A 72,089-nucleotide genomic window follows, 5' to 3' on the forward strand; every position below is an offset into this window, starting at 1 on the left:
AGACTAGCCAAACTGTGTGATGCAACAAAATTGACCTGGGTAAAGGCCCTGCCCTTGGTCCTGATGGGACTCAGAAGTATCCCTGATCGCAAAACAGGCCTAAGTCCCCATGAAATCATTATGGGAAGAGTGATGAGACAAGCATGGGTGCCTGGAAGCAAACTGTTGAGTATTACTGATGATTTGGTACTTGAATACTGCAAGAGATTGGGTGACCAAGTGCGTTCTATCTCCCGCCAGATTGGAGAAGACGCCATCCTCAATCCAACGACTCCTCTCCACAAGCTGGTCCCGGGGGACTGGGTGAAGATAAAGAAGCACACTCGGAAGACCTGCCTGGAGCCAAGGTGGGGAGAAAAACGTCAGGTGATTCTGGTTACTACCACAGCAGTTAAGTGTGCCGGGGTTCCGCGTTGGATACACGCCAGCCACACCCAGAAGGTACCACCAGACGAAGTGCCTGAAGCAGAAGGGCGTCCAGCAGAGGATTCTGCAGGAGCCAGACCAGAAGTAGCTGACAACGTACAGCCCAGTACCAGTCAAGCTGCAGAATCAGCAGACGTTGGCCCAAGAATAGTTGACAACGAACTACCAGGAGCCCAGCCTGCTGAAGGAGTCCAAGGAGCTGAGCCAGAAGTAGCTGAAGACGAGCTGCCAAGCATATGGCCAGAAGAGTGGATTCCATTGATTGACCTCACTGAAGACCCTATTCGAACAAATGAAAGACTTTGGGAAGGTAGAGAGTGGACTAGTCAGGAAAAGCAAGGCATAGGCGAAGAGCCTCAGAATCTTGAGATTCACATCAAAACTGAGGAAGGAGAAGGTCAGACAGGGACAGAGCACGTGATTGATACAGAACAAGTGAATAAGACTGAACAAGTGCCCGATACTGAACAAGTGAAGGATCTTGAACAAGAGAGGAATACAGAACAAGTGATTGATACTCCACCACTGACACCTGATATCGGGAAGGGACAGACTAGACATAGTGTAATAATTTGAGCAGAAGAAAATCAAGAGATCGAAGAGATTGAACAGGATCAGATAGGATTAGGAGAAAGTGTTCAGGAAATAGAATCAGAGACACTTGAAGAGCGAACACACAGTATACCTGAACAAGGCCAGATTAGTACCCAGGCAGAAGAAACAGATACTAGCCCTGGAATTAGTCAGATAGAAGAAGAAGAAACTGAAGCAGAATTGCCACAAGCTAATGAAAATAAGAGGGCAAGAGAAGAAAACGAAGTCCAAGTACCAACCAAGAGACTTAAGAAAAGAAAGCATCTTGAGCCTAAATACATAAAGAAATTGAGATTGAGAATAAAAACAGTAGAAGAAAAACGTGCAGAAGAAAGGAGAAGTGCTCGTATAGCAGAACAACCAGAAGACTCTTCCAAAAGAAGGAGTGATCGGATAAAGAGACAAAACAAAAAGTACAAGCCACCTGAATGGACACTTGTGTTAGAAGAGCTTGAAGATCTCGACATCACTGACGTAAGCGACGGAGAGCCCGTCCCTGAGTACTCTGACGAGGAGGAAGAAGAGCCGCCGTGAATTTGCACAAAGTAAGATACTCGTGTAAAGTCACAAAGAGGGGTCGAGAAACTTCTTCTGAGCCATAATGTCTGATTCAACCGTGAGTGGTAGACCTAGTCGCAGCTGTTGCAAAACTTGCTGCAAGGTGTGTGTCTGTAGTGTAGTTGTCCTGATATTACTCTGGATAGGACTAACAATCTTTATACCCTTTGCTGTGAGTAAAGATACTTACATTGTCCCTACTGAAATTGTAAATACTGACAGTGAAGAGCTGACAACACAGAGTGTAGCTAGACATGAGAGAGCACTGAGACAAACAAAACAAGACTTAGAAGCATCAGATTGTGGAAAAGTAAATTTTGCCATGTTCTGTGTCCCTACGCGTCATCCATCATATGTTATGTGTGCATGATTAATATGCATATGTTATTCCCCATGTTTGATTAAAGACGCAATTACAGTTGTGTCCACCTCTAGTATGTCAGTTTCCAGTTCTCGTGAATAATACGAGTATCAGGCCTATGTAAAGTTACGTTGCCACGTTTCTCAGTGTGCACGTTACTTCATTATAAAGTCCCCGTTTCTAGGCCTCAAAAGGGCCCGGACACCAGATTCAGCTCCTGTCTCCTGAAGCCCTCGCTGAGGAGCGATGCAGCCCCCACCTGTATCCTCGACCCTTCACTTACTTCCTGCCTCGCAGTGCCCGGTGCAGCCTGGCTCTGCCTCTGAGTCTGCCAAGACTATGTTATGATTCCAGTTATCAGTTCAGCCCTCCTTCTCTGCATTCCTGAGCTACTGAATCGCATCAATAGTTTCCGTCATTGTCTAGCCTTCAGGGCTCCATGTTAAGAGAAATACTGCATTTAATGGTCATTTAATATTCTTCATCACGCACTACATGTAGAATAATGCATGCTCCAGTCTTAGAGTCTGTTAGCCTTTCCCCTCTTGACTTCTAGTTTATATCAACATGTTCCCTAAACATCAGATACTAGATAGGGTTTAGGTACATGTCGCTCCGACCCTCCAGACTTCAGTCTCTGCTCCTAGCACAGAGTTCATAGCCCCCAGCTTCTCCTAGTAATACGTCATTGCCAGTTTGCGCGCACCATTAGGTTAGAGGTCCCGGCTCCTTAGGTAGCCCCCTCCATGGTTTCCGCCCCATTCATGACATATTCTGTTACGTTTGCATCACATGTCTATGTATACGCCCTGTTACACCCAGTTACACCTACTTTCACCCTTATCTTTCGCGACTGCTACGCGTCACGCCTCTTGCTCCACCCACTGCTACGCCTATTGCAATGTAATGCTATGTGTTTGCGCTATGTATATATGCTCATGTATTGTTATTTGAAAGTCAGTCTCTAGTCCTTCCTTACTCCTTCCCTTGTCCAGATCCTGGCAGCCCTGCCAGGCTTGCCATCCTATTCCCGTGCAGGTTGTCCTGTTCCTGTCCTTATGCTGTATTAAACCTGCAAGAAACTCCTACTACCTCGAATCTTGACTCTTATTTTATTGAGCTATCTGTTATTCATTTATGCATTGAAAAATAGGGTATTATTTATTTATTTACCACATAATGGCGCCCGAATAGGGACTTGCCCTTTCCCCACGCGTCGGTGAAGCCACGCCGGCCCCCTGACCCTCTGCAGTCGTGACGGAACTCTTCTGCGCAGTGGCAGATATTTCTGCTCAAGTATCCCTCAGGCCCACGGAGGAGACGGAGGAGGCGGTCCAGCATCCAGACGAGACGGTGGAGGAACGCGGCGAGTCCCGACCAGAGCCCAAGCCAAGAGTCCAAGGTCCGAGGTATCCGGAGGTCCACCCGTAACTGAAGTCTGAAGTCCGAAGTTCGTCGTCCGTCGTCGTAGCAGTCCAGTCCAGTCCGAGGCCTTCCGTTCTTGCTGCCCGGTGAGTACCGTTACTGGGGTGGTATCTAGACAGGGTCAATTTAATTGACTCTGGTCTGTGGGTTGGTGGTACACAGTCCCACAAACGAAGTGTCCACTTCGGTGGATGCGGGTCCTGACGTGTCTCTTTATGAGACCGGTAAGTTTCGTACTGTTTCAGCAGTGCATCTAGTTTCTGTTCTAGTCAGTTCTGTTCTCGAGAAAATTCATGTGTTCTGTTCTCAGTATTCCAGGTAGTATTCTGTTCGAACTGTTATTTTAAATGTTTTTCATGTATTTTAATGTCGTGGTATGAATGGGGAATAAGTATCGTGTTCATTGTGTATTGTATTGTGTCCAGATTATAGTTCAGTCATGCCGCTCTTTTCGAAGTTACGTCAGTTAAAAACCAGAAAAGGTCTGCTGGAAGCAGCAGTTCCTGTCCCGCCTAGGGACAGTCCAGGTCACTTTATGTATCAGAAGCATGGCATAAGCGCCATATTATATCTAGATTTATGGGTAGAGTATACCAAGGAGCTAGAAGAAAAGTATAGATGGCCCGTATCAGGTACGTGGGATGCCGAGTGCATCATGAGAGTAGAAGAGGCATTATGGAAAAAGAAAGCCAGACAATCACAGAAAGATGCAATCGAGTTATGGCGCAAAGAATCTCATAAAAGAACCGAAAAAGAAATCAGAAAGTCAGAATTAAGTAGAGAATCCCAAGAGCGAGCCCAAGAAAAAGAACTAATCGAGATAGGTGAACAAGTCAAAACTGAACAGAGAGACAGACAGAGGAATGCCCTTATTAAGGGTATGTACCCTCTTCTTGCCGAGGGTTTGCCAAAAGCAACCCCGGAGGCATCCAGTAATTTCCCGCCACCATTAGTTCCGATCAAGCTACGTCACAAACCGACCGCAGCTGATATTTTTATTTCGTCCTACCTGGACGACACAGTCCCTGAATATGCAAATCCTGTTCGCGCTCCGCCAGTCCCAGTAAATCAGGCACACCCCGCTCCTCCAGATACCGGGGCACCCCATGCAGTACCTGCTACGGTACCCCCGGTCCAGCCAACATTTCCCCCTCTGCCACGAAGAATATCAGTCGACGATTCTAGTTTAGGGGCCGCGGGAGGAGGTCCTCCTCAAACCCCGCCGCCACGCAAGCGTTTATCAGCACTCGAATTACATGCTCAAGCATCACAGCGTACTCCCAAGAGTAATAAGTCTGTTGCAGAAATCAGGCAAGCCCTTGGCGAATGTGCCTATGACCCAGTCCCAGGCGAGAATAATATGGTTTTATATTCAGTACGCGTAAGGAGGGTGACCGAGTATCTAGTCACCCTACCAAACATGAAAGAAGATCTAGACAGAATATATCGTTTCATCCGTACAGGGGATGATCCAGAAAGTATTAGTGATGCCATGTCTCAAAGGAAAGCTGAGATTCAGCGTATGATATTAAAGTTTTTAATTAACTGTCTAATAAGAGAACAAGATTACCCGTCTAAAGATCAGGCAGAAATGAAAATCCTGACAAAGTGGAGTGATAATATAGCCGAGGGTAAACATAATACCATCAGTGCTATGGAGAGTATGTACAAGAGAATCCGTAGAGAAATAATAAAGATACACGAACAACGTAAAGCAGCACAAGTAAGCGAGAAAAAAAGTAACTCTGATCCTGAAGAGGAAGATGACGAGAATCCCGCCAGAATAGCGTATGTAGGAAAATCTAGATTTCCAGATCGCCATTTACGCCTAGAACACAAGTCAATTTCCCATCATTCAGCACCAGAACAAGGTTCTCCAGAACAAGTATTTCAAGCTACCGATCACATTCTACAATCACGAATCGGTTATAGTGAGTTAAGTACCATGCATGAACAAGAACTAGCCCGATCAGCAGTCCGATGGATTACTGATTCTACCACTTTTCCAGACGAAATAGTGGCACAAATGTTTCTGAAATTGCCCCCAGCCGAGCAGCGACTGGTGGGTATGTATATGATCCAGCACCTCATTACTCTGTATGAGGGTCAACACTCTGATCCAGGTCCGTTACATGATATCCTGAACGAGTTACTCCAGTATAGATGGAGAGGTCTAGGTACCGATCTGATTAGTGTCATTCTAGAACAGCGCCACAAATATAGAACGTTTCTGAACCCGCATTTTGTTCATGTCTCACCCCCAGAAAGTAAACCATTTTACATAGAAAGACAGAACCCGTTACGAGAAGTGCATCCGGTTAAGACAGAGGATGGTGAAATGCAACGAGTGTTTGTTTACACCCCGATTACAAAGATGGAACTCCTTGAGATGAAGAAATTAATTCCCTGTCATGACAAAGATCCAGCAGGGTTCCATAGAGAATTAAAAGACATGCTCCGTATGGGAGAATACACTTACCCAGATATAATTAAAATGTTAAAGGTCCTGTTGCCCGCAGGGGTGTATGAAAAGCTCAAGGAAAAAGAATGGGAGGTGGGAGAGAAAAAGATAGATTGGGCAGTTCTAGAAGCTGAAGATAAGTCACGTGTACCAGGTACCGGTCTAGGAGAGAAATGTAAAGAATTACCAGAATTATTGATTCAAGTTTTACCCAGATTGTTAACAACGAAAAAGGAAGACTGGGATGCAATCTCAGCCTGTAAACAGAAACAAGAGGAAGATATTAGTGATTTCTATTCTAGGTTTGAAAAATGTTTTAGTATCAACAGTGGCCTCAAGACAAGTAGCGAGTCATACCCTCACCTCTTTGTTACTAAATTAGTCGAGAATTCAAGTCCACCAATTAAAAATCGAGTTTTGAAAGTCGAAAGTACCTGGCAAGCTAATACCCCGTCCCAAATGCTCCAGATGCTCCAGTACCACCAGAATAGAATCAGAGAAGAACAAGAACACGAGAGAAAACGTATGAAAGACACGAAAATGAAAGTACTAGTTGCACAATCCATTCCTCAAGACAGTCAGAAGAGGGGTCCGAATCAAGTCAATCATCCTGCGGCTCCCGTTAAAGGGAACTGCAATTATTGTAAACAGCCAGGTCATTTTATAAACGAGTGTGCAGTTCTGAAACACAACATAGCTACCGGTAAGACTAAAGAAAGACCACGTCCGCCTAGACAGGAACAAGTTTCACAGACTCCTCAACCACAGAATGCACATCAGACAGTTACAGTACCGCAGCCTATTGCTGCAACACAGCATGTTACACAGCAGATGTACCAGTATGCACAGTCTGAGTATCCAGAATACCAGCAGTATTCATGAAACAGCCTAGAGAGGGAGGTAGGCTTGCCTCTCATCGAGATACCTGTAGATCAAGACGGTCCCTATGTTCATAGTCAAGTATTAGGGAAAGACAGAAAGTTTTTGATCGATACAGGGGCAAGTAGGACCACAATTAGTCACGCCGAAGTTCCAGGGGCTCCGCTCTCAGGCTCTAGAAATGTTTCCCTTGGATTTTCAGGAAAACCCATTGTAAATGAGATCTCAAAGCCAGTCACTCTAGAAGTAGGTCCATTGTCCCGTACTACTGATCTGTTACTTACTAAGTCATGTCCAGAAAATCTATTAGGCATTAAAACACTGAAAGAGTTAGGTGCAGTTATATGTTGTTCCCCAGAGGGAATACGTCTGTTCCTACGTGACTTTAAGGGTCACTATGTTTTACGAGATTTTGATCCAAGATTGTTTAATGTTCCGCAGCATTTATGGGCGCAAGGTCCAACTGATGTAGGGTACATGCAAATCACACCCCATCGTGTGACTCTCAAACCAGGTGTAGTGTTACCACGAATCAGACAGTACAGATTGCCACCCGAGGCTGTAGCAGCCTTATCCAAAATTATTGACGAGCTCATCGCTCAAGGAGTAGTTGTAGAAACTGACTCCAACGTATGCAATTCTCCGATCATTCCAGTCATGAAACGTACTGATCCAAATGCACCCCCAGTATATCGATTAGTGATCGACCTACGAGAACTTAATAAATGTATTATTCCTCAGTACCCAGTTGTTCCAGACATCTCTTCCCTATTGACAGCCATTGATTCCGAAGCCACGTTCTTTACAGTAATCGACCTCAAGAACGCATTTTTTAGTGTTCCAATTCATCCAGACAGCCAGTTCCTTTTCGGATTCTGTTTAAATGGAAGGAGCTATATGTTCACACGCGCTCCTCAAGGTTTCACAGAAAGTCCTAGTATTTACAGTCAAGCACTTAAGAGACAACTTGATAATGTTCACATGCCAACTGACACTGCCCTGCTCCAGTATGTCGATGATCTACTGATCACAGCCCGTTCTGAACGTGACTGCGAGCGAGCGTCACTGACGGTTCTGTATTTCCTAGCCGAGATGGGGCACAAGGTGTCCCCTTCGAAGCTTCAATTCTGTGTCCAGCAAGTGGTATACTTAGGACACTTACTGTCCAAGAGGGGTAGGCAGTTGACACCAGACCGTATCCAGTTGATAGCGAGTCTTCCACAGCCCAAGACCCAGAAGGAGGTACGTGCTTTTATCGGCCTTACTTCATATTGTAGACAATGGATTCCTCAGTATGCATTTCTAGCCAAGCCACTGATACAGTTAACGACACAGGAGGCAGCCGCACCGACTGTTCTCCCTTGGACATCTGAACATACACTTAGTTTCAACGAGTTAAAGAAAGCTTTATGCCAAGCTCCAGTTCTAGCCACACCGAACTACAGTAAGCCTTTTACACTTTTCGTCACAGAACGTGAAGGTACAGCATTATCTGTTCTCACGCAAGATCAAGCAGGACAATACAAGCCATGTGCTTATTTTTCGAGCACATTAGATCCAGTCGCCCAGGCGTTGCCTGCGTGCCTCAAGTCAGTTGCAGCCACAGCACTAGCTATCAGGCAAAGTGATTCCATAGTTTTAGGTCACTCCCTGACAGTACAGGTTCCACACTCCGTAGAAGTTCTTCTAAATCGAACACAAACTCAGCACTTGACAATTGCACGTTTAACAGGTTATGAATTGACACTGTTCCAGCCACACATAGAAATCAGATGCTGCAACATTCTGAACCCTGCTACACTGTTACCATCCGCTAATTCAAATCCTGACACACATGACTGTGTGGAAGTAGTTAACATTACGACAAAACCAAGACAAGATCTGACAGATATTCCATTACCAGATCCTGACCTGACACTTTATGTGGATGGTTCGTGCATGAGAACCAGTACAGGAGATCTAGTCGCTGCGTATGCAGTGACTACTGACACTGAAGTTATTGAGACACACCGTATTGACACTCTGTCCGCTCAAGCAGCAGAGCTAGTTGCTCTGACACAAGCCTGCATACACGCCAAGAACCTGAAAGTTAATATTTACACAGATTCACGCTACGCATTTGGAGTCGTACACGACTTTGGAGTGCTCTGGCAGGAGAGAGGTTTCATGACTTCTCATGGAACCAAGATTCAACATGGTCTCCTTATTCAAGCTCTGTTAGATGCAATACATTTACCGACATCCGTTGCCATCATGAAGTGCAAGGCACATACGAAAGTCACTGACATTATTTCCCAGGGTAACGATCTAGCAGATCCCACAGCCAAGCTTACAGCCCAGACTCCAGACATTCCAGTTAACATGACACACACTCCAGATCCGACTACATGTATGACAGTTAAGGACCCCACTCAAGATGTCATAGATATCCAGTTACATGCTACTCCCGATGAAATCAAGAAATGGTCCGAACAAGGAGGGGTCCAGACAGATCAAGGATGGTTAACGAAGGGTAGAGCCACATGGTTTCTCCCCGACTCTATGGTTCAAGTCATTATCAATACCGCACATAGTCCAGCACATTTAGGAGAAAAAGCAATGATAGACAGTATCCAGAACATTTGGTTCAACAAGCATTTACGAGCTGCAGCCAAGCAGAAAGTCCGTAACTGTATGATATGTTGTCAGTTCAATCCAGGTAAAAGTGTCCCGGTGGAACAAGGTGGTTTCCAGCCTCCTGACCACCCTTTTGAAGTCCTCCAGATGGATTATATTCAGATGGAGCGATGTCGAGGTTTCAAATATGTCCTTTTAGTTGTATGCGCTTTGTCCAGGTGGACAGAAGCATATCCAGTCCCAGATTACACAGCCGCGACCACTGCCAAGCAGCTGGTTCGTGAATTCTTCCCTCGTTATGGACTCCCTAGGGTCGTATATTCTGATAACGGCCAGCCATTCTCCTCAGAGTTAATGAAGCACGTTTCCCTTTTGTTAGGGTACCAGTGGAAGTTCCATTGTGTACGCCATCCTGAAGCAGCTGGTCTCGTAGAGAGACATAATCAGACCCTGAAAATCCGCATCGCCAAAGTTTGTCAAGAAAAAGGTGTGGACTGGCTAGTAGCTCTGCCAGTCGCTCTGTTTTACATGCGCATGGTCGCACATTCCAGATCAGGTCTGTCCCCGTATGAGGTCGTATTCGGCCGCCCCCCTAACGTGTGGGGTACACCTAGACCCCGAAGTATTACCGATGTTTCAAGTAATATGCTGACAGATTACCTAGCTTCCTTGATGTCTGCCCTCAACTCATGTCGTTCACAGGTTGCCGCCGCATTTCCAGACAATACCGAGGTGGCACCGCATGACATCGTTCCAGGATCCATGGTGATGGTGAGGAATTTTGACAGATCAAGTCCGCTGGAGCCTCGCTGGAAGGAGCCCCGACAAGTCCTCCTCACCACCCGTACAGCCGTGAAGTTAGAAGGTCGCAAAGGATGGGTACACCTTTCTCATGTCAAACTGTTTAATGGACTGAAACCCGTCTCTAAGAACATTTCCCAGGATTTGAAGGATTGCCAAAGCATTGTTCTCAAGGACTGTCCCGCAAAAGACATTGCTACAAACCCTCCCCTGTTAGAGAAAACTCCGCAACAGGAGTATAAACAGAAACTCCGGTCTAGTAAAATAAGTCAGTCAGTTTGATTGTCTAAGTCCTCCCCTAGGTGAAACGGTTAGACTGTTTCTGACATGTATAAAATAGACCCCCATAGTGAGAGAGTCAGTCAAAACTCGATCCGATGTATCGTTTTTCTAAGTTTCATATTATTTCTCAGCATTATGATTTCCTGCACCAGTTATGCATTCTACCTGTATCTTCCAGTTCCTCATGTAAATATGTCTGCTAATGCTACAGTAGAGCACATGTTTAGTGATCTGCCTCCTCATGAACTCTCTTACCGCCTCGCTATGCGAAATAATACTTTTATCCGTATGTTACATTACTCACACCAGACCAGCAATGCCACTAATTGTTGGGTGTGTGGTCGACTCCCCCCTTTCCAGACACCGAAGGGAGTTCTGCCACTTTTTCCTTATCCCTTTTCACATAATGGTTCGTGTGGAGCATGGTCCACGTTAACGTCATCCTCAACAGATATGTCTTTTCTTAACAGTACATGTTTCCCAGACAAGCAAGGTCTCCCTCACCGAACAGGTTTAGATCTAGAAAATGAAGTGTATAATTTAGGTAATTATTCGTCGAATTTTATGGTCCTGAATGTTCAGTCTGATATTACTCCAGACTTACCCGCTATTTCAGTACTACCAGTCAAAGGCGAATTATGTGTCCGTAATTATGGTTCTGTACATGTAGGACATAGTGATTGTACTACTATTGTCAAGTATAGTGACAGTGGGAAATCTATTTTCAAAGCTTCACGTCATTCCTATTTTATTTGTGGTCAAACTGCATATGTCCGTCTGCCCCTCGATTGGGAGGGAACCTGTTACATTGCCTTCCTACTGCCACCTGTTTTCCTAGCCCCATCTGATTATCACAGAAACACACATCTAGTACACATTAGACATAGAAGGGAGTCCCCAATTGTCGATTATACTGAAACCACTCTAGAACAGTATACAGATTTCAATAGAGGTTTCTTCTTCTTTATAGGACCTGTCCAGAATAGTAAGTTAATCCGTAGATTAACCAGAACCCTTGAAGCTGTAGTTAATGAGACTGCCTCTGCTCTAGGTAACTTAACCGAAGAGCAATCTGCTATGAGATTTGTCGTTTTGCAAAATCGTCTCGTCCTTGACGTCATACTGGCCGATAGGGGCGGGGCCTGTAGAGTCATCGGATCTAGTTGCTGCATTTTCATTCCAAATAACGCGCCGTCTGTTTATTCAGCTATAACCAGACTCCATAAAATTGCCCATCTGTTACACCAAAATCCAGGCACCTGGACATGGTCCGGTTGGTTCTGGAGAATAATTTCCGCCTGGGGATGGAAAGTCTTGTCCTTTCTAGGTATAGCAGTAGCGATCATATTCAGCTGCTGCCTCTGTATACAATGTGGCCCTGCGATTTGCGGCATGTGTGCTACATCCTGTATTCCTAGTATAACTCCTAGTCCCAAGTCCCGTTCTAAATCCCGTTCCAAGAGAATTCGAGATGAGCAAATGATACTGTATGAAATGATAGATGGTATCATGAATATTGATGTTTCCTGATGGAAACGTAGTGACAAGGAGGGAATGTGGAAAAGTAAATTTTGCCATGTTCTGTGTCCCTACGCGTCATCCATCATATGTTATGTGTGCATGATTAATATGCATATGTTATTCCCCATGTTTGATTAAAGACGCAATTACAGTTGTGTCCACCTCTAGTATGTCAGTTTCCAGTTCTCGTGAATAATACGAGTATCAGGCCTATGTAAAGTTACGTTGCCACGTTTCTCAGTGTGCACGTTACTTCATTATAAAGTCCCCGTTTCTAGGCCTCAAAAGGGCCCGGACACCAGATTCAGCTCCTGTCTCCTGAAGCCCTCGCTGAGGAGCGATGCAGCCCCCACCTGTATCCTCGACCCTTCACTTACTTCCTGCCTCGCAGTGCCCGGTGCAGCCTGGCTCTGCCTCTGAGTCTGCCAAGACTATGTTATGATTCCAGTTATCAGTTCAGCCCTCCTTCTCTGCATTCCTGAGCTACTGAATCGCATCAATAGTTTCCGTCATTGTCTAGCCTTCAGGGCTCCATGTTAAGAGAAATACTGCATTTAATGGTCATTTAATATTCTTCATCACGCACTACATGTAGAATAATGCATGCTCCAGTCTTAGAGTCTGTTAGCCTTTCCCCTCTTGACTTCTAGTTTATATCAACATGTTCCCTAAACATCAGATACTAGATAGGGTTTAGGTACATTTCGCTCCGACCCTCCAGACTTCAGTCTCTGCTCCTAGCACAGAGTTCATAGCCCCCAGCTTCTCCTAGTAATACGTCATTGCCAGTTTGCGCGCACCATTAGGTTAGAGGTCCCGGCTCCTTAGGTAGCCCCCTCCATGGTTTCCGCCCCATTCATGACATATTCTGTTACGTTTGCATCACATGTCTATGTATACGCCCTGTTACACCCAGTTACACCTACTTTCACCCTTATCTTTCGCGACTGCTACGCGTCACGCCTCTTGCTCCACCCACTGCTACGCCTATTGCAATGTAATGCTATGTGTTTGCGCTATGTATATATGCTCATGTATTGTTATTTGAAAGTCAGTCTCTAGTCCTTCCTTACTCCTTCCCTTGTCCAGATCCTGGCAGCGCTGCCAGGCTTGCCATCCTATTCCCGTGCAGGTTGTCCTGTTCCTGTCCTTATGCTGTATTAAACCTGCAAGAAACTCCTACTACCTCGAATCTTGACTCTTATTTTATTGAGCTATCTGTTATTCATTTATGCATTGAAAAATAGGGTATTATTTATTTATTTACCACAAGATGAGGAACTACATTATCATAGAATCAAAAACAGAACACGCTTAAATGTTTTCGCAAACTTGTTAATACACTATGTAGAGACTATGGAAATTGAAGATTGCTATGTCTGCATGAAGCTACCTACTTCTGTGGCTGAAGGCGTGACATACCATCACTTGCCACTGACATACGGAATTTCCTGTAGCATTTTAGCTAGCTTATTTTACAAAAGAGGACCGTTACAGTACTATTACTCTAACAATGACGTGATCTTTTCTGAGCTTCCTATACGTGGGAACTTGAATCCTGTACATACCAAAAGTGACGCAATACGATACATGGGAGATTATTTCCTGACTATAGGTAACGTTGACATAGCGGACGCACACAGAGATAATTTGACTTGTTCTTTGCATGAGCAGGAAAAGATGTTCCTAAACATGGCAGAGAAAAGGAGAATTAAAATACAAAAGAAGGCTAATGACGAAAGTCAGAAGAAGCCAAAGTGGGCAGAGAACATGGAAGGCACCTCAACTGGTGGGGCGGGTCCTGCTCTGTTGCTGGATTTTGAAAAGAAAGGCAAGCTATGTCTTCACCGCGAGAAGACTAGCTATTATAATAATGTTTTCATTGGTTCCAGTGAATGCGAACATAATTACAAGGTAATTGGAGGTTGGGGTTTCAAAAATGGGTCAGAGCCTGTGTTTCCTGGTATTTGTTATATTTGTGGGGACAAGGCTTATTTCAAATTGCCGGATCACTGGTATGGAAGTTGCTATTTTGGCATTGTCTTCCCGAAAATATACCATGTGAATGGAGGCGCTGGAAGCAGTGAAAATACTAATGGCTTAGTGCGTAGTAAAAGAGAAAGTATAGGTGAAATTATGGGTAGTATTTTCAGTGCACTGATACCTGGAGTGGGAGTGGTTCTGAACACTCACAGAATTTGCAAATTGTCTACTATAGTGGATGTATTGTCTACTGAGACAGCTCATGGATTTCTGCTGGTCAATACCGAAATGGTTGCGATCAGATCAATGGTTTTGCAGAATCGACTTGCTCTTGACACCTTATTAGCAAAAGAGGGCGGAGTCTGCCGGATGTTGAAGGCGCAACATTGTTGCACTTATATTCCGGATAAAAGTGTACAGATCAAAAGATATGTGAAAAATATTACTAATTTGGCAAAGGAACTCAGACCACTCGAGGTTGATAGTGCCTGGAAGAGACTGGTAGATGGTCTCTCAAATGTAGGTCATTGGTTCGCTAGTATAGGTAAAGGCTTATTGCTCAAAGTACTGATGCCAATTGGGATTATAGGTCTCATCTTATTTTTCATATTTGTCTGCTGCAAATGCCGCAAGCGCACCGGAAAGCATGAAGTGAATGCCAGAGGGGTGAAACGAAGTGTGGATGAGATTGAATTGGAAGAAGTGAATGATCAAATATACAAAAAGGTGAAGACTTCTCACCCTACCAAAACTGAAAGAGAGAAATTGGAACGATTGCTGGAAGAAATAGAATTGTATAAAGTGTGAAAGAAAGTTGGCATCTGGTTCCATTTTTGTGATGATAGTAAATATCATCAAAGAGGGGATTGATGAAGCAAAGCTTCGCATATTTTGCGGCTTGCCGACGTCAAGAACCTCATTTATGTGTAATAAGGTAACAAATGTATGTTCTACTAACGTTTATTTTTGTTTAGGCAAAGTTCCCGAAGCTTGCCTATGTGTATTTCTAATGCATTTAATCCGTGTCCTTTAATAGGGCCGCCGCTTGTATTTTAGTTACTGCGCATGCGTCAGCCACACTCACGTGTCCTGACGCGTCTGCAGAAGTGGAGGGAAATTTATGCGCATGCGTAATACATAGCTGTGCCCATCATGTGGTACTGCTCGTGCCACTGCTCTTGTGCCTGTTTCCATGTAGCTAACATTTAGACTGCATAAGTATATGTTATAATGATAAGTTGAAGGTACAACCCTGTGAATGTGATTTTATAACGTTATTTCTGTGTATTAATTTGTTCTCGCTTACTTTTCATGTACCGCGGGGAATGGGGGTCCAAACTGATTGGGAGCCATATTGACGGTCTCTTCTGCGCATGACCAGAGAATACTGAAAGGTGGCCACTTTGAACAGTGGAACTCAGCCAGCTGGCAGCCACAGTCAAGATGCGCCTGGGAAAGCCACCTCTGCGCTACGAGAACGGCGAATGTTGCTCCTCATATGATACATTGTAAAATTGCCATTGTCTTTCTGCACAGTTCTCATGAGAACCCCAATCTCTCTAGGCGGTACCCAAGTATGCTAATATAGGCTCGAATTAGCGTGTTCTGATTGGTGTGTTACCCAAATCCTACTTTAGGACCAATCCAAATTGAGGAATTCTGACACTTTGCAACATTGGGGGGTGGTACACCGTCCCAAAAGAGTATATCTACCCTGGGTTTACCTAGGGAATGGTCCGACTTGTCTGGTTTAGCTGACCTGTCACTGACCCATCGTACTCAATAGGTGACTGAAGATACAGAGAGCTGCGGAGCACTCTGTCCTAAATTGACCATAGATTAAGGTTCTACTGAACCTTAAAGTGCTGGCGAAGCACTTTGCTGGGAGTTCGCTGACCCAATCGGGGTCTTGATCGATAGCTGCAGAGAGGGTGGAGCGCAGGCGTTGCTTCCAAACTGCGGGTGCGGTCCTGTCCTGAGCGGTCCTGTCCTGAGGGTTTGCTGTCCTGTCCTGAGGTCCTGTCCTGATTCCTTATCTGAGGGTATCCTGTCCTGTCTGGGGTGTCCATTCTGCACCTGCTGTTCTTTGAGGAGTATCCTTCCTTGAGGGTTTCCTGTCCTTAAACTGACCCGTGGCCAGGGTTTGGTTTCCACACCAGTCTAGGTAAATACTGCTCTAAGTTCTTTAAACTTGCACCTTTCTATATTTCTACCTTTTGCTAAAATAAAGTGACACCTTGGCATATGTTATTTTCCATGCTTTCCGCAAACCATTGAAAGTCATTTGCAATTATCTCGCAAACGTGTTCTCATGTCATCTCATCTATTAGAAGTTATATTTTGCATTGCAGTTTGTCATTTCCTGATATGGTCTAGAACCTCATTACCTAGACTGTTTAAAGGCCCCTTTACTTTAAGTTTAGCGTGTTACTCTTTATAGACCCTCCTATAGTAACCCATGCATAGTCTGTCCATGCTTAAACATTTCTGAGAATTTAGTATTTTCCCATTTGCATTCCATATTGCATTTTGAATGGTTACCCTGTCGTTAGTTCTCTATAGCTATATAATTTACATTATCTTGGTTATTGATTGCCTCATACTCGTGTATTTCATGCTTGATGATAATGAACTTTAGATAAACATTTTAAAACTTCCAGTTGTCCGTGGTCATTTAAACAATATTGAATGTCATTTGAAATTGCATCTTGCTGCCTTTCCTTTTACAGCTAGGCCCCTGATTCATTGATGTCATAGGTACCCGTGTTGGTGGATGGTAAGTCGGGTACACTGAGTAATAACAGTAGGGAACACACACAATTGGTAGCAGCCCGTGAAGTCGCCTGGCCAATGAATAGTGTGAATTGAAAGTATATGGGCCCTGAAGCCGGAAACGGCGGAATCATTGGCTGGGTGACCTCGCGCGCTCTATCAGTGTATAACTGTATAGTTGAGGAAATGGAAGTGTGATTGATTCTTTGCATGACTGACTAGGTGTGTGAGTAACTCCATGGATGAGTGGCAGTGTGTGAGTGTCTGTATAGGTGTATGAGTGCATATGATAGTGTTGTATTGATGAGTGACTGTAAGTATGAGTGATTCTATGAGTGAATGAGTGAATTTGTGTGTAGACCTAGGAATCAGTGAGTGCGTATGTAGTAACTGGTGTTGGTGTGTCAATGGTTTCAAGAATGGTAGTCTGTATTTAACACTGGGTGTATCAAAGGTTATATTAGAGTGTGAGGAGGTGCATCGTATTATCACATGAATGATATCATCAGTGATGTGATCAGTGATGTCAAATGAGATGTCATCAGTGATGTCATCAGTGATGTCATTTGAGATGTCATCAGTGATGTCATCAGTGATGTCACTGACCATGTCATGAATGATGTAATATGTGACATCATCAGCAGTGGATTGCGGGTGCGCGAAATATAGTTAGTACAACTAACTATATAGGAGCAATTTCAATGGTTTTTTAAATGCTAATTCATAAGTATATAAGGCCTGAAACCTATGGTTTTTTAAGTGAATTTGCAAGGTTTTTTAAATGCTGATTCCTAACTATATAAGGCTTGAAACCTATGGTTTTTTCAGTGAATTTGCAAGGTTTTTTAAATGCTAATTCCTAACTATATCAGGCGTGAAACCTATATTTTTTTTCAATAAATTTCAAAGGTTTTGTAAATGCTAATTCTATTAGCGGATAACGTTTATATATGTTATTATCCTTCTGGGACCACCTGAGCAGCCATCTTGTTTCTCAGGAGAAATGAGGCACAAGAGAGCACAAAACAAGAGTGGAAATCGCGAAAAGGTGGCAGGGTTGAGACCCCCTGACCCCCTAGCCCTTCTCAGGGGGTCCCAGAAGGACCACCAAGTGCAAAAAAAACCTTTTTTTTTTAAAATCGTGGGGTATGCGCACGGTACGCGTACCGTACGCGTATGGTGCGCGTACCCCACGATTGTTCTGAATTTTTTTTGCCCTTGGGGGTCCTTTTGGGACCCCCTGAGAAGGGCTAGAGGGTTGCGGGGTCTCTACCCTGCCCCCTTTTCGTGTTTTCCACTCTTGTTTTGGACTCTCTTGTGCCTCAGTTCTCCTGAAAAACAAGATGGTGGCCAGCACTTCCTGGTTTGGACAGTTTGGAATGTTGACAGTCGACTGCCAGCCAATCAGAAACTCGCTCGCGCACATAAGGGTACGCGCACGTAAGCGTACGGTACGCGTACCGTACGCGTACGGTGCGCGTACAGTGAGCACATATAGATATATAATTTGCTCAAATTCAATTTTCTCAACAACTACTGGAGGGATTTTCACCAAATATAAAAAAGGTACTACTGCATACCTGTCCCTACCATTTTGCCAAGTTTGGTGTAATTCCGTTTAGCCGTTCGGGCTGTAGCCGTGTCTAAAGGTCCCATAGAAAATGCCATTTGAAAAATTTCAAATTCAATTTTCCCAAGAACTACTGGAGGGATTTTCACCAAACATAGCAAAGGCACATCTGCATACCAGGCCCTACCATTTTGCCAAGTTTGGTGTAATTCCATTCAGCCGTTCGGGCTGTAGCCGTGTCTAAAGGTCCCTATGGAAATTAACATGGGGAAAACACGTTTTGGGACCCCCCTTTCGGCCCCTGCTTGACTAACCCCCCTGAAACTTTCAGGGAAGGAGCGGAGCGCAGTTGGCCAAAATTCTGGAAAATTACACACAGATTCCTCAATCGGCGCCAAAGTTATTCCCAATAGAATGTTGGGCGCATATAGATATATAATTTGGTCAAATTCAAATTCGTTTTGTGACCCCTTTTTTCTCGGCCCCCGCTTGACGAATCCCCCCGAAACTTTCAGGGAAGGAGCGGAGCGGAGCGAAGCAATTTTAAGGAAAAGTACACACGGATTCCTCAATCGGCGCCAAAGTTATTCCCAATAGAATGTTAGGGATTTCCTACAGTAACTAGGTCCTAACTATATATACCTACTGGCGACCGCCAGTAGGTAATATATATATATATATATATGAAACAAAGAACGACCGTGGTGGGCCAAACAATGGCACAGACTCCAGTTAAAGATGCAATAAAGACATTTTATTGTCTTAGAATGTCAGGATGACGCGTTTCAACCACAAGCCTGTGGTATTGATCACATAGTGCGCTAAGGTGAGAGGCATTCAATTTATAGTGACATGAGTGACTTTACTATGTTCATAGTGACAAGGCAAAAAACGATACACTTTTGCAGCATGTAGTGAAACATCTTGTCATACAATGATGACTAGGCGCAGCAATGATATGCAATTTTGGTAGCAGGCATAGAGAAAAGACTACCCCTCTATATGTAGGTGTGGATGGCCATATGTTCTGTAACATCAGTTGATCACAGCTGATTTAGAAGGTAAGCTTGTGTGCTGGTTGTGCCGGCGGCATGGTAAAAGATAAAAAATGCAATGATTGGGTTTGAAGTCTCCCAAATGTTGTCTTATGGAAAACAAAATTAGACGGTATCCCTCATGAATCGTGGGTGTGCAAATACATCCTAGAAACCATGAGTGCCATGTGGCACAATTAAATGTGGGAGGAATCCGGTGTACCATCGTTCCTAAGTGGGGAACAATGTACTTAACACTATCATATTTGTAAAAGCGTGTGGAAGCCAATGCAAAAGTCTATGTATCAGTCGGCACGCTACTAATTCAGGCAAGAATTATAAGCTTAGTGCTGCTGCGGAAGAAGGGCCTACATGTTGCTGGAGTTTAATCTTAATATGTTGAGGGCTGAGCCTTATGTATGGAAATCGAGTCAAATGCTAAAAAAGAAGTCGAATAGGTGAGAAAAATGCTCTGCAGTGCAGTCACTTATGGGTAAAGTTAAAAATAAGTGTATAATTGTGGGAAAACTTAGGGGTCCATTAGGATGTCGGGCGGTGGCACCACCGCGGTGCTGGCGGGGCGGAAAAACGCCTTTTTCCGCCCGTGAGCAGAGGTACTCACGTCCGCCATATTAGTATAGCAAAACATAGGTCATTTCCCGTCCGCCGTGGAGCGCCACGCGAATCACTGACATATTATCGATAGACACAATATCGTCCTACAAAATTATCGGCACAAAAATATCAAACACATTAATATCGACATCCTATACATAACTAAAAACATACAAAAATATCGGGTACACTATATCGACCTACATAAACATCGATCTCACTAAAATCGACAACATACATATTGAAAGTTTGAAATATCGACTACATTAAAATGTATACCCTAATACAAAAATATCGTAAACACATTTATCGACAACAATATTATCGTTATTTTATATATATCGAAATTATTTATATATATATATAACAATATTTTGCTACATATTATAATTAAATTAACACAGAAATACACATCTCTCATAACAAACTATAAGTATATTTACATTTCAAATGTATTAAACATCTAATAAATGTACAGATTTAAATGAAAGGTTTTATTCAAATTATATACCAATAACACACTAAATTATTATTTTACGTTTGCATTATATATTAAAAAAAACCTAACATATATTCAAAAATACAAACTGACCAATGAAAAGACTGAAAATATAAATTAACCAATAGCAAACTAATTACTAACTCCAAACCACTATATAAACAATTACACACTAAACACAAATCACCTGAAGAAAAAAAAACAAGGAGAAAATACATTGGATAACTTCGACTAAACCTACAAGAACATCAAGATTGAACGGAAAAATTCTACAGATTTCAAGTAAGTAACTAAAATAAACTAAATAAAATTAACTGCTACAATGTGATTAATTACAAACATGATAACATTAGTAATGCATATCTACTTTTTATTTTCTACCACCACTATAGAATACTTTACTAACATAGAACAGAGAACAGAATTTAGAAAACCAAGATATAACTAACAAAGTCAGTATATTCAAACATTAAACTAACTGCTAAAATGTTTAAAATTACAAACATGCTCAAATTACTAAAACATATCCACTTTTAATTTTCTAATACCACTACAGAATATTCTACTGACAAAGAACAGAGAACAGAATTTTGAAAACCAAGATACAACTAACAAAGTAAGTATATTCAAACATTTAACTAACTGCTAAAATGTTAAAAATTACTAACATGCTCAAATTACTAAAACATATCTACTTTTTATTTTCTCCTACCACTACAGAATACTCTACTAACAAACAACAGAGAACAAAATTGCTGAAAACCAAAATACAAGTAACAAATTAAGTATATTCAAACATTATACTAACTGCTAAAATGTTAAAAATTACAAACATGCTCAAATTACTAAAACATATCTCATTTTTATTTTCTGCTACCACTACAGAATACTCTACTGACAAAGAACAGAGAACCTAATTCCCAAAAACCAAGACAAAACTAATTAAGTAAGTATATTCTAACATTTAACATTTAATGTTTTAAATATGACAAAAATATTATTTGTGAATACTAATTAAATATTTTATAAAATATAAATTATAATTTAAACTATATTTATTTGATAAATATTTATCATTTCTTTTTTAATTTTAAAAATCTTTTAATTTTTTTCAACAAATATTACTTTAAAAAAATAAATTTTTAAATACTCTCCTCCCTTATTCCCTATAAACCCAACATGCCACTAGTAAAATGTATTTATTTTTTTAAATGTTTTTATTTTAATTTTTTTTAAATAATTTTAAGAAATATTATTTTAAATTTTTAATTTTAAAACACTCCTCACCCTTATCCCTTATAAACCCAACATCCCGCTACTAAAAAAAATATTTTTTTTAATTTTTTTATTTGTAATAAAAAAAAAAAATAGTACTTCAAAATGTAACATTTTTAAAACACTCCCCACCCTTACCCCCTATAAACCCAACATCCCGTTACTAAAAAAATGTTTGTTTTTTTTTCATTTTTAAAATTTTTTTGTAACAAATATTACTTCAAAAAGTAACTTTTTTAAAGCACTCCCCACCCTTATCCCCTATAAACCCAACATCCTGCTACAAAAACATTTTTTTTTTAATGTTTTTTTTACTTTTTTTAAATTTTTTTAACAAATATTACTTCAAAATTATCCCCTATAAACCCAACATCCCGCTCCTAAAATTATATATTATTTTTATAATTATATATAAAAAACTTTTAAATAAAACATTGAAATTACTAATTAATAATAAACACTAAACATTTCTAAAAATATATAAATTTCGACTAATTATTACTATTATTCGATATTTTTATACGATATTTTGACTTACTATATTTTTGTTTTCGATATAAATTTACATATACTTTACACAATATTTTTGCTATCGATATTTTATGATTCGATATTCTCTCACATCGATATAAAAATTTCGATATTATTTCTGCTTACCGCGCCACGCACCGCCATCAAAGTGCGCCCGCCAGCGCGGCGGTGGAAGCCAATGGAGACTCTCCGCCGTGCGGAATGACGTCCTCCCCGCTCCGCAAATTAGGATGGCCCTAACAGGCAGACGAACCTCAGCGGAGACACCGCCCAACCAGAGGCGGCGGAAACTCGACAGCGGAGCGCGAGAGCAGAGACCCGGTTCACACCACTCGGTCACGACCGCTATGGACCCAGCTCAACATGTGTTTCCGGTGCTGTACCTGCTACACCTAGGGCGAACAAAGCGATACAAAAGGGTGTAGTGTAGTTCCTATTATCCCAATAGGCTCTGCGCATTGGAATAATACCTTCAATAGTATAGACCTAGACCAGACGTTAACTAGGTCTTCTATTGTCGATATTAGACTTAAAGTTTTGGGTTTGCCAGCTAGCTCAGAGTTCACTAGAAACTTTCTCGAATAGGCAAGGAGGAGTTGAACCTCCCTGGATAGACAGGAAAGGATTTAGTTTCTGACAACCATAGAACATGACAACTTTGCTCTCCCCTAATCAAGAGTGTATCTCTAGAGTCGTGTGAAAACAAAAGACAACTTATTTTACTCAGTCAGTACGTGCATTCTTAGTTTCACCAGATTGTAGAGAAAAGGAAGAGACGGGTGTGTTCAATAAAAGATGTTATTTATTGATCAGTCTCTTTTCTCGTACAAGAGAAATGGATCGATATTATCGCAATACTTATGGTTAAGTAAAGTGCATACAATAAAAGCAGAAGTATAAAATAATACTGTAAAAACATTTATATGGTTTCTAAGCCATATGGAGGTTTAAAATGGATAAAATAGATACATACATATAAACATTTGACTAATCGTACTCAACTGGTGCTTCTAACTACGCCTACCCCAGTGTACCTGACCTAAGCCTAATACGTGGGCGGGAATAGAAAGTAGCAGTTTAAGTTAAGTTTGTTTTTGCCAAGTGACTGACTCAGGAATTCTCTGCAAGGGGTTATTCAGTTCTGTACCTGGAATCTAGGATGGTTGAGGGATGGTATCTCTCGTCTTTGGTCTCGATATTCCAGGCTGCCTGCAAGGGCTGCTTGGAAGCGCCGGAGCTGGATTTCTCGGCAGGAGAAAGCAGCGTCTCATTCTCAGCGCGTCAGGAAGGCGGGGCTGCGCCAGCGGGGTCCGCTCTGTGTTGGGCTTCGGCAAGTCTGGCTGCTCCGATCTCATCACCACCGCGTGTGTTTGCTTAAGGCAATATCGGTAATATTTATACCTGTAAGGTGCCGAGATTGACGTAAGGATGGACATAGATACGTCAATAAGGATGTCATACGAACTGGTCGTTAGCACATTCTTTTGCTGAAGTTCTCGGTGAAATCAAAACAATGGCCGCAGGGTTTTTCCCATTTTGTCATAGGTTTGATTTGTTTTGAGAACTCCGTATGCCTTATCAGGGGCTGGAGGAATATTGCTTGCCTAATTAGATGGCAAGCGTTATGACCTAATCAGATAACGCGTTCCTGTGCCATGGTGTGGCTTAATCAGATAACGGTTTCTGCATCATGGGATGGCTGCTAGTTAACTTGTTAACCAGAATAGGGTCAGGAACAGGGGGATCGATATCGAAAGGGTTGTTCATTTGTGAGGTGCAAGTTTCAATCACCCCCTGGTATTCAAGTTGATCTAGGATCTCTTTTACCTGTTTTTTAGCTTCTTGCTTAATTGGGTACTGTCTCTGTGCAGTAGGTTGTGATTTTAACTGGATTTTGTGAGGAGCAGAGTCCTCATCCCATCCTACATGATTTTTATATAAAGCAGGAGCTTGAGCTACTGCCCACTTCCTAGCAAGTGTGTATTTTTTATGAATTGGAATATGATTTGAGAAGGCAGGCATAATTATTTCTTCGCCATGTGGGCACTCCCTGACAAACTCTGGTGGCCAGTCTTTTTCAGCTAGAAGGATGTCATAGCCCTTGGAGAGATTATCCCAAAATAGGCCCCTTATTTTTCTTGTCTTATCCCCTTCTATACGTAAAGTTATTTCATATATTTTGTGAGGTTTGCTAACTCTGGTGTCTGCAGTTTCCACTTGAAGGTTTTCATTCGTGTCCACTGTCTCCAGATGAATCATAAGGACTTTGCGAGCTATGCTCACTTCTGCTGCGCTGTCTAGCATTGTCTGAGCCCATTCTCCGTTTTTCAGTTGAGTCCTCAGTATTCTCGGCATTGTTGATTACTTTAATACTGGCTACCTTCTTTTTTGGAAATTGTAATTTCTTATTTAGATGAGCAGGTTCCTTGTCTTTGGACTTGACGTGCTCTTCCCTGTGTTCTGATCGTCCTCTTCTTTCCGATTTCTGCGAGGAAGTCTGAAAAGATTGAGAGGGACGTGTATCAATTTCTTGATATCTATCAGGCTTCTTTATATTATCCCTATTTCTAAGATTGTATTTTTTCCCAGAGGGCTCACTTTGGGGAGACCTGCGTCCTTGGCTCGGAGATCTTTCTCTCCGCCGAGGAGACCTTCCTCTGGACTGGAATTTCTTTTCTTTAGGATTGGATTGTTTGTTTCCATCCCAGCTCTTTTTTTGTGTTGTTAAATTATTTAAAAAAAATACTTTTTCAGGACTTTCAATCAGTTGTGGTTTTACTGGTATTCCACCTAAACTATCTCTACCTAGTTCCTCATAGGATTTTTCTATAATTCTGGCAATTTCAGCTGGTTGGTCTGCTATATCTGTTTCTTTTAACCTTTGGCGGATCGCCACGTTTGCTGCTTCTCCCTTTATATTGGCTAGTAATATAGCCGAGACCTGCTTGAAGTCTTTCAGTAATTTCATACCAAGAGTTAAAGCGGGTTCTGGACCGTATTCATCTTGAATTTGTTTTAGCACATCTGGTATTACCGAGATGGATGGAACACCATGCGTTTTTGTGTAAATGGAAGCAAAGACTGTACCCCAAGTGTCACAGTCCTCCACGTGTGGTGCGATTCCCATTGGAAGACAGATAGTCAGAATCCTGTGTTTTTCTAACGGGGTGGTGTCTGGAAACACCGCCTCTATTTGGGTGATTTTTTGTGCTAACCAGAATGGTATTTGTTCCCGTTTAGCTGGTACTTTACCTAGGCAGGACTGTATGTTCTGTGGTGTAATTTTATTTGTGTTCCCCTGATGAGGGGTCAGCTGTGAAATTTTAATTGCTGGTTGGATTGTTGAAGTCCGCATTACATATTGGACTGATTGTCTATGTACTTTTATTAATTGTTTTAGTTGTATTAAAAGATCTGCTGCAGACATTCCTTCGATGTCTGGATGTGGTGTGTATCCGGCTAGGACCGGCCATGTTGCTCCTGGTCTACCTAATGGACCGAGCCTGGTGATGTGATTATTATGTTTTAGGGCGCCATTAAACAAGAGCAGGTGCTCTTGGAATTTAAGTGGTACTTCCACCTCCTCGAAAGGAGTGTACTCATTAGGAGGTTCCTCTGTTTTGTAATAGTGGAAGTGCTTTGTTACAGCGTTTGCTGCTGGAAAGTGTATCCATGAATAGAACACCTCTGTCTGCCGATATTCGTGTGCCTCTATTACGAATATGACTGTGCCACCTCTAGGTGTCAGTCCATTTTCTATAAGTTTTAAAGTTACAGATTTTCTTATATTGACCGGGATGAGTATTATCTCCGGGTCTGCATCTTGCATAGTATTATCAGCTGCTACGAGTTCAGCTGCCATTCTAGCTGTCTCTCTTTCTTCTTCACTGTCTACCATTTTACCGACAGGAAGGTTTTACCGTTTGTTTGCAGATCAGGTTTCTTATGGAAACAAAGATTAGATGCCCAATATTTTGGAACAGTGTATCCTTCAACGTTGATTGAACCAAGAACCATACATAGGAGTTTCCTCCTGCGAGGTTTGGCGGATATTACCTTTCACCCACTCCAGACGTCTTTGGAGTATTATGGGAAAAAAGGGGTTTGAGTGAAAAAGCACGACTGAGTTACTCTAATGTCTTGCGTTAGTTTTATCGCCTTTCCAAACGTTGGGCGCCATGTAGTGTAGTTCCTATTATCCCAATAGGCTCTGCGCATTGGAATAATACCTTCAATAGTATAGGCCTAGACCAGACGTTAACTAGGTCTTCTATTGTCGATATTAGACTTAAAGTTTTGGGTTTGCCAGCTAGCTCAGAGTTCACTAGAAACTTTCTCGAATAGGCAAGGAGGAGTTGAACCTCCCTGGATAGACAAGAAGGGATTTAGTTTCTGACAACCATAGAACATGACAACTTTGCTCTCCCCTAATCAAGAGTGTATCTCTAGAGTCGTGTGAAAACAAAAGACAACTTATTTTACTCAGTCAGTACGTGCATTCTTAGTTTCACCAGATTGTAGAGAAATGGAAGAGACGGGCGTGTTCAATAAAAGATGTTATTTATTGATCAGTCTCTTTTCTCGTACAAGAGAAATGGATCGATATTATCGCAATACTTATGGTTAAGTAAAGTGCATACAATAAAAGCAGAAGTATAAAATAATACTGTAAAAACATTTATATGGTTTCTAAGCCATATGGAGGTTTAAAATGGATAAAATAGATACATACATATAAACATTTGACTAATCGTACTCAACTGGTGCTTCTAACTACGCCTACCCCAGTGTACCTGACCTAAGCCTAATACGTGGGCGGGAATAGAAAGAAGCAGTTTAAGTTAAGTTTGTTTTTGCCAAGTGACTGACTCAAGAATTCTCTGCAAGGGGTTATTCAGTTCTGTACCTGGAATCTAGGATGGTTGAGGGATGGTATCTCTCGTCTTTGGTCTCGATATTCCAGGCTGCCTGCAAGGGCTGCTTGGAAGCGCCGGAGCTGGATTTCTCGGCAGGAGAAAGCAGCGTCTCGTTCTCAGCGCGTCAGGAAGGCGGGGCTGTGCCAGCGGGGTCCGCTCTGTGTTGGGCTTCGGCAAGTCTGGCTGCTGCGATCTCGTCACCACCGCGTGTGTTTGCTTAAGGCAATATCGGTAATATTTATACCTGTAAGGTGCCGAGATTGACGTAAGGATGGACATAGATACGTCAATAAGGATGTCATACGAACTGGTCGTTAGCACATTCTTTTGCTGAAGTTCTCGGTGAAATCAAAACAATGGCCGCAGGGTTTTTCCCAGGTTGTCATAGGTTTGATTTGCTTTGAGAACTCCGTATGCCTTATCAGGGGCTGGAGGAATATTGCTTGCCTAATTAGATGGCAAGCGTTATGACCTAATCAGATAACGCGTTCCTGTGCCGTGGTGTGGCTTAATCAGATAATGGTTTCTGCATCATGGGATGGCTGCTAGTTAACTTGTTAACCAGAATAGGGTCAGGAACAGGGGGATCGATACAGAACCTATAGGAATACATCACAAGGGGATGATGGACGGAGCGTTTGAACAAATCAAACACTCACCCCCAGTCAACTGATCTGGGTTTAATCCATCACCATTCTTTAGTTCACTCAGCCACCCCAGTTCAGACATGGCTATATGCAAATCAGTCTGACCCTGTGCCTTGTGGGAACAGTCCAGCCCGAACTGCCACGCCATGTCTTCCCTTGACCGGAAACAAGCATCCTGGGACCGGTTTCGGATTCATAATCCTCATCAGCCAGGCTCTCTTGAATCCAGTGGCCAAGTGAACAAGGGACTCACGTCAATCAATCAATCAATCAATCAGGTCATTTGTAGAGCGCACTACTCACCCGTAGGGTCTCAAGGCGCTGGGAGGGGGGGGGTGCCGCTACTGCTCGAACAGCCAGGTCTTGAGCTTCTTCCTGAAGGAGAGGTGGTCTTGGGTCAGGCGCAGATTGGTCGGAAGTGAGTTCCAGGTCTTGGCGGCCAGGTAGGAGAAGGATCTTCCTCCTGTTGTCGCTCTTCGGATGCGGGGGACGGCGGCGAGGGCGTGGTTGGTTGATCTGAGGAGGCGCTTGGGAGTGTAGAAGTTGATCCGGTTGTTGAGGTAGCTCGGGCCTTGGTCGTGTAGGGCTTTGTGCGCGTGGGTGAGGAGACGGAAGGTGATTCTCTTGTTGACCGGGAGCCAGTGCAGATCTCTCAGGTGTCCGGAGATGTGGCTGCGTCGGGGGATGTCGAGGATGAGTCTCGCCGAGGCGTTCTGGATCCGCTGGAGTCTCTTCTGGAGTTTGGCAGTGGTTCCGGCGTAGAGGGCGTTGCCGTAGTCCAGTCGGCTGGTGACGAGGGCTTGGGTGACCGTCTTCCTCGTCTCGGTGGGGATCCACCGGAAGATCTTACGTAGCATGCGCAGGATGTTGAAGCATGACGAGGAGACGGCGTTGACTTGTCTGGTCATGGAGAGGGAGGAGTCCAGGATGAAGCCCAGGTTGCGTGCGTGGTCCGTCGGTTTGGGTGCGGTGCCCAGGGCGGGGGGCCACCAGGAGTCGTCCCAGGCGGAGGGCGTGGAGCCCAGGATGAGGACCTCCGTCTTGTCTGAGTTCAGTTTCAGGCGGCTGGTCGTCATCCATTCGGCTACGTCTCTCATCCCTTCGTGCAGGTTGGCTCTGGCGGTGGCGGGGTCGTTGGTCAGGGAGAGGATCAGCTGGGTGTCGTCAGCGTAGGAGATTATGTTGAGGTTGTGTTGGCGTGCGATGGTCGCGAGGGGGCTCATGTAGACGTTGAAGAGGGTGGGGCTCAGTGAGGATCCTTGAGGGACGCCGCAGATGACTTTGGTGGCCTCTGACTTGTACGGTGGTAGGCGGACTCTTTGTGTTCTTCCGTCGAGGAAGGAGGTGATCCATTCCAGTGCCTTCTCCTGGATTCCGATGTTGCTGAGGCGCTGTACTAGGGTGCGGTGGCAGACAGTGTCGAAAGCCGCGGAGAGGTCCAGGAGGATGAGGGCCGCTGTTTCTCCGTTGTCCATCAGAGTTCGAAGGTCGTCGGTGGCGGCGATGAGGGCGGTCTCGGTGCTGTGGTTCGCTCGGAAGCCGGACTGTGAGGGGTCGAGGGATCCATTCGTCTCGAGGAAGGCGGCCAGCTGTTTGTTGACGGTCTTCTCGATGACTTTGGCCGGGAACGGGAGGAGCGAGATGGGACGGTAGTTCTTGAGGTCGGTGGGGTCTGCTGTGGGTTTCTTGAGGAGAGCGCTGAGTTCGGCGTGCTTCCAGCTCTCAGGGAAGGTGGCGGAGTCGAAGGAGGTGTTGATGATGTCCCGCAGGTGGGGTGCGAGGACAGCGTCGGCTTTGTTGAAGACGTGGTGAGGGCAGGGGTCAGTCGGAGATCCGGAATGGATGGAGTTCATGGTGCGGATGGTGTCTTCGGTGCTGATCGGGGTCCAGGTGCGGAGGGTGGTGGTGGGTGGCGTCGTTGCGGTTGTGGCTTGCGTTGGTTGGTTGTTGAAGCTGTTGTGTATGTCCGTGATCTTGTTGTGGAAGTAGGACGCGAGGGAGTTGCAGAGTTCTTGCGACGGGGTGATGTCATTGTTTCCGGCGTTGGGGTTGGATAGCTCTTTCACGATGTTGAAGAGTTCCTTGCAGTTGTGTGCGTTGTTGTCCAGCCGGTCCTTGTATGCATTTTTCTTGGTGGCGCGGATCAGTTGGTGGTGTTTCCGGGTGGCGAGCTTGAGGGTGGTCATGTTGTCCGTCGTTGGTTCCCTTCTCCAGGCTTTCTCGAGGGCTCGGCAGTTCTTCTTGGAGCTCTTGAGTTCGTCGGTGAACCATGGTGTTTTTCTGCTGCAGGATCTGCTGGGTGGGGTTCTCAGAGGGGCGAGTTCGTCCGCGCAGTCGTTGATCCATTTCGTGAGGTTGTCGGCGGCCTGGCTGGGGTTCGCTGAGTTGGCGGGAGGGTGCTGGCTCAGGGAAGCGGTGAGCTGGTCGGCTGTGATCTTGTTCCAGCTTCTTCGAGCAACCTGTTGCTGGTGGTGGTGGATCGTCGTTCTTCTGAAGGTGAAGTGGACGCAGCTGTGGTCCGTCCAGTGGAGTCCTGTTGCGTGGCTGAAGGTGACGTCTTTGCTGGATGAGAAGACGGCGTCGAGTGTGTGTCCGGCGAGGTGGGTGGGGGTGGTCACCAGTTGCTTGAGTCCGAGGTTGTCGAGGTTGTCGAGCAGGCTGATGGTGTTGCGGTCGTTGTTGTTCTCCAGGTGGAAGTTGAGGTCCCCCAGGAGGATGTAGTCGGCGGAGGGGAGAGCGTGCGGGCTGACGAAGTCGGCGATGTCCTCGCTGAATCGTGTGCGTGGTCCCGGGGGTCGGTAGATCAGGGTGCCTCTGAGGGTGGTCTTCGGGTTGGTGTGGATCTGGAAGTGCAGGTGTTCAGCGGTGGTGAGGGTGTCATCGGTGTTGGTAGTGATGCGGATGGTGTCTCTGTGGATGATGGCGATGCCTCCTCCGGTCTGGTTGTCGCGGTCCCTCCGGGTGATCTTGTAGCCCTCTGGGATGGCGATGGCGATGTCTGGGGCTGAGGAGGCGTTCATCCAGGTCTCGGTGATGAAGGCAACGTCGGGGGCGGTGGTGTCGAGCAGGTTCCAGAGTTCTACGGCGTGTCTGTGGACGGAGCGGGTGTTGAGCAGGATACACTTGAGGTGGGTGCTGCTGGAGTTCGGCTTGGCGGGTGCAGGGAAGGTCCGGATGCAGGTGAACTTGCAGGCGTGGCAGCTGAAGGGTCCGTGGGTGTGCTTCGGGGCGGCTCGGTGACATCCTGGGATGTGGCCGGTGTTGAGTGCGATGAGGTCGGCGGCGCTGTAGGTTCGTCGGGTCGGCTTCCGTCGGTGGGGGCCAGGGGTCCTGGCGCTGGGCGCAGTCCAGGCGCGGACGGGCGCAGACGGGCTTACCTTTGGCGCGCCTTCGGCGCACAATCGGCGCGCCCGCTGCGCGTCAACGCTGCGCGTTCGCACGGTTGCCATTTAAGGCGAAGTGCGCGGGTGGGCGGGTCAGCTGGGAGGCGGGAGCGGGGAGGGAACACAAGGAAAAAAGGGGCGGGGTCGAAAGTGGTGGCGGGAAGCGGGGGCGGCGAGGGAGGCGGGAAACAGGACAGGGGACGGCGAAACAAGCACAAATTCCAGATAAAGACGCTAAACACGGGCCAAAAAGACTAGGGGAGACAAAAATACAAGCACAAATTACAAGTAGAACGCTAAACACGGGCAAAGACAAGAGAAACCAAAGCAAGCACAAATGAAGTCAAAACAGGCAGCGAGGCAGCGCACAGCGGAGGGGCACACGCAGCAGCTGGTGGCCGTGCGGCGCGGGGGTGTCCCACAAGTGGGTCACACTTACCTGTGCCGCACGGTCGCCATTTAAGGCCAAGTGCGCGGGTGGGCGGGTCAGCTGGGAGGCGGGAGCGGGGAGGGAACGTCTGAGCATACCCTGCCACACTTAGGGCGAACAAAGCGATACAAAAGGGGATGATGGACGGAGCGTTTGAACAAATCAAACACTCACCCCCAGTCAACTGATCTGGGTTTAATCCATCACCATTCTTTAGTTCACTCAGCCAGCCCAGTTCAGACATGGCTATATGCAAATCAGTCTGACCCTGTGCCTTGTGGGAACAGTCCAGCCTGAACTGCCAAGCCATGTCTTCCCTGGACCGGAAACAAGCATCCTGGGACCGGTTTCGGATTCATAATCCTCATCAGCCAGGCTCTCTTGAATCCAGTGGCCAAGTGAACAAGGGATTCACGTCTGAGCATACCCTGCCACACTTAGGGCGAACAAAGCGATACAAAAGGGGATGATGGACGGAGCATTTGAACAAATCAAACACTCACCCCCAGTCAACTGATCTGGGTTTAATCCATCACCATTCTTTAGTTCACTCAGCCACCCCAGTTCAGACATGGCTATATGCAAATCAGTCTGACCCTGTGCCTTGTGGGAACAGTCCAGCCCGAACTGCCAAGCCATGTCTTCCCTGGACCGGAAACAAGCATCCGGGGACCGGTTTCGGATTCATAATCCTCATCAGCCAGGCTCTCTTGAATCCAGTGGCCAAGTGAACAAGGGACTCACGTCTGAGCATACCCTGCCACACTTAGGGCGAACAAAGCGATACAAAAGGGGATGATGGACGGAGCGTTTGAACAAATCAAACACTCACCCGACCTCAACTGATCTGGGTTTAATCCATCACCATTCTTTAGTTCACTCAGCCACCCCAGTTCAGACATGGCTATATGCAAATCAGTCTGACCCTGTGCCTTGTGGGAACAGTCCAGCCCGAACTTCCACACCAGTATCATCTTATAGGCCACCACGGACGCCGCCGCAGGTAGGCAAATACACAAATATACAACACACAATACACGGGCTGACACAGGGTCCAAAACCATTACACACACCCTGCTGGGGGCAACAACAAATCCACGGGGGCAACAACAAATCCACAGGGGCACCCACACATGACCCACCTTCCACCATGTCGCCCCGCTGCATCCTGGACACACATCGACCGCGAAACTGCATCAACGTCCCGGTCACGTCACCAAAGCGGTCAACACATGCGCACAATGCACAAGGGAGGGCCAGTCCAAGGCATGGGCAGGGCACAAACACCACAGGGACACACCTCCCCCAACCACATATCAACACACCTCATCAAGTCACAGGCCAGGTGCCCATCCTGGGCACCCCCATGCACAGCAACAAGCAACAAGCAAGCACAATACACACCCTGCACCACACAACAAACAACCAGGGAGACAGCCACTGCACGAGTGGCTGACAAGGAACACACAACACCGGTGCCTCACACACTGAAGGCTGCCAATACTTGCCAGCACATACACACACAAACAAACACACACCCTGGGTGTAGCCATAAACAGAACACACACAGGGATGCCTGAGCAGATGCCTGCCCAAAAACCACAAACAAACACTACCGGAAAACACACAGAACCACATCAGAAACAGACATACCCTGTCAGCCAAACTGTGGAAAGGCAATGGGAGCACAGACACAACAGGAGTGCACAACCTCATCACACAGGAACAAAACACACACAACATACCACCAGTCACACAAGAAGAGCACCAGCACAAAACTACACTGCCACATGAAACCATCCACAGATGCACATCAAATAAAAAATGAACAAACACCACAGGACATTAGGGGATGCACATCAGGCAATGTCCAGGCCACATACACACAGCACTATATGCACAACAATCAGTGTGTGCACAACAAGCAGAACAGTCACACACAGACATGACTGACACAACTCAACACACACAACACTAATCAGCACAGCACAAACACAACAGCACACCCAGGAAGTGAAGCAATACCACAGCCAACACACATACACCCAACACAACAACAACAGATGTACCACTCTGGGACACAAGAGCAGAACCATCTTGACCAGAGCACTGGGCAACACACACAGCTGAAGGGCACATGAACAATCCTCACTGAACACCACACATAAACCATTGGGGCAATGTCCAGAGTTGAACATTTGCCCTGGCCTAAGAACTACACCACAAAGCACAGTGTCACAAATGAAGTGATGGGGAGGCACACACACATGTAAACCAAAGGGACAGTTGACATCAAAGTAAACTCACTTGCTTGTCAGTAGTAGACATGGAAGGGGTGTACTTTACACAAAAAGAGGGAGTGCAGGCCCACAATGGGTAGCCTTATGCGGCACACATAGGGGATGGCATCACACCACACACTTCATGCCACACAGGAGGAGAAAAGGCACCATGTGCATGCAATGCATGAGAAACACAACCACAATGGCAGTGTGGAGCAGCAGGGCCACACAGTCCACACAAACACACTCAAGACACTTTGATGATCAAACAAACACAACACTGATGTGCAAGTCACACACTTTGCACACTCATAGGTGACCAAAACAACTAGGAGGAGTCACACAGAACAGCACAGACACACCAACACACTGCACAGTGCACAACAGACAACTCACACATGTCCACACAACCATATCCACAGGGCACAACATATCCACAGGGCACAACAATACAAACAACAGGCACATAACACCTGGGTGACACATGTGTGTCTTTCACAATCCAGTGGCACACACACATCCACACCCACTACAAAGTCACACCCTTCACACTGCACACCTCTTGACTACCCAAGAGCACACATCTCATGTAGGCCGTGGGACCAGGACTAAGGGCCAACACAGGATGACCATACACATACACAGCTGGACACACATAAAGGAATAACACACATACATCATGACAGTGCCCAGCCTGCATGCAAACCTGTGCACAACATCACACCCTGTGCTGGCAGTGTACCCCAACCTGACATCTGAACAATGTACCCAACAATAGCAAACCACTAAAAAGAGAACTGTATGACAGGTAAAAGAGCCATCACAGATAACACTAGTATCAGTGTCTCAATGGCCTGAAGACCCTGTCACCCATGTATAAAAATTTGATGCGGACAAAGATCTCGGCAATATTGAAGTGACACATAGAGCTTGGGGGCACAGGCAACCAAATGCACACACCAAAATAACTTTAATCAGCAAGGACACTGACAAAACAGACAACAGGAGTAACTGTCTTTATTCACACATTGCACAGATGTGACAGTAGAACAACAGTAGACAAGAGCAAGGCACAACATGCTGATCATATGCAATATAATATGCACAGGCAAACTCCAAACAGGAAGGTCTGTGTCCAGGGCAGGTGGCACAGCAAGTACATGAGAGGCTGCACAGGGGAGAGTACAACACAGCAGAGCAACAGGGCCAGTGTCCATGGCACAGGTGAGAGTACAAGAAACCAGAACAGAAAAAAACTGCTCAAGTGTGCACTGTTCCTGATGGACTAAGTCCACAATGTTTATACCACACTGAAATCCAAATTCAAATGATATTTAAATAAAATATACCACACACTTAACTTAAGTTTGTTCTGTTGTTTACTAAGTTCTCTATTTTGAACTTATATTCATGTAACTTCTATTTATAAAGGTTCACAGTTAATCAACATACAATTACATGAAGATTACATCTTATATACATTCATTATACATTTCATGATGTATTGATCTAAGTTCATTATTTATCTTGTAAACCACAGTTTGTTGATGGCCCAATGCATTTCGTAACCGTGGTTCCTTCCTCAGGGGCTGTGTTCTGAAAATCAAAAAATCCCAATTAATTAACGCATATCACAACCATCTATATGTACAATTTTTGAACTCTGTATCTTCTTAGGATCTAACAATACATATTTGAAGCCTTCATTAGTAATACAGCTATGCCTCAGGTTCTCTTGTTGACACTGTATTGATTAATACCTCACTAGTATACGTAATCACGTAAATTTTCTTGCATTTTGAAATGTCTCATGGCACGCTGACTACCCAGAAATCCAGTAGAAACATCCAATGTCAAACTTACTCTCATATAAACAATTGGTGCTCGTTTATCGAACATATATACAAAAGAAGAACAAATGATTCACAGTGTTGCGTTGAATTCTATGTCCACAAACTGCCTCCATATAAAACTCTCGGGTTCATGAGGGCCTCTACAATAATTGGTTAAGACCTTCCTATTGACTATATCGGACGCGATAAATCCTCTAACATAACATTGTACACTCAAGCAAACTCCTTGGGCTTTATAGAGTTAATTCTACCACTTTGTGATTTTAAAGGTTAACTGACTGTACAACGATCACTTACTCTAATAGAGGGGATACGTCTTGTATTCCAACCTCGCAACAAAATATGTTGCAGAAACCCGGTATCTGGCTTCTCACTGTTAACGTCCTATTAAAGTAAGCATGAGGATATCACTGTATGGTTTATTGCACTTTTTTTAAAAAAAGCGGTAGTATGTCTCCTGAACTGTGCACTTACTTGAGTGCTACTGTGTAATTAGACCGAAGAATGAAGAATCCCTCCACTTCCAGAATAGTTCCGGACAACGATGAGTCAAGTCGATATTCTACATGTGATAAATAAAATGCACGTGTAATTGGCATGTATACGGATAAGTTTGTAATAATGTGTATCTAAGTGTACACTCATGACACTTACGCGAAATGTCGCAGAAGCGTGTCTAAAACGTGTATTCCACTCCCCTTCGGCAAATGCGTTTCCAGTTCTGGAGCATACAATTAATCCAAATTCTTAACGGTGCTAAATGAAACCAGAAAAGTATTTCTGTAACTAACTGACGTACATCGTGTTAAATCAGGCAGATGGTTTAATGAACCGAATCTTCGTACTTACTTTTAACAGTTTTAAAAGCGGCGAGGCGGGTCCTTTCAACCTGTAGTTCTCCGGCTGCTTGCCGTCTTACTAGGTTTTGGCGCCAAACGGTGTCAACCCCTATATCCTAGATTGTGGTTGTTGGGCTCGGGAATACTGGGAAATGTAGTTTGCTTGTTGCGGATAATTGAAAACATGAATGCTATGTTTATTGAGTAACGCACAGTAAGACATTGTTGAATCCACGGTACTGTGGAATATATCACCTACGTTGCTGTATTCTAAGTTAAATGCGGATACGTATCGTGTTCACCTTATTAATTATTATGGACCGGAGAATCCTGGGATTTGTAGTGTTGAAATAACGAGTGTCATAACCAATTTCTAATGAATTGTACCTGATTCAATGCACAGTAGAACATTTTGAATCACCAGTAGAGTGGAGTTTATCGCAAGAGGGTAATGATATTTCCTACCCTTTAAATGTTTTTGTACCTTTATCGTAACAAAGGTTTGGCATATATGTCACATGTGCTCAATATTCTCCTATCGTATAATCATATATGTATAACATAATACATAGTATTTCAAGGTCACAGTTTCGCATATATGTCACATATACTCAATATTCTCATGTCGTATAATCATATACATATAGCAATATACACAGTATATCCATGGTCCAATTTTGCATTTAACAGTCAATCTTATACGCTTTCCTAAAAGGAATGTACTTCAGACAGTGTAGCCATTGTCTAGAATTACATTGCACATGTGTTTCCTGCACGTTATATTATACATATAGCGTAATACACAGTATATCCATGGTCCAATTTTGGATTTACAGTCAATCTTAAACGCTTTCCTAAAAAAGATGTACATCAGACAGTGTAACCATTATCTAAAATTACATTGCACATATGTTTCCGCACGTTATATTGTATGACCAGGGAATCTTTTACACTTTGCTAACCGAAATGTGCATCAGCCTAAAACCTAGATGAATGTACTGTTGTACCTCATGTTGTGTTGTCTCATACTTACATGTGGATGTATCTATGGATCGCAAGATCATGGCTTTAATAAACTCTATGTGTACACATAGCAAACCCATTACTGCATACTTATGCTGTTGTGATTATTCCCATGAGATTCCTCCTCATGTATCGCTATGCTATAATAAATCACAAAAAGCAGCTCATATCAATTTGATCATTGAGTCCTTTTGGCTGCATGGTTTCTAAGAACTCTATCCAAAATACTTCTCGCTGCAGAAGTTTTTGAGTGTTATCCACTCCTTCTACTTTTGTAACCACTTCCACTATTTGTGCACGTAATTGGGCTATAGTGTGGTTCTCTTTTGCCCAGTGAGTAGCGACACTTGATGTTAAATTCTTCAACCTTATAGTACTCTTATGCTCTGTTAGTCTTAATTTGAATTTTCTCTCTGTTTTGCCGACGTAAGCCTTGCCACATGGGCATTTCAAACTGTAGATTATATTGGAGGTATTACAATCTGATGTGTGTCGAAGTTTAATCTTGGCTCCTGTGCTGGGATGTGTGAGTATTATACCAGTGATTATATTATTGCAATGTATGCAATTGTGACATTTTTGAGTACCTTTGTATTGAACGTTCTTTACTATAGTGGACCCACTCTGTATCAATTCCTGCAAATTTCTAGCCCTAGTGTAAGCAAAGGTGGATAGTTCTTGAAAGATGCCATTAAACTCAGGTTCATTAACCAACAGTTCCCATCTTTTCTTTATAATTTTCTTGATCTGCATGGACTTGTTAGAAAATTTAGAAACGAAAGTGGGAGTCTTTGTAACTTTCACAGGTCTCTTCTCAAATAGTTCATCCCTTTCCTGCATTTGTATTCTCGCCATATTTCTCTGCAATATAGTTTCAGGGTAACCCCTGCTAGCAAATTTCTCCTTAAATTCTTCAATTTTTTGTTCTGCAACACATGGGTCAGAACATATTCTTTTGATCCTGATAAATTGGGAATAAGGAAGATTTTCCACCAGACTACGCGGATGGAAGCTTGAATGCATCTATGTACTATTGCGGTCAGTGGGTTTAGTAAAGATTTCCGTGCTCAATTTGTTTTGCTTTTTCTTAATCAGAACATCCAAATAATGAATTTCATCTTGGCTGATGGAAAAAGTAAATTTTATTCTGGGATCTCTGTTGTTAAGTTGATCAATGAGTTGGATTAACGTCTCCTTAGGCCGGGTCCAGATAAGAAAAATATCGTCGATGTATCGACAATATTGTACTAAACCTTGTGTCCATTCATTTTGTGAAAGAATATAGTCACTCTCAAATTTCGCCATATAAATGTTCGCGTAGGCAGGTGCCCCCGAAAAACCCATGGAGGTCCCTGTCAGCTGTCCAAAGAAATCTTCCTTCCACTGGAAATAACCAACGAGTACGTTTTTACCACCAAGTTCGCACAAAACGCTAGACATGTTCGAGAATCTGATAAAACACGATAGTGCAAGACTCAACTACAAACAAAAACCTGCATCTAATGTAACGAAGCGTGAAATGCAATTGATACACAATGTTTCCAACAACAAAGAGTTGACCTTGAAGCCTGCAGACAAGGGCGGAGCATGGGTAGCTATGGACACGGAGTACTATGAGAGAAAAGTTAACGAACATGTATTTGACAGCAACACATACATAGTACTTGATGGAGACCCAACCCAGAAACTGCAAAGCATGCTAAAAGATATTTTAATACAAGCAGAAGAGCAAGGCATAATCGATCTCAACCTAAGAATGCTGTTAACATCGCATAATCCAAGGCGACCAAGGATATACATGACTCCTAAAATTCATAAGGATCCTGTTGATCCGCCGTTTAGACCAATAGTATCGGCTTGCAGTTCTATTTTTGAACCATTGGGGAAGTATCTAGACTATTATTTACAACAATTTGTGCAAAATTGGTGCACATATGTTAAAGACACCACTGACTTTCTTAAAAAGCTTCGTACAGTTGAATACTTGGTTAAAGAAGAATGGCTATTATGCACTATTGATGTGACAGCCCTCTATACTTCAATAGGACATACACAAGGAATGGATGCTGTAGAATGGGCATTATTGAAGATGGAAACAACACAAGAACACAATATTTTTCTGTTACAGCTTTTGTTTTTCTGTTTACACAACAGTTATTTCCAGTGGAAGGAAGATTTCTTTGAACAGCTGACAGGGACCTCCATGGGTTTTTCGGGGGCACCTGCCTACGCGAACATTTATATGGCGAAATTTGAGAGTGACTATATTCTTTCACAAAATGAATGGACACAAGGTTTAGTACAATATTGTCGATACATTGACGATATTTTTCTTATCTGGACCCGGCCTAAGGAGACGTTAATCCAACTCATTGATCAACTTAACAACAGAGATCCCAGAATAAAATTTACTTTTTCCATCAGCCAAGATGAAATTCATTATTTGGATGTTCTGATTAAGAAAAAGCAAAACAAATTGAGCACGGAAATCTTTACTAAACCCACTGACCGCAATAGTACATTGATGCATTCAAGCTTCCATCCGCGTAGTCTGGTGGAAAATCTTCCTTATTCCCAATTTATCAGGATCAAAAGAATATGTTCTGACCCATGTGTTGCAGAACAAAAAATTGAAGAATTTAAGGAGAAATTTGCTAGCAGGGGTTACCCTGAAACTATATTGCAGAGAAATATGGCGAGAATACAAATGCAGGAAAGGGATGAACTATTTGAGAAGAGACCTGTGAAAGTTACAAAGACTCCCACTTTCGTTTCTAAATTTTCTAACAAGTCCATGCAGATCAAGAAAATTATAAAGAAAAGATGGGAACTGTTGGTTAATGAACCTGAGTTTAATGGCATCTTTCAAGAACTACCCACCTTTGCTTACACTAGGGCTAGAAATTTGCAGGAATTGATACAGAGTGGGTCCACTATAGTAAAGAACGTTCAATACAAAGGTACTCAAAAATGTCACAATTGCATACATTGCAATAATATAATCACTGGTATAATACTCACACATCCCAGCACAGGAGCCAAGATTAAACTTCGACACACATCAGATTGTAATACCTCCAATATAATCTACAGTTTGAAATGCCCATGTGGCAAGGCTTACGTCGGCAAAACAGAGAGAAAATTCAAATTAAGACTAACAGAGCATAAGAGTACTATAAGGTTGAAGAATTTAACATCAAGTGTCGCTACTCACTGGGCAAAAGAGAACCACACTATAGCCCAATTACGTGCACAAATAGTGGAAGTGGTTACAAAAGTAGAAGGAGTGGATAACACTCAAAAACTTCTGCTGCGAGAAGTATTTTGGATAGAGTTCTGAGGAAAATGATATTTTGCCTGACCAAATATGTCCTCTACATATACCCTATGTTACATGTCATGTGCATGTCACCCATGCATATTTCCCGTAGTGGCCTGAATCACTAGGCCTCTGCAAACATGTCCTGCAAGTCAAGTCATCAAGTCTCCCAAACGTTAAGCTAAAATGAAGGCCCATGTATTTGCATTTTGCATTGTGCTCTTTTTAAATAAATATCGTACTGGATGAGCCTGAAACCACTTTCTGAATTAATGTTTACATGACTCCTGACACACTGAAGCTGCAGTTACGTCCCTCCGACCTCGCAAGAGGCCTGCCAAGACAGTATTATGAATAACAGTTATCTGAGGAAAAGTACACAGAACCCGTCCGAGGGAGATAGGCCTAGCCATTCTGTCTCCATTTAAGTGAATCACAGTGCTTGCACCCATAGAAAGCTCAGGCAACGAATAAATATGCCCTCTCTGTCTTTTAGTGACGAACAACCTTTGCTTCTTTTACTTGCTGACTCTAGATATCAGTTGTACTAGATGTGCTGGTCGCCTTGACATAAAAGATCTCTCTGCTAGGTTGAAAGTCAGCCTCCACCCAGTTACACGTCAATTGCACGTCATGCTCAAAGTTGCACAATTAGGGCACAGTTCGAGCTGGTCATGCCAACTCCTCCTCTAAGTACCCACCCACCTATGACACCTACCTATCACCTCGCTATGACTCATCAAAGTACACACCCTCATGTACACCCACATGCTCTTATCTCATTTTCTGTCTTGCGCCTGCTCCTATGTACAAGGAGTAAAAAGTATATAATATAATGTTTTGTTATTAAATGTTAGAAGACTCTTCCTGAACCTCAGAGGTGATGGAACTAATTCTCCCTTTGACTCGAGTTATTGGAATAAAGCCCATTTTAACTCAGATACCACGGACTCTGCCTCTCACTTGATGCATGCTAATTGTTAATGCCTAGAAATTCAGCCAGGGTAATATTTTATTTACCACATAATTTGGCGCCCGAATAGGGACATATCCCTTTCCCCACTCGCCGGAGTTGTCGGTCTAGTCTTTGCCCCCTTCTACAGCCGTGACGGACTTCAAAGCTCACCAGCAGGACTTCCTGCCACTCCCTCAGGCCCACGGAGGAGGACGGACTGCGACCAGGCATCCATGTGAGGCGGTGAGGAATGCGGATCGTCTCAACCAGAGGCCCAGCCCGTGAGAGAGCAAGGTCCGAGGTCTCCAGAGGTCCACCTGTTCCAAGGCGCAAGCGTAGTCAAGTCAAGTTTCCGAGGCCTTCAAGTTTCAAGTTCTGCTTTCCCGGTGAGTACCACTATGGGAAATGTATCTAGTTTCAAGACGGGCTCATTTTAAATGAGAACGGTCAAGACGTGCCCACGGTAAAAGGTGGGAACGGTCAAGACGGGTCCACGGTTAAGTTAAACGTGGGCCCGGTAAAGACGTGTCTCATTTCTGAGACCGGTATGGTTGTACTGTATTTTCAGTGAACAAACTGTTTTTCAAGTACATGTTTAACTCTCTGTATCAGTTTAGGTTGTATCTGTATCTGTTTCAGTGTTTAAATTGTTTAGTGTGAATGATTGTTGATTGTTTCAGTCTATTTTTGTGTATTGTGTTTCCATTGTGTTGATTTCAAACATGCCACTGTTTTCAAGTTTACGTCAGATAGGGACCAGAAAAGCTATACTAGAATAGACAGTTAAAATCCGGCCTAGAGACACACCTGGTAATGTTATGCATAATAAGCATGGGCTAAACGCCCTTTGGAAAAAGAAGTCAAGACCCTCTCAGAAAGATGCCATTGAGATATGGCGCAAAGAGTGACATAGGAGAACAAAGAATGAATTCAATAAAGCAGAGAGAACTAAACAAGCCAAGAAATGCCGTTGTTAACTGGTATTTATCCCGTTCTGTCAGAAAAACTAGCTAAAGTGACCACCTCAGAAAGACCCAGTAGGTAGAGAACGCCACCACCTGTACCCTTTAGAGTATGTAGAATTAAAGCCGACAGCATCTGAAGCGTTCATTTCCTTGTATCTAGACAAGTCCCTTCTGGACTGCGAAAGTGCCTAATGAGTAACTAGTTGGTTTATTTGTGAATTGCGCTTTGTGCTTAAGACTTGTGAATAGTTTGTTACATCCATGTGTGTAACGCCTTGTGAATGGCTTGTAGTTGCTTGTGAATAGCGACTTGAGATTAAGACTTGTGAGTAGTTTGTTGAATTTTCTTAAGTATAGCTCCTTGTAAATATGCCTTGTGAATAGCGTGTCATTTTTGTGACTTGTTGAGTTTCTTGTAAATATGCCTTGTGAATAGCGTGTCATTTTTGTGACTTGTTGAGTTTCTTGTAAATATGGCTTGTAAATAGCGCCATGTAGTTATGGCTTGTGCAGAGCATGTTATCATCAGGTCCCTAGCCATTACGTTAGGCAGGAGAGAGCTGGATCTCTTTCAAGTGCTTAGAGAAAATGTTTTGAAGATGTGCGTATGTGTTATGTGATAACGTGGAGAGATGTGTTCATGACTTTCCCATGTACTGCAGTCATTGGGGAATGATTGTGCTTCGGCTGAGTTAATATCTTTTATTGAGAAGGCAGTATTTGTTTTAACAAGGTGTTGAGGGATTTTGGCGTTTTTTTTGGTGTTTGCGGGGGGGGCGTGTTTTTGAGCGGAAATCCGTACCCGTTCCTGTGGAGGGATTTGGTTGCTTTTTGGTGAGGATTTAGGGAATAGCTTGGACTACTGTGATGCAAAATTTGAAAAGGATCTGAGCTGTGGAAGTGGTGGAAAAAGCATGTTTTGTGTGGAGGTGCGATTTGCCATGTTATCCTATGGGCGTATTCAGTTTGCAGATTGAATGGTAAAATGTTGCATGGAGAGTAAAGAAGTGTATTTGTAAGGGTTTTGCCTTAAGGGTGTTTGGCTCAGAGGTCAGTATAGTTGTAAATAGACCAGTGGGATTGTGATAAGGGTTTTGCACGGAGGGTGCTTAGATGTTTTCAGGGTTGACAAGAAAATATAAATCAGACCCTTCATAGAATGCGTTTTTAATTAGTGTAATAGAACAGTGTGTTTTTTAAATAGGAATGTTTCTACAGAATATTTTTCCCAATGCAAGCTGCCCTTTAGAATAGCGTGTGAATGTTAGCACACTCACTTAGGAAAATGGCTATTTGTGAAATTAATGAACGTGGCCCTTTTTGATAGCTACAATACACTACCATGTTAGTGCATTGCTAAGAGTCCCCTACATTAGTTTGATTTGCATTCATTTAGTTTCAAGGCTCACCTATGTACTTTGTACTTTTTTTGAAAAAGTATGAATCTGGCCCTTTTAATAGAAAAGCTTGCACACTTACTTATGAAAATATTGGTTATGCAATGCAGAATTAAGGATTTCGACATGTTATTTTCAAAAAAAGTAAAATATGGTGTGTTTCCATGCCATGATTGCTTTGTTCTGTTTATTTTTTCCCTTGCAGCTAGTAGCAGTACAGAATTATTTAAAATGCTAGCATGTCACTCAGTTACAGAAAAATATATGTCTTTATTAATTTACTTTTTACCACGTTTTAAATTTTGCTTCAGTTAAAGTTAGAAAAGCTCTGGCCTGGGAACAGAAATGTTTTGAAGTACAAGGAATGTGTTTTTGACCTTGAGACACAGTCCGAGACCGAGATGGCCTGGCTCCCAGTAATTGTTTATGTAAAGGGAGGGCTTTTTCTATCTTGGAGTGCCTGTCTGTTGATATTGGCCATCCTCCAATTCCTTTCCGCGGACGATTATTGGCTGTTCTCCAGCTAAGTCAGGCTTCCTTCGCAAGCAGAATAAAAATACTTGACGAGCCACGGAGAAAATGTTTATGTGAAGGGAGGGCTACTGCTCAGACTTACACTAGCTTCATTCGCCTGTAGAGGGTGGAAGCTTGCATTCCAACCAAGCCCACTCTTTAAGAAACTTGGCAGACGCTTGACTCTTTCAATGAGCTCAGCGTTGGCAGCGACCCAATTTTAGAGAAGCAGAGACGAGTGAGAGGCTTGTCTCCTCTTAGTGATGTTTGACACTGAGCCAGCTCCTGGCTCTGAGGGGAGGGGTAGGTGAGCAAGGAGTGAGTTCGTAGCGAAGTTACCTCCCCAGCCCCTCTGACTTGTGTACAGAAAAAGTGTTCTTCATTACAGTCAACACTAAAAGCTTCATTGACTTCAGATAAAGTCACGCTTGCAAATGGATAGTTATTCCCCCAGTAGTGTAAACAGAATAATTGGCAGGAGTCTTGCTCTTGCAATGAGTTCAGCATCTGGCAGTCATTCAATTTTAGATCACAGTGTAGCCCGGCTTGGAATTGATTCAAAGCTCCGAGCGCGAACATAATTCTAGAGGGAGGGGCTGTTTCTCAAAGGAGTATCGAGGCTTCTAGGCCTTCTGTTTATGACAAGAATAATGTGGATTTTATTCAGATACATTTAGAGAACATATTGTAGGTAGTATGGTCATACTATTACCAGGATTTAGAGTAGGATTTATTGTAAAATTGCAGAGGTTTTGGATAGAGGTTCCCCAATATAAAATAGTGCTTTTGAATTGAAAATTCATTTTTCTTTATTTATTTATTTCTATGTCATTTATTTTTGCTAGATTGATGACAGTGAGCCCTAGCATTTACAGTCTGACACTAAAGGAACGGCTAGACAGTGTTTGCATGCCTACCAACACATAAACGACATTCTAATTACAGCAAGATCAGAACCAGACTGTGACATTGCATCTCTGACAGTCTTGCACTTTCTGTGTAAAGCAAGTGGTGTACAACACTTGCTTTCCAAGGAGGGTACACCAGGTAGACAGCTAACACAAGAATCATACAGCTCATTACTAACCTTTCACAGCCCAGGACACAAAAGGAAGTACGTGCCTTTATTGGCCTCACTTCTTACAGTATGCATATCTAGCAAACCACTCATACAGTTAACTACACAGGAGGCAGCCATTTTGACTGTTCTCCCTAGGACACAAGAACACACCTTGGCATTTGAGGAATTAAAAAGAGCATTATGTCAAGCGCCAGTTTTAAGCGACTCCATGTTACAGTAAACATTTTATGCTTTTTTATTTTTATTTATTTTTACACTTGACTGTAGCAAGACTGACAGGACATGAACTGACATTATTTCAACCACACATAGAGATCAGACGTTGTAACTTTCTGAATCCTGCAACACTTTTGCCCTCAAGTACAGTAAATGCATCACCACATGACTGTGTGGAAGTAATGAACAAACCAAGACAAGACCTGACAGATATTGCACTTCTAAACCCAGACCTGACGCTCTATGTAGATGGATCATGCATGAGAACAAGTACAGGAGACTTAGTAGCAGCGTATGCCGTGACCACAGAAGTCATAGAGACACAGAATATAGACACCCTGTCAGCACAAGCAGCAGAGCTCATTGCTCTGACACAAGCCTGCATAAGAGCAAAGCACTTGAAAGTAAACATTTATACAGACTCACAATATGCCTATGGCGTTGTTCATGATTTCGGGGTCCTGAGGAGGAAGAGAGAGGTTTCTTGACCTCCCATGGGACCAAGATTCAGCACAGCCAGCTTATTCAGGCCCTGTTAGAGGCCATACATTTACCTACAGCCATTTCTATCCTGAAATATAAAGCTCATACCAAAGTTACAGACACCATTACCCAGGGTATTGACCTGGCAGACCGAACAGCTCAGACAGCACAGACACCACCAGACACGACAAGGACAGAGGTACCATTACTGACATAAAGCATGACAGTCAGGGATCCCACACAAGATGTACTCGACATACAGACACATGCCACAACAGATGAGATAAAGAAATTGACTTTACAAGGAGGGGTCCAGACTAACCAAGGTTAGATGACTAAGGGAAAAGGTACATTGTTTTCTTCTCAGCACATAGTCCAACACACGTAGGAGAGAAGATGATAGATGATGATAGACTGTTTACAGTATATTTGGTTTAACAAGCACCTATGTGCAACAGAAAGTGCGAACATGTATGATCTGTTGTCAGTTCAATCCAGGTAAAGGCATTCCGGTGGAACTAGGCAGATTTCATCCTCCTGACCACCCTTTTGAGGTTCTCCAGACGGATTATATCCAAATGGACAGATGTAGAGGAATCAACAAACATGTCTTAGTAGTTGTGCACTGTCTAGATGGACAGAAGCATATCCAGTTCCAGATTATACTGCTGTTACAACAGCCAGACAATTAGTGCGCAGTATTTCCCCAGATATGAATCACCTCATGTGATCTATTCAGATAACGATCAGCCATTCTCCTCTGAATTAATGAAACAAGTGTCCCTTCTGTCAGGTTATACATGAAAATTCCATTGTGTCAGACACCCAGAAGCCGCAGGCCTTGTAGAAAGACAAACCAAACAATTAAGACAAAAGTTGCTGAGATCTGTACAGAAAAAGGAAAGGCGTGGATTGGATGGTGGCCTTGCCGGTCGCCCTCTTTTACATGCGTATGGTAGCTCATTCCAGAACAGGCCTATCTCCTTATGGAGTATATATGTGGGGTACGCCTATGCCAAAGAAAACTAACTGATGTTGACAGTAACATGCTGACAGATTACCTGGCTTCCTTGATTTCTGCACTACTCTCTTTTCATTCACAGGTTGCTGCCGCCTTCCCTGACAACACCCAGGTCAAGGAACATGCCATAACACCAGGAGAATTTGGACTCCTCAGGATCTTTGATCGTTCAAGTCCCCTTGAGCCACGTTGGAAGACGCCGAAGTTGGTGGAAGGACGTAAAGGCCGAACTCACCTTCATCACTATTTGGAACTTTGGAACATTGGAACTTTGGAACTTTGGAACACTGACCTTTGCTAGAAAATACCCCTCAGCAAGAGTATAGGTTTAGATCAAGAACTAGCAAGTCAGACGTAGTTTAATTGTTTAGGCCCACCCGGTGGTGAATCGGTTTGACTCGATTCTGACATGCATAAGATCACATATGAGAATAACAAGAAGAGAGATAAGAAGGAAAAATACTGCAAGGTATTACGCAGTAGATGTATAGTTACTTTGATCATCCTTTTTATTCTGTGCATTGTTATAATTGGTGTCAGTTTATTGCTACATGTTTTCTTTCCCATTTCCTCACATATACACTCTCCCAGTAACAGTACCATAGAGCATACATTTAGTGACCTGCCTCCCCATGAACTGTCATATCGACTTGCACTGCGTAACAATACATTTATTCGAATGTTACACCATTCTCATCAGACCAGCAATGCAACTGACTGCTGGGTATGTGGCCAACTGCCTCCTTATCAAGAAACGAAGGGAGTTCTGCCCTTCTACCCTTTACCGTTCTCACACAATGGTTCGTGTGGAGCATGGTTTGCTCTAATGACCTCAATAGATAGAAGGTACATAGCTTATCCAGGTGGCTGGATATACGGAAACCTGAATAAAGTAATGAATGAAGCATGCATTCCAGACAAAGACGGATTCCCCCAAAGAAAGGGATCCGATTTAGAGAATGAAGAGTACGAACAGGGAAATGCATCTGTTAATTTTATAATGTTAAATGTTCAGCCCAAGCAAAATACAGGTCCACCGTTTATATCAGTCCTGCCAGCAAAAGGTGATTTATGTGTTAGTAAGAAAGGCTCAGTACATATGGGACACAGCAAGTGTAACACTGTAGTAGAGTTTGATGATAACGGACTATCTTCTTTCAAAACATCACGCCATACCTATTTCATTTGCGGTCAGACAGCCTACGTACATCTGCCCTTAGACTAGGGTGGGACTTGTTATATAGCATTCTTATTGCCACCCGTTTTTCTAGCCCCATCAAATTATCATAGAGATTCACGACTAGAACATGTTAGACAAAAGAGAGAGACAGATTCTGCAGGTATCGATCAGACTGAAACAGCATGGGAGCAATATACAGATTTCAACAGAGGATTATTTTTCTTCATAGGTCCCATCCAAAACAGTAAACTGATACGCAGGTTAACAAGGACTCTTGAAACAGTTGTAAATATAACTGCATCTGCCCTGGCGAACTTAACCCAGGAACAGTCTGCTATTAGACTTGTCGTTCTTCAAAACCGCCTCGTTCTAGACGTCATCTTGGCGGATAGGGGCGGAGCCTGTAGAGTCATCCGATCTAGTTGTTGCGTTTTCATCCCAGATAATGCACCATCTGTGTACGAAGCAATAACAAGACTCCACAAGATTGCTAATGCCATACATCAAGATCCGGGCACATGGACTTGGTCCAGTTGGTTCTGGGGTGTAATATCTGCATGGGGATGGAAAGTTATGTCCTTCCTAGGAATGGCCCTACTTATGGTATTTGGTTGCTGTCTCTGTCTGCAGTGTGGTCCGGCGATTTGCGGCCTGTGTGCCACTGCCTGTATTCCCCATCCACGTAAACAAAGAGTTAAAGATGAACAAATGATTCTGTATGATGAACTATACGGTCTCATGAATATAGATGTATCCTAAAGGGTTATGTAGGGAACAAGGAGGGAATGAGGAAAATGATATTTTGCCTGACCAAATATGACCAAATATGTCCTCTACATATACCCTATGTTACATGTCATGTGCATGTCACCCATGCATATTTCCCGTAGTGGCCTGAATCACTAGGCCTCTGCAAACATGTCCTGCAAGTCAAGTCATCAAGTCTCCCAAACGTTAAGCTAAAATGAAGGCCTATGTATTTGCATTTTGCATTGTGCTCTTTTTAAATAAATATCGTACTGGTTGAGCCTGAAACCACTTTCTGAATTAATGTTTACATGACTCCTGACACACTGAAGCTGCAGTTACGTCCCTCCGACCTCGCAAGAGGCCTGCCAAGACAGTATTATGAATAACAGTTATCTGAGGAAAAGTACACAGAACCCGTCCGAGGGAGATAGGCCTAGCCATTCTGTCTCCATTTAAGTGAATCACAGTGCTTGCACCCATAGAAAGCTCATGCAACGAATACATATGCCCTCTCTGTCTTTTAGTGACGAACAACCTTTGCTTCTTTTACTTGCTGACTCTAGATATCGGTTGTACTAGATGTGCTGGTCGCCTTGACATAAAAGATCTCTCTGCTAGGTTGAAAGTCAGCCTCCACCCAGTTACACGTCAATTGCACGTCATGCTCAAAGTTGCACAATTAGGGCACAGTTCGAGCTGGTCATGCCAACTCCTCCTCTAAGTACCCACCCACCTATGACACCTACCTATCACCTCGCTATGACTCATCAAAGTACACACCCTCATGTACACCCACATGCTCTTATCTCATTTTCTGTCTTGCGCCTGCTCCTATGTACAAGGAGTAAAAAGTATATAATATAATGTTTTGTTATTAAATGTTAGAAGACTCTTCCTGAACCTCAGAGGTGATGGAACTAATTCTCCCTTTGACTCGAGTTATTGGAATAAAGCCCATTTTAACTCAGATACCACGGACTCTGCCTCTCACTTGATGCATGCTAATTGTTAATGCCTAGAAATTCAGCCAGGGTAATATTTTATTTACCACAGTTCTTAGAAACCATGCAGCCAAAAGGACTCAATGATAAAATTGATATGAGCTGCTTTTTGTGATTTATTATAGCATAGCGATACATGAGGAGGAATCTCATGGGAATAATCACAACAGCATAAGTATGCAGTAATGGGTTTGCTATGTGTACACATAGAGTTTATTAAAGCCATGATCTTGCGATCCATAGATACATCCACATGTAAGTATGAGACAACACAACATGAGGTACAACAGTACATTCATCTAGGTTTTAGGCTGATGCACATTTCGGTTAGCAAAGTGTAAAAGATTCCCTGGTCGTACAATATAACGTGCGGAAACATATGTGCAATGTAATTTTAGATAATGGTTACACTGTCTGATGTACATCTTTTTTAGGAAAGCGTTTAAGATTGACTGTAAATCCAAAATTGGACCATGGATATACTGTGTATTACGCTATATGTATAATATAACGTGCAGGAAACACATGTGCAATGTAATTCTAGACAATGGCTACACTGTCTGAAGTACATTCCTTTTAGGAAAGCGTATAAGATTGACTGTTAAATGCAAAATTGGACCATGGATATACTGTGTATATTGCTATATGTATATGATTATACGACATGAGAATATTGAGTATATGTGACATATATGCTAAACTGTGACCTTGAAATACTATGTATTATGTTATATATATATGATTATACGATAGGAAAATATTGAGCACATGTGACATATATGCCAAACTTTTGTTACGATAAAGGTACAAAAACATTTAAAGGGTAGGAAATATCATTACCCTCTTGCGATAAACTCCACTCTACTGGTGATTCAAAATGTTCTACTGTGCATTGAATCAGGTACAATTCATTAGAAATTGGTTATGACACTCGTTATTTCAACACTACAAATCCCAGGATTCTCCGGTCCATAATAATTAATAAGGTGAACACGATACGTATCCGCATTTAACTTAGAATACAGCAACGTAGGTGATATATTCCACAGTACCGTGGATTCAACAATGTCTTACTGTGCGTTACTCAATAAACATAGCATTCATGTTTTCAATTATCCGCAACAAGCAAACTACATTTCCCAGTATTCCCGAGCCCAACAACCACAATCTAGGATATAGGGGTTGACACCGTTTGGCGCCAAAACCTAGTAAGACGGCAAGCAGCCGGAGAACTACAGGTTGAAAGGACCCGCCTCGCCGCTTTTAAAACTGTTAAAAGTAAGTACGAAGATTCGGTTCATTAAACCATCTGCCTGATTTAACACGATGTACGTCAGTTAGTTACAGAAATACTTTTCTGGTTTCATTTAGCACCGTTAAGAATTTGGATTAATTGTATGCTCCAGAACTGGAAACGCATTTGCCGAAGGGGAGTGGAATACACGTTTTAGACACGCTTCTGCGACATTTCGCGTAAGTGTCATGAGTGTACACTTAGATACACATTATTACAAACTTATCCGTATACATGCCAATTACACGTGCATTTTATTTATCACATGTAGAATATCGACTTGACTCATCGTTGTCCGGAACTATTCTGGAAGTGGAGGGATTCTTCATTCTTCGGTCTAATTACACAGTAGCGCTCAAGTAAGTGCACAGTTCAGGAGACATACTACCGCTTTTTTTAAAAAAAGTGCAATAAACCATACAGTGATATCCTCATGCTTACTTTAATAGGACGTTAACAGTGAGAAGCCAGATACCGGGTTTCTGCAACATATTTTGTTGCGAGGTTGGAATACAAGACATATCCCCTCTATTAGAGTAAGTGATCGTTGTACAGTCAGTTAACCTTTAAAATCACAAAGTGGTAGAATTAACTCTATAAAGCCCAAGGAGTTTGCTTGAGTGTACAATGTTATGTTAGAGGATTTATCGCGTCCGATATAGTCAATAGGAAGGTCTTAACCAATTATTGTAGAGGTCCTCATGAACCCGAGAGTTTTATATGGAGGCCGTTTGTGGACATAGAATTCAACGCAACACTGTGAATCATTTGTTCTTCTTTTGTATATATGTTCGATAAACGAGCACCAATTGTTTATATGAGAGTAAGTTTGACATTGGATGTTTCTACTGGATTTCTGGGTAGTCAGCGTGCCATGAGACATTTCAAAATGCAAGAAAATTTACGTGATTACGTATACTAGTGAGGTATTAATCAATACAGTGTCAACAAGAGAACCTGAGGCATAGCTGTATTACTAATGAAGGCTTCAAATATGTATTGTTAGATCCTAAGAAGATACAGAGTTCAAAAATTGTACATATAGATGGTTGTGATACGCGTTAATTAATTGGGATTTTTTGATTTTCAGAACACAGCCCCTGAGGAAGGAACCACGGTTCCGAAATGCATTGGGCCATCAACAAACTGTGGTTTACAAGATAAATAATGAACTTAGATCAATACATCATGAAATGTAAAATGAATGTATATAAGATGTAATCTTCATGTAATTGTATGTTGATTAACTGTGAACCTTTATAAATAGAAGTTACATGAATATAAGTTCAAAATAGAGAACTTAGTAAACAACAGAACAAACTTAAGTTAAGTGTGTGGTATATTTTATTTAAATATCATTTGAATTTGGATTTCAGTGTGGTATAAACATTGTGGACTTAGTCCATCAGGAACAGTGCACACTTGAGCAGTTTTTTTCTGTTCTGGTTTCTTGTTCAATATACATGTGTAGCCAACACATGTTATAAGTGTAGCACCCTTGTTTAAAATAGTTTAAAAAGAGTAGAATACTTGAGTGCGCCTCTTCACCCCGGGTGGGTAAATTTACAGGTGAGAGTACGACACAGCAGAGCAACAGGGCCAGTGTCCAGAGCAGGTGGCACATCAGGTACATGAGAGGCTGCACAGGTTAGAGTACAACACAGCAGAGCAACAGGGTCAGTGTCCATGGCACAGGTGAGAGTACAACACAGCAGAGCAACAGGGCCAGTGTCCAGGGCACAGGTGAGAGTACAACACAGCAGAGCAACAGGGCCAGTGTCCATGGCATGAGTGAGAGTACAACACAGCAGAGCAACAGGGCCAGTGTGCAGGGAGAAGTGCAGAGTCAGGACATGAGAAGCTGCACAGGCAAGGCCAGAACAGGAAGGCCAGAGGACATGGCAAAGTGCAGAGTCAGGACATGAGAAGCTGCACAGTGAGTGTGTTTTACTGTACCCTTCCATAGCCAGCAACACACCCAGGTTGTAATTAATGGGCAGGACTAGCACACCTGTATGAGAGACAGGTATATGAGGGGGACTAACACTCACTCTTGGCTGTCAAGCAGACTTGGAGCTGGCTGGTGTGTGCGTGACAGCAGGACCACTTGACTGGGGAGACAGAGGCCCAGGTGATTTAGGGCTATCAGTGGCTTTGCAAGCTGGAGGGCTATATGGACCAGGTGGTGTAGTGGCACGTGGAGGCGGAGTCATGCAGACCTGTGACACAGTGTGGGTGGGAGAGGTTGGAGGGGTGCCTTTCCACTTCTTAGGGAATGCGAAATGGCTTTCCTGTACTGGGGTTAATGGGAACTGGTTGGGACACAACAGGCACACACACCAACAGAGCCGCTTCAGGTGCAGACACTGGCACTCCCTCTGGTGACATGCTGGATCCTGCGGCACGCTTTGTCTGGCTACGCCTCTGGACCACATTCCCCTGTTTGCCAGGTGTACCCCCTACAGTGCCCTCCTCTGTCTGTTTGTCAGGGGTAGCCCCTACAGTGCCCTCCATTGCCTGTTTGTCAGGGGTAGCCCCTACAGTACCCTCCTTTGCCTGTTTGTCAGGGGTAGCCCCTACAGTGGCCTCCTTCACCTGCTTCACTGGGCTTGGAATTGGAGTTGATGTGGCGGGGGAATGTGGCCCTGAGCCCTTCCTTGGTGTACCCTTGGCAGACAACACTCCCTCAGTGGGCATAGACACTGCACGCCTAGCTCTGCATGAAGTTTTAGGGCCTGAAGAGTCCTTAGCTGGTGATGCCTCTGGGACATGGGAGCCTGATGCCTGTTTTCTTGCTTTTTCTGCCTTGCTCTTCGCTGACAGGCTCTTGTCTTTGCATTCTGGACTAGCTCTGCTCTTCTGTGGGGATGGTGTTGTGGGCGGGACCGCTTGGGTTGCTTCTGCTGAGTGCGTCTTGTGCTGTATCGTGACTGGGAACCGTGGTCACTATCATCTGATGTGGCCACTGACTGGATGGTGAACAAAGGCACTGGAGCAGGAATGGGAGCATGTGCCTGTTGAAGGGCAGACGTCAATGTGGACGACAAAGCCTGGACTGTACGATGTAGCCCACCAACGTCAGAGTGTATGCCCTACATGTAGGCAACCACCTAGGCTAATTTTTTGTCATGGTCACTGAAGGCATTGAGCAGGGCTGTCTGGCCCACACAAAGCTGGTGCAGGAGCTCTACAGACTCAGCACTGAGGGCAGCAGGGGGGGCAGGTGCAGACTCAGCGGTGCCAGGTGTGAATGTAACTCGTCCTCTCTTACTGACACGGACAGCACCAGAGGAAGTGGATGGGAGGGTAGGCACTGGCCGCTGTGTGGTAGTAGATGATGCAGAGTCCCCATTCCCTGTGCCTTCCAACATGGATGCATCCCCGCTGGCATTAGATGATGTTGTACTCTGTGTCTCAGGCAGGGATTCCTCCTGCATACTACGGTCCCCCTCAGATGCGCTGGTGGACTCTGTGTCACTGGCCTCCGGTGCAGCTGTAGTGCTACCCTCGCAACCACTGGTTTCCGGCGCCTGTTCTTCCGTGTCCACTGTTGATTCTGCATGAGTGAGAGATGCAGGGTTGTGTTAGTGTCATCAGCAGGGCAAAGCAAAACAATCAATGCAGTCCAGGAAATGCCCAAATCTACATGGTGACCACCACCCCCTGCAATCACATTATAACTACACACTACATAGACCACAACAGTGCCTGTAACCCTGAATATCTGCCATGTTGAGGCCACACAGCATAACACCCTACTGATGTTGTCCCACCTCTTGTGGCAGTGGGTGAGTCGTCGTTTGGATACCCCCAGGGCTCGCACCTTTGCTGCAATGGCCCGCCACACGGCCTTGCCCTGGTGTACCTTGAGCTGCAGGCATGGGAGAAGAGAAGGGGAAATGATCAGTGAGACAATGTCATGGACCAACATCTATCAGTGCAGTAGCAAGATACAGACTCATAACCAATTGTAATCTCCTACTATCCCAAATTGGGGTACACCTCACAAGGGCACTCTGCATGGTCCAAACACATGTGATTGCATGCATTTATGAGGGCATACAGGGTCCCTGATAATCTCACACACATGCAGGATGACTGCACTGAACCCCCTCGGGGGCTTGCACACATCTCCAATCCTATGCACGTCTGGCCACTACATACGTCACATATCTACCTGTGTCTGTGTGCAGAATCACTGTGTGCATGACTGGGTAGCATTCAATGAGCATGGCCTGTGAACATATGTGTATGTAATGTGTGTGGCAGAGGGGTACATGGACTTACCAACAAAATAGCCATCTACACAAGTGTGGTCGTGTGCAATTATACAGGGCTGCTATGGTGCATATCTTTATTTCAGTGTGAATGAACAAGAGTAAGGACACAGTAAGTACAGTGAATTCATCTCGTCTTGGTTTGTGGGCACTGGGCATAGTCCCTGGGTTCACGCTGAGTTGGACAACAGGGGCACACAGAGACGATCACCCAAGCAATTACTGTCCTGGCACCTGCATGTCCAACATCCTGTGGCTCTGTATGGCTGACAATGTAATACACTCCACTCAGACATACAACTTCAGGCAGGGTAAACCGTAACTTTGGGACACACACACACTCCCTCGCCCTGAAGACAGCATGTTTGTCATTGTATGACACAGCCCCACACCCTCAGGCATATGCTGCAGCAGTACAACTACATCTCTGACCCTCCCCGCCATACTCCTCCCTTTACGATGACTTACCACAACATTGGGTGCCCCATACAGCCTTGGGTACAAAATGGGGTGGTGATGAACGGAGCATCTGAACCAATCAAACACTCACACCCAGTCAACTGATCTGGGTTTAATCCATCACAGTTCTTTAGCCCACTTCGCCAACCCAGTTCAGACATGGCCATATGCAAATCAGTCTGACCCTGTGCCTCATGGGAACAGTCCAGCCCGAACTGCAAAGCCATGCCTTCCCTGGACCTGAAACAAGCTTCCTGGGACCGGTTTCTGGCATTTCAGCTGTCTTCTTGGGTACTGTGCCAGCACCTCGTCCACAAGGACCTCCAGCTCCTCGCTTGTGAATGGACTGGCACAGATCTTCTCTGTACTTGCCATCCCTGTGGACATGGAACACCTGTGGTGGAAGTGGGTGGTGAGGGGTCCCAGCCAGCAGGCACTGGAGGCAGCAGCAGAAGAGGGTCCCAGGCAGCACAGTCTGGGGGCAGCAGCAGGAGAGGGTCCCGGGCAGCACGGTCTGGAGGCAGCAGCAGGAGAGGGTCCAAGGCAACACGCTCTGGAGGCAGGATCAGAAGAGGGTCCCAGGCAGCACGCTCTGGAGGCAGCAGCAGGAGAGGGTCCCAGGCAGCACGCTCTGTGAGCAGTGGAAATGCGAGGCTCACTCCCACAGATTTATAGCCACTGGGCTTGTTTCTTAGGTGCCAAGCTGTAACAATTGGTTGTCCAGGTCTGCCTTTTTTCAAACCCATCCAATGACCGCCTCCGCAGTGGCGGAGCACACCTTCCGCGATTTTCAAAACTGCATCCTGCCACCACAATCATCGCTCCCATTGGCTGCAGGCAATGCTCTATGGCGGTGATGCACCACAGGGGCCCGGTATGCGCTACCGCACTGGTGCATCTTTCAAACCCATCCAATGACCGCCTCTGCAGTGGTGGAGCACGCCTTCCGCGATTTTCAAAACTGCATCCTGCCACCACAATCCTCGCTCCCATTGGCTGTAGGCAATGCCCCATGGCGGTGTCACACCGCATTGGCCAGGCGGGAGCTACCGCAATTTGGGTGGCGGAGCATCCCCACCGCCATCTACCCATGTCTCCATGTTAATGACTACCGCACTTGTGAAGGGGGTGATGCTGGTGTCACATTGCCGTGGCCAGGCGGTAGCTACCGCGATTTGGGAGGCGGAGCATGCCCACCGCCATCTACCCATGTCTCCATGCCAATGACTACCGCACTTGTGAAGGGGGTGGTGCTGGTGTCACACCGCCGGGGCCAGGTGGTAGCTACCGCGGTTTCTGTGGTGGAACATGCCCACTGCCATCTACCCATGTCTCCATGCCAATGACAACTGCACTTGTGAAGGGGGTGGTGCTGGTGTCACACCGCCGGGGCCAGGCGGTAGCTACCGTGATTTTGGTCACATGCAATGGCAATGTCCATCGTGAACACTTCTACAGCACACAGCGGAGACATGGTTAAGGGCACATCATCGTGCACACAATGCCATTATTCCATCAAATCCACAGGTTGACGCACGTGCCATGTTTGGCTATGTGTGACGTACATTGGTCTGTGGTCCCTGCCATGTCAATTATGCATTTGATGGTTGATGATGCGTGACAGTGTTGTAGTGGACTCAACAATGTGTAACAAATCAATGTGTTGTGTGTCATTGCTGACCTTGGCAAGGCTTGTCTCACTGTATGGTGTTGTTACTTACTTGTGCTTTCATATCTGATCATGCACACAAATGACAGTTCGCCGCCTACTGTGATCATTGTGTTGTGGATGTGTTCCAGGTTTACATGATGCATTGAAGTGTGACAGGTACAGCAGATGAATATGAGACAGTCATGTTAATTTTACACACATTGGCTGGATGGGACGCTACAAGGCGTGCTCATGTGAAATGTGGGGTTCAGTATGTGTGCATTCACATTGACCTATGTGTTGTTTGCGGCACTTGTGCATGGTAAATGGAGAGGTGTGCACTCTGTGTGTCACAAATGTACACCCATGTAACCTGGAGTGTCACGCATTTCACATGGCAGTCTTTCTTTTTCCGTGACATCCTTGACGGGATGTGCTGTGGGCATCTCATGAAGGTTGTCATTGACATGTGTCCATGTTCTTTTCTACTAGGAGGAGGCCTAGTCTCCTACGTCACTTGACAATGCTGGAGGACATGGAGGATGTTGCGATCATTCGAAAATTCCGCCTCGACAGACCCACCCTGAAGACCCTCTGTGATCTGTTTGAGCCCCACCTGCAGCCTCGTCGACACAACCCAACTGCTTTCACACCAACGTACAAAGTGACGTCAGCCCTCCATTTTTTTGCAACTGGTTCCTTCCAGGAGACTGTTGGCAGAGCTGCAGGGATGTCACAACCCATGTTCAGCCTGGTGCTGAGGGATGTACTTGCAACCATGATGATCTATAAGGATAGATACCTACATTTCCCCAGGGGAGCAGAATTGGCCATTGTGAAGGGAGACTTCTATCCGCTTGGGAACATCCCCAATATTGTTGGTGCCATCGATTGCACCCTTGTTGTTCTGGTGCCACCACAGGCGAGTGAGCAAATTTTTAGGAATCGAAAACATTATCACTCTATCAATGTGCAGGTGGTGTGCCTTGCGGACATGAGCATATCGCATGTGTGTGCAAGATTCTCCGGCTCAGCCCATGACTCATACATCCTGAGGAACAGCATTGTGCCCAGGCTGATGGCTAATCTGCTTCCTGAACGTGCTCGGATTGTGGGTGAGTATGCCTAGTGATATGGCATGCTGTGTGTGTGACCTGCTGCCCTCTGCCTGTGCAACATTGCAATGTGTGTTTGTCATTCACAGGTGACACTGCATATCCCAGCCGTCCATGGCTGCTGAGCCCACTACGGAATCCCAGGACCCCGGCTGATGTCAGGTACAATGAGGACCATGGCAGGACACGTCGTGTCATTGAGAGGACTTTTTGGCCTGCTCAAGTCAAGATTCCCCTGCCTTGACAGGACTGGAGGTGCACTGTCATACTCGCCTGGGAAGGTCTGCAAGATCATTGTGGCATGCTGTATGCTCCACAACATGGCCATTCACAAGGGGATTCCCCTGTTCCTGGATGATGGTGAGGACCCAAGGCCCCCGCCTGTTCAGGGCCCTGAGTCCAGTGATAAGGACAGTGGAGAGGAGGAAGGAGTTGACATGCGTCAACAGCTCATCACCCGCTACTTCACTTGAAGGTGGATGACGAGGTATGACTTGTACATTGTCTGGTGTGATTACTGTTGTTGTGAAGGGCTATGTGCGGATGGTACAAACAGGCACATGTTGAGTCACCTATGTGTGGAAATGTGACAGTGACATTTCACATGTGAACGTATACAGAACTCTGTTTGTTGACACTTGTTGCACATTGTGTTGTCTGCCTGTAGACTTATGTGGATGTTTGGTGTTGTGTTATGTCTGTGATGCCACACTAACGCCAGTGACTGTTGTTCTGTTGTGTCTCCCTAGGTGCCTCAAAATTACCCAGGCCTACATACTGTACATCTTTTGGATACATCATGGACATTTTGAACACTGTAAATATTGCACTAAAGACAAAGCTGCAACAATTGAAGTGTGTAAGTTATTTTATTTACAAAGTTGACATGTGAGGGGTGCGGGCATATTTACATGAAGGTGGTGATGGAGCAGTGAGTTGACAGTCATGGTAAATGAGATGCAAGAGTAGACACCACATCGATGTGGTGACCCAGTCCAACAGACAGGTGCCCTTCACAAGGCAGTGTGGGGAAGGACAGTCCAAACAGTCAATGCAGTAGGGAAGAGGGTTGCCATCAGGGCTGGCTCAGTGACTGGCATGTGGTTGGTGCTTTGCCTCCAGAGACTCCCAGGCTCTTCTTTGGACGCCCCCTTGATCGCTTTGGCGGGGGGGGCCTGCTGCATGGCCAGCGGCATATGAGGACTCACCCCTCTCTATGGCCGCAGGGGAGGATGGTGCACTGTCATCCTGCAGCACAACAGAGGATGGCGGAGGTGTTGTTTGGGACACAGGCCTGTCCCTCAGTAACGCCACTTGCTGGGCTATGAGGTCCACCATTTGTCCAATGCTTGTGTCGATGGACCTCATCAGCAGCATGAGCTCACGTAATAGTTTGTCAGACCGGCCACTTTGACCCTGGACCTGTTCATATGCCCCGATGACTCTGGTGAAGTGGTCCAGGGATGGTGTGCCACCCTCCTGAGGCCTGGGGGTGACCCTGGCCCTCCCACCTGCCCTGCTGCCACGGACCTGTTGCCTCGCCACTGTGGGTCCCTGCATACCATACTCTCCCTGCTGTCCACAGTTGTTGGTGTGGCCTGGTCATCCCCTGGGACAGGTAGGGTGCTGCAGGTGGTACTGGTGGTGGTGGTGGAGGTGGCAGCGATGGAGGCACAGGCCGTGACTGCAGGGGTCTGCTGTGCTGTTGTTGTTGCAGCAGACATGGTGGTGGGGAGGATGGGGGCCTGGGACCTGTTGGTCCCTGGCACACCAGATGGGCCGGCCTGGAGCTCATCGTCCAAACTATCCTGGGAGTCAACATCCGAGAGTCCCTGTACCGGGGTGGAGACTGGCTCTGCTGTTCGTTGTTGTCCTCAGCAGTGAGTTCTTTGTCACCTGTGGATTAGATGGGAAATGGTCAGTGTTGGGCACTGTGCAAGTATTCTGTTAGCTGCATGTCATCCACTGTCTGTACACTACACAATTGAGAGATCTTCACTATTATTATTAAGTGCAATACTGTGCGTCATTACATGGTGCAGAGGAACATCAATTACTCATAAATGTCATGTATTGATGCATCGCATGCAATTGGTGCTGTGTAGTGATGCAGGTCTCCCACCCACAAACAGCCAGCCCAGTGAAGATGGCTAACTACCTGTAAGTTTGTTTGGTGAACAATGCAATGGCTTCCATGTGCTCCTGGGCGGTGTGGGATGAGGGCTCCATCTTGTTGGGGAGTGGGACAGGGCGCATGGTGGGAGTAACAGTGCAGGCCTCCCTCCCCCAAACGGGTCTCCCAGGGAAGATGGATACCTACATGTAAGTTTGTTTGGTGAACAATGCAATGGCTTCCATATGCTCCTGGGTGGTGTGGGAGGAGGGCTCCATCCTACTCACGTGTGGGACAGAGGGTATGGTGGGAGTAGCAGTGCAGGCCTCCCTCCCCCAAACAGGCCTCCCAGTGAAGATTGCTAACTACCTGTAAGTTTGTTTGGTGAACAATGCAATGACTTCCATGTGCTCCTGGGTGGTATGGGAAGAGGGCTCCATCCTACTCAGGTGTGGGACAAAGGGCATGGTGGGAGTAGTAGTGGAGGCCTCCCTCCCCCAAACAGGCCTCCCAGGGAAGATGGCTACCTACCTGTAAGTTTGTTTGGTGAACAATGCAATGGATTCCATGTGCTCCTGGGTGGTGTGGGAGGAGGGATCCATCCTACTTAGGTGTGGGACAGAGAGCATGGTGGAAGTAGTAGTGCAGGCCTCCCTCCCCCAAACGGGCCTCCCAGGGAAGATGGCTACCTACCTGTAAGTTTGTTTGGTGAACAATGCAATGGCTTCCATATGTTCCTGGGTGGTGTGGGAGGAGGGCTCCATCTTGCTGGGGAGTGGGACAGGGGGCATGGTGGGAGTAGTAGTGCAGGCCTCCCTCCCCCAAACAGGCCTCCCAGGGAAGATGGCTACCTACCTGTAAGTTTGTTTGGTGAACAATGCAATGGCTTCCATGTGTTCCTGGGTGGTGTGGGAGGAGGGCTCCATCTTGCTGGGGAGTGGGACAGGGGGCATGGTGGGAGTAGTAGTGCAGGCCTCCCTCCCCCAAACAGGCCTCCCAGGGAAGATGGCTACCTACCTGTAAGTTTGTTTGGTGAACAATGCAATGGCTTCCATGTGCTCCTGGGTGGTGTGGGAGGAGGGCTCTATCTTGCTGGGGAGTAGGACAGGGGGCATGGTGGGAGTAGTAGTGCAGGCCTCCCTCCCCTAAACAGGCCTCCAAGGGAAGATGGCTACCTACCTGTAAGTTTGTTTGGTGAACAATGCAATGGCTTCCATGTGCTCCTGGGTGGTGTGGGAGGAGGGCTCCATCCTACTCAGGTGTGGTGACAGAGGGCATGGTGGGAGTAGTCATGCAGGCCTCCCTCCCCCAAACAGGCCTCCCAGTGAAGATTGCTAACTACCTGTAAGTTTGTTTGGTGAACAATGCAATGGCTTCCATGTGCTCCTGGGTGGTGCGGGAAGAGGGTTCCATCCTACTCAGGTGTGGTGACAGAGGGCATGGTGGGAGTAGTAGTGCAGGCCTCCCTCCCTCATACAAGCCTCCCAAGCAAGATGGCTACCTACCTGTAAGGTGAGGGTAGACAATGCAATGGCTTCCAACTGCTTGTGGGTGGGGGAGCGCTCTTTCCTGCTGGGTTGTGGGCCAGGGAGTATGGTGGGAGAACTGGTACAGGCTGTCTGTGCTCATGCTCCCATGGTAATATTGGTGGCTATGTTTAGGGTAAAGGGGAGTGAGTGAAGGTTGGATCTGTGAGACAGGTTTTTGGTGGGTGTGTGGTGGGATTTGTCTTGGGTGGTGTGGGTTTTGTTTGTGCAAGACAGTACATATCGGTGTGTTGGTTAACATTTGTTTGTACTTGCCAGCCTCCACTCCCCCGGATACTCCTGTGAGACTCTCAGGATGCAGTATGGCAAGCACCTTCTCCTCCCATGGTGTGAATGTTTTCTGTGGGTTGGGAGGGCCACTGCCAGTCCGGTTAGTCAGCTCCCAGTTCTTGCTCCTCCTCTCTTTGACAACCCTCTTCAGATCATGCCACCGCTTCATGATCTCCTTCTTGGATCGCAGGGTGGTCCCTACTGCATTGACCCTTTGTACTATCTTTTCCCACATTTGTGTCCTTGTGGCTAATGGTGTCTGTTGGACCAGGCTACCAAACAGTTGTGATTCCACTCTGACTATCTCATTTACCATGACTGTCAACTCACTCTCTGTGAATTTGGGCATTTTCTGTGATGCCATGGTGTGTGGTGTTTGAAGTGTTTGTGGGTGCAAGGGTGTAGGTGGTGGGTGTGGTGTTTTTTTGTGAGGTGTGTTATGTGCTGGGGGATTGTTGGTGCTGGTGTGATGGTGTTGGTGGTGGGTGTTCTGTGTTGTCTTGCCTCTCCTGTCAGGTCTGGTGTGTGCCCTTCACTTCTGGAGTGTTGCAAAGGATTGTCGTGAGTGAAGGGGCTGGTTGTATACTTAGCTGTGTGGGTGTGTCATAATGCGGTATTGCTGTCTGGTGTGTTGTGGTAGTTGTCCTGGAATTTGTATGTTTTTGTTTGGCATTTAGAGATTTTTATCATTTGGAAGTGTTTTGTGTATTTGGGGGCCATGTCTACATTTTTTGTGGGCACTGTTTGCCTTTGATGTGGTGGTTTTGCATCGTCCGCCATGTTTTATGAGGATTGTCCGCAGCGGTGGCCATGCTGCAGGTCTCCCGTTGGCTCTCCCATTCACTGCAGTGTGCGACCCCGGTGGTCAGAAACAGCGGTTCGTACTACCTGACCATCTGGGATATACTAATTTCCTGTGCCGTGTCTCCGCTTTACTTGCGGCGGGTTGTAGCTTTCCCGCTGCAATTTCGACCGCCGCGGTCGTTTTTTGTACATCACCGCCCACGTAGGGCGGTTTTTGTTGGCCCGCTACCGCTGCAGTCGGTCTTTTTTGATGGTTGTTCCTAATCTGACCACCGGATTCTCCGCGGTCCCGGCGGGTGGTTGTTTCCCTCCTCCATGGTGGTCAGGGTGGTTTTCTGCCTGCCTTCCTATTGGGACCCTTTGTGTTAGTGCCGTGAGTTGTGGTGAAGACAAAAATCCAAACAGTTGCTTGAGGAATAGGCGAGATTGGAGCAGTATAGTTAAAAACTGTGTTTGTAGTGGATTAAAAACTAGACATCCAACTTGAAGTCAGCCGACTTTTATATATATATATATATATACATACATATATATATATATATATATATATATATATATACATATATGTATATATATATATATATATATAATATATATATATATTTATATATGTATTCACACACCAAAACAAGCATTGGAAATGCAATAGGTCTCGCATTAGGAAAGTTTGAGCTATTGGTCTTATAAATTAAATTCTTTTTTATTTATGTGTTTGTTAAAATAGCTAAATTAATAGCTCTGTCATTTACAATGCCAATAGTTATAACTTTCGCAAATTTGACACCTATAACATTTGTAATGCAACATGTTTTTTATTTACGTGACTTACATGTATTAATATTACAAATAACAATGGCTTTTATTTTTTTTGTTAAATTAATTGTTAAATAATTTATTTAATTTGTAATGGCAATAGCTTAAACTTTTGTAAATAACTTTTGTGAAGATTATATTCAGTGTTTTTTATTGTGACGAAAATCCAAGAACAGAAGTGAAATATTAACATCTTTTTTGTGATTTGTAATAAAGCTTGAAAGCTTGAAAACAGCTTGAAACAGTGTCGCCTGTCGTGAACTGAGGGCTGTAACTCACTGTGTAATGCACTTTGTAAAGGCGACCACAAAATACAGAAACTGTGAATTGAACTTTACAGGAAATGGGAGCCGAACAATGGGGAGAGGGACGGCGGGGTGATTTATGCTTCCAGATTATGAGGTGGAAGTGCTCTGGCGAATACACCGCCCCCTCCCACAGTTGCAAGTCAAACTTGAGCGAAGAGAAGAACATGCAGTGTTGCAGATCCTGAGCTAACTTTTGTTTACCTTTGTCAGTGACAGTGTAATCCCTGTCAAAGATTACATGTTGTTTTTTATTTAATATTTACTTTGTGTTTCAGCCTGCCGCTAGTTGTGCTAGTTGTGTGCGTGTGTGTCTGAGTGGGAGTATTCACTCACTCGCTCATCTTACATGAAGCCGAGCTGCATAAAGCCTTGGGGAGTCCTCAATACTTAGGAACCTCCGCTGTCACAATACTAAGGAAATGAAGCCAGCTGGTTTAAAAGGGGGAAGGCTGTCGTTTCTCTGACATCCAAAATAACATAAAGCACAGAGTGATGTTACCATAGTGTATCCCACTTCTTGGTAAGGTTAGTGGCAAAATAACAAGACGGTTGATGCATCATGATCCTGGTCATGGGCAAAAGCTGGATCAAGGTTATCCAGGCAAAGAACTGGTCACTTACGGAGACGTTTTTTTTTCAAATTAATTGTGAATCAGCATCAGCTATTTGGCCATTTGAGTGGTTGCATAGCGGCAAAGAAGAAACACATTTAACTGCTCCTGGAAAAGGCAGAGAATGTCCTTGTCAAAGCTCTAGGGGAACTAAGTATTTAATTACTCTTCTATTCTCTGAGTACTTTAGCATACAAAATTACATAAAAATACATCCTACGCAAGAGTTTGTGATATTTCTCGTATGTGACAGAAAATGTGCTGATCATGCTTTCCTTGTAATGGGAAAACATAACACTCCTTGGATGCCGCTAGTTGTGCTAGTTGTGTGCGTGTGTGTCTGAGTGGGAGTATTCATGTGAGTGTGAGTGTGAGTGTGTGTGCATGTGTGTGTGTGTGTGTGTGTGTCTGAGTGTGCATGTGGGTGGGTGTATGTGAGTGCATGCATGTGAGTCTGTTTGCAAGTGCCTGCGTGTGTGTGTCTGTGTGTGAGTGCGTGCGTGTCTGTCTGTGTGTGTGAAGAATTCTCTCATGCTGTATTTTGAGAAAGCTTTTGTGTATGCTGTCTATGTTTGTAAGCGCTGCGTTTAAAAAACAAGACGGAGGGAAGGCAGAGAAGGGGAGGGGGAGGAGAAATGCGACACGGTGGGCAGGGGAGGGGGCGGAGCGGGTAAAAAAAAACAAGACGGAGGGAAGGCAGAGAAGGGGAGGGGGGAGGAGAAATGCAATGACAGACTGCTATAGCGCGATCACTTGCTTCAATGAGATCTTATCACTTCAGTTAATTTGCAGGAAATAAAAAGTACAAGAAATCTACTACCACTAATCAAAGTAGTCTTACAGGAAAAGGTGAAACAAAAGCATATTTGTTTGAACAAGACGGAGGGAAGGCAGAGAAGGGGAGGGGGGGAGGAGAAATGCGACACGGCGGGCAGGGGAGGGGGCAGAGCGGGGAGAGCGGCGATGAGGGTGTGAAGCAGCAGGGGCCTTTGAAGTGAAGCTAAGCTTCACTTTAAAGGTGTGGGAGGAGTGCTTCTGGTGATTGACTGGTGATTTGATGATGTGCACGCGCATTTTAGGTCAATGCACTTGCGCATTGACCTAAAAGCGCACAGGCACAGCATCAAATCGCCAGTCAATCGCCAGTCTAGGTAAAGCTTGTTTAAGCCCCTATAGTCTCGCTCTGCTCAATGCGCATGCGCATTGAGAGGCGAGACCTAAAAAATTACAGAGACATTATAGTTAGGGGTAAATTTTACTCATACAAAACCAGAGAAATTTAGCCGTTATAGTTAGCTGAGCTAACTATAACTTGCGTGACCCACAATGCACTACTGATGACATCATACATTACATCACTCGTGACATGGTCAGTGACCTCACTGATGACATCACTGATGACATCTCAAATGACATCAGTGATGACATCATCCACATAATCTCTGATGCACCTACTCACACCCCAATATAACCTTTCATACACTGACTCCAAACTTCAGGCTACCATTCTTGAAAACACTAACACACCAATACAAGTACGTACATACCCACTCACGGATTCATAGGTCTACATACATGTCCACTCACTCCTAGTCACTCACCAATAATATTAGGGAAGCTTATAAAGCGCCTGGTTACGCACACCGGCGTGTCCCTGGGCTATAGCGAGTGGAAACAGCACTGCCACAGCAACTCACGGCCAGTCTACTGAACAAATAGATGTGTTTTAAGTTTTCCCCTAAACCGAGACTCTAGGGGTTCCAAGCGCAGACCCATCGGGAGCTTATTCCAACTTTTAGCAGCCAAATATCGAAAGGACATGCCCCCCATGCGCGCCTTTTTTACTTTGGGAACCACCAAAAGACCGGAGCCAAAGGATCTTAGGGCTCGAGCAGGCTTATAGAGAGTAATGAGGCTCTGTAAAGGCTCCGGTGCTTTGCCGCTAATAATCCGGTGGCATGTGCACAGAGCCTTGAACTCAATTCTACTCCTCACCGGGAGCCAATGAAGTGCCTGCAGCGCGGTATTTGAGGCCGATCTTCTGGGCAGACTCAGGACCAGACGGGCAGCAGCGTTTTGTATCACCTGTAGGCGATCAAGGCTCCTCACCGTAGCACCCAGATAGAGGAGATTACCATAATCCAGTCGTGCGGTGACAAGGGCATGCACCAGTGTCCGTCTAGTCTCCGTAGGAAGGAGTTCCAAGACCTTCCTTAGGCCTTTCAGGACACCAAAGCACACCCCCACCACCCGACTGATCTGGGGCACAAAAGTCAGGTCAGCATCGAGCCACACGCCCAAATTTTTTGCTTGCTGACATGGCGCAGGAGCCGGACCTAAACAGGAAGGCCACCATGCCGACGACCACACAGACGGGCCCCCCCCACCACGAGTACCTCTGTCTTGCTACCATTCAGCCTCAGGCAGTTGGTCTACATCCAGGAGGCAAGCTCCTGCATGCATGCTCTGAAGCTGTCCGCAGCAAGACCGGGCACACGCAACAGGGAGATGACCACCTGCGTGTCATCGGCATAAGACGCAATATGCAGCCTATAGCCCTCAACTATAGAATCTACCGGGTAGACATGAAGATTGAATAAGGTTGGGCTCAGGGACGAACCCTGTGGTACGCCCTGACCCAAGCTGATCACTCTGGAATAGCAGTCCCCCTGCCTGACCTGGGAACCCCGGTCCGACAGGAAGGACTGGATCCATTTCCGCGCAGCACCCGAAATCCCACCCTCATTCAGACACTGTAGCAAGGTGTAATGTGCTACAGTGTTGAATGCTGCGCTCAAATCTAGGAGGATCAGGACCATAGTTTGGCCCTCATCCACTCCCTGTCTGATGGTTTCAACAGCCATGAGCAGAGCTGACTCCGTGGAGCGGCGGGGTCTGAACCCAAACTGCGTAGAGTGTAGGAGATTAGCTTCCTCCACATAATTCATAAGCTGGATATTCACTACCTTTTCCACCACTTTAGCCAGATAGGGTAACAGTGAAATAGGGCGAAGGTTCTCCATTTTCTCAAAGCTGATGTTAGGTTTCTTCTGGAGGGGGAGCACTACCGCCTATTTCCACCCTTCGGGCACCGTATGCGTCCTGAAGGATACATCCAGCAGATGTCTTATATAGGGCTCCAGGATTGGTAGGCTTTCTATTAGCAGCTTCGGTGAGGCAGGGTCACTAGGGGAGCCCGACTTTATCGATCTGCAAATCTGTTGTAATACTTCTGGGGAAGGGATAGTGAAATTTTCAACAGCATAAGATCCCCTAACTTCACTTTCGGCTTCCACAAACTCAGACCCTATTTTAGTTTGTCCCGGAAAGGAAGAATAAATCCTGGCCACTTTTTCAGAGAAAAATTCCGCAATCCGGTTACATGAGTCAACAGAACAATCCACGGGAGCAGTGGAGGACTTGACAGAGGAAATGGCCTTATAGATTTTAAACAGCTCCTTTGCGGAGTTTTCCGCATCCCCAATTCTCCTTGCAAAGTAGGCTACCTTTGCCCTTCTAATAAGCCCATGATAGGCCCTCCTCTTAACTATATATTCCTGCAAACGGGCAGTATTCCAGTCGAGAGAGGGGTCCGCCAGGGATGTGTTCTGGCTCCCACCCTTTTTTCTCTGTACATCAATGGGGTGGTCGAGCATCTTCTTAAATCTCCATCTGACGAACCATCCCTGGCGGGTGAACGTATACCAACCCTCCTCTTCGCGGACGATACGCTTCTAATCTCCAAAACCCCTATGGGACTCCAGCGACTCTTGGACAATTTCCAATCATTCTGTACCGACCGAGGCCTGGTAATAAACACCAACAAAACAAAGTACCTCGTCCTCAATTCTCCAAAACAACACGTGCGTTCCCCTACCCTAAACACCGAATTCTTGGAAAGGGTAAAAGTGTTCGATTACCTTGGGATACGCCTTTCAGACAGAATGGATTGGTCGCCCCACTTGGACAAAATGCTGCTGAACCACAAAAGGATCTCCGGTGCCCTTTTAAGAGAGCAACGCTCCAGTTCAACAAAACCAATAGGAACAGTTCTTGAGATCTATGCAGCCAAAGGTGTCAGCTCTGCCCTTTATGGTGCGGAACTTTGGGGCTTTTCATCTATCGAAGCCCTGCAAAAATCTGAGAACAATTTTTGCAGACAACTAATGTCCCTTCCACAAGTATCCCACTACTCCCTTTATTTATGGACCTTGGCTGCACCCAGATTGGCGAAATTGCGACATTCCGTCCACTACTATTATGGGCCCGCATTTGGCGCGTAGAAGAACTTAGCGGATACGCCAGAGGTCTTAAAGAAATTATGGCATCCCCGAATTGGTATAAAATCAAGTGGTTAAAAGACATGCAAATTCTACTGACCAATTTGGGATTACATGAATCTTGGGCAAGTAGAACCTCACCCCCTAAGCAAATGCTCAAAAAGCTCTACCGGGACTGGATTTGCTCCCAAAGACATTGCAGCATGGCTCTTGGCAAATTAACTAGGGCCTTCTTGTTGTTTAAAGACTGCCCCAGGCGGGAACCCTATCTGGACATAATTGAGAAACCCTTCGCCCGGGCCTTGTATTTTAGATTCAGAACGGGTACTCTGCCATTGAACACTTTTACTAAGAAATGGAAAACCTGTATCGGTAACACCGACTTATGCCCATCGTGCCTTGCCAACCCAGAGACCTTGGCGCATTTTTTGTTTGTTTGCAAAGAATATGCTGATCCTAGAAGGGCGTGGCTGAAAAACCTTTGCCGACAGCTGGGTACCAGGAGCCATGATGTGGCAATCAGGATACTTGTTTCGGACACTTATGTACCCTATGCCTGTGCCCTAACCAAATTTTTATCTTGGGCTTGGGCTATCCGAGCCAAAAAGCTAAAACAACCTGTTTAATTCTGTTTTTTAACTTTCCTCTTCTTTTATGTATTGCTGACCAAAAAAGTTCTGAAATTATTGCTTGGTCCAAAGATATAGAATTCTTCTTTTTATTATATATTTATTGTTCTGCTTTTATGGTAAATAATTCTTATCGAAATAAAGCTTTTTGACTTTGACTTGACTTTGACTTTGACTTTGACTTTGATATATTCCTGCTTGGCCTGGCTCAGAAAGGCCACCCTCCACTGCCTCTCAAGACATTTGCATTCCGCCTTAGCTCGGTGCAAATCATCATTGTACCAGGGGGCTGTTCCCTGTACACGCCGCCCAGAGTTGGTCAAGCAGAGTGGGGCAGTGCTATCTAAGGCCTCTGTTATGCGTTGGTCTAGATTACTTCTAGCCGTTTCTGCATCCACCCCACCTGGCCTCCCTCCTTTAGTTAGCGCTTCATTAAACTTTCAGCCTGAAAGAATTTTGCCCATTTCCGGCCAGGGTAGTTAGGGGGTGGCCGTCCCAGTATTCTTGCTCCTGGAATGCGCACCACAAAGGGCACAAAGAAGTGGTCCGACCAGGGAACCGGAACTGGAGGATTTGCCACCACTTCCCCCCAGTTGGCGAATATCGGGTCTAATAGATGGCCCTGCCGATGTGTGGGGGTACTTACTCTCAGGTCAAGTTGCAATGCCTGCAATTCCTGGCAGAGACCTGCCGCCCCTCTGTCAAGTGGGTCTTCGAAATGCATATTCACGTCCCCTAAAACGAGGAATTTATCTCTTCGTAGAGCAGCCTCCGTAATCCCCTCCACCAAGCTAACCGTGAACTGGGTGCAGGGGCCTGGAGGTCTGTAGATCAGGAAGCCTTTTAGCGTAGTACCATTGTTTACCCTAATAGTAAAGGCACCTGCCTCACTATCCGTTACCATTAGCTGTTTAAGTTGACAGCGCAATGGTAACTTAAAAGCAATAGCTATTCCCCCCCCTATGCCCGTGGGCCGGTCCCGCCTCACCATCATATACCCTTCAGGGAGAGCCTCGATGACATCCGAATCAGAGTCAGCATCTAGCCAAGTTTCCGAGAGGAACAAGAGATCCAGTTGTTTCTCTGTCAGTAAATATCCAGTCTATGTTTACGCATAGATCTGACATTAAGTAGGCCACATGTCAGGCCAGTGTACTCCAGCTTTCTCTTGTCTCCCCTACAAAACGTATACTCACAGTGACTACAGCATGCATCCCCCTCCGCACTCATGCTATAATAGCATGTGTTCGGGGGACGAAGTTTCAGGAGTTGGTCCCTCCTCCAATGTGTCCTAGCCGCCGTTTGACCGGGGGTTGGGGCCCTGGCCCGCGCCCGGCCACGGACGGGCGCGGACGGGCTTGCCTTTGGCACGCTGCCAGCGCGCCCGCTGCGCTCGTCCTCTGCGCGGCCGAGTGGGCATCTGCCTTTTAACCCCCCCAGCGTCCAGATTGGCTAGAGCGC

Source organism: Lissotriton helveticus, chromosome 11, assembly GCF_964261635.1.
Source record: "Lissotriton helveticus chromosome 11, aLisHel1.1, whole genome shotgun sequence".
Taxonomy (NCBI): Eukaryota; Metazoa; Chordata; class Amphibia; order Caudata; family Salamandridae; genus Lissotriton; species Lissotriton helveticus.